Source organism: Pagrus pagrus, assembly GCF_965226575.1.
Source record: "Pagrus pagrus genome assembly, chromosome: 22".
Lineage (NCBI taxonomy): Eukaryota > Metazoa > Chordata > Actinopteri > Spariformes > Sparidae > Pagrus > Pagrus pagrus.
Window position 1 is genome coordinate 10,262,410 of NC_140204.1, and position 72,089 is coordinate 10,334,498.

Below are 72,089 nucleotides of genomic sequence, written 5' to 3' on the forward strand. Positions count from 1 at the left end.
TCAGGCCTTTCTTATTAAAGTGAGGAGTGCGTACCGGGCATGCTCGTGTAGAGGGGGCAGTGTGTGGAGAGACAGTGAATATGCCTGTGTGTCTTTACACAATGTGGCTTTGTGAGTCCTTGGCTTTGCGTTGGAGAGAAAGATCTGGCTGTCACGAGAGAGACAGAAAGACAGACAGAGAGAGGAGTGGTTGGGGGTCTTCTCTTTCTCCACAATATCTTTTTCAATGTGTCTCTGCCCCTCGCTTTGGTCCATTTTTAACCTCCATTGTCCCATTCGTCTCTTTTCATAACCCTCTTTATTAAAAGGCCGTTATGAGTTCTTCTTTTAGCTGACAACCTACGCTTATTCCAGACTCTTCCTCCTTCCCTACACCCCTTCTTTCACTCTTATTTTATTACTTAATTCCTTTTCAACGCTCGCGTTTCGATGTCTGTGAAACAGAGAATAGGAAAGACCATACGTCCTTCTTCTTTCTTGTCAAACTGAACACAACAAGAGTGAATGCCTGAACATGATTAGATCTCACGCTCGCTCTGGTTACATTTCCCATGAATGTAATCTCCCGCTTCCCTGAAATCCCTCTCTTTTTTCTGTATCTCTGTTATTAAATGATACTTCCTTTTTGCTCTGCTCGTCCTCTTGTGCTCCCCTCGTATTTTGCGGCCCTATGAAGGGAGCTCATGAGGACACCGCAGCTGTGTGAGAGATGTTTATTGATATAGCACGTCCCGCTGTAGACAGACCAAATGTGCTTTACATTAAAAATGCAATCAGCAACATGCAGCACGTGCAATAGTTTGCAAGCAGCTCTGTGAGGCTACAGCGGTGCTTTGAGCTAAATGCTAACGTCAGTATAGCATGCTGACAGGGACAATACTAATACGCTGATGTTTAGCAGGTGTAATGTTTACCACGTTCACCTTCTCAGTTTAGCGTGTGAGCATGCTAAGATTTGCTAATAAGCACTCAACACAAAGTACAGCTGGGGCTGATGGGTTATCCTGCTAATGTTAACCTGCTGGGGGGTCAGTCAAGTCACTGGGCTTTATCCTCTGGGAACCTTGAATTTCAGCGCAACATTTTGTGCAAATCAAAGTGGATGTCGATATTTTTCACAGATTAAGTGCGAGCTTTAATTTGTTCGTGGTGAAGTGGGAAAACTCATTCAGGTTCATCCTCTGGGGATCATGAATTTATATGTTTACCACATATCAGGGCAAACTCTCCAGTTTTCAAACATGTCACTAAAACTCAAAACTGTCCACATCATGGAGACAATAAGAAGAGTCAGGATATCAAGAAAGTCCTTAGGATTCATCCTGTAGGGACCATGAACATCTACCCTCACCCATATTTCATGACAACCCACACATTTGTTGAGATATTTCTGAAAAACTAAAACACACTCAGTAAGTGACTTCTAATGTGAACACAGTTGCGATACAGATCTCATTTCACATGACACTTTGTCCTACAGAGCAGAATCAAAACATCTAGCTCTCGCCGGATCTTATTCTTGGTACGGTTAGAAAAACCACCTCCTGTGTGCGCGAGAGATCTGACTGCAAACTGTGGTCAGAAATGTCCTGGGAAGCCAAACCATTAAGTAGAAATATGAAGTTGATTCTGAGAAGCGAGAAAAACAGAAAAAAAACCTGCTCACCTACAATTACTGTTGTTACAGAGGACAAAATGTTCTCGCTGCCTAACTCCTTATTTATTCAGATGAGCAGCATGAACGCTACGTCCCAGTGACCAACGGGAGCTAAACACCTGCTGGAATGAGAGAGGAGGAGATGGGTACAAACACAAAGGAGGAGCGAGGGAGAGTTTTTATACGAGAGAGAGACCTAAAGAGTGAATGTATTCGAGAGAGAGGAAACAGAGAGAGGGGTGAAGGGAGGGAGGAGGCCCGTCTATTGACACCACAGGTGCCTGCACTTCAAAAGCGACGTTGTTTGGCTAAAAAGATTTGTGTGCATGTGTATAAGAGAGGACGGATAGTGTGTGTGTGTGTGAGTGTGTGTGCATTGTATTATGCGCCAGAGAAACACAATATCCCTGCATATGCATGCGTGCTGTGTGCAGCGCTGTTGAAAGCGCGCATATGCATGTGCCCATTGTGCGTTTGTTTGTTGTCATTTGAGAGGTCATGTGTTTGTGTGTGTGTGTGTTAGTGTGTGTGTGTGTGTGTGTGGTGGCTCAAGATCAGATTAATCAACAAGTCTGGACTCAGTTACTGTCTGCTGGATTTATACACACACACACACACACACACACACACACACACACACACACACACACAGACACACACAGCTCGGATATACAAAGTGTCACATCCGCCTCAATGCCAGTCGGTCTGTCTAGCTGCTGAATTGTTAAACGTTGTATCTCCCACTGGATGTGTTCACCTCCTCGGGGTCATGTGGCGCTGACACCAGCCGTTTCTAAACACAAAAATGGGATTGTGCGTTTCACCACAGATCGTTTCTGAACGATTCTTCTGGATTTTTCTTTAGGGTTTCTCGTCCTCCTTCATGGGTTTGGTCAAAGGAATAACACAGCACCAGTCACTCAGTCAGTAAGTCAGCAGGCTGCAGCATAGCAGACATTCCTGCCGGGTGTAGTTAAGGAGTCGGAGAATGGTCACGGTTGCCAAATATCTGTTGCGCCGTAGTGTTTTTTTTTTGGTTTTTTTTATGAGAAGTCGAAGTTGTAATGTTGCTTGGCAGCGGGATTTGGACGGGATTGGACCTCAGCTTTTCAGCCTCCTCTGCTCTCACGCTTCTTAAAACATGATACGCCTGCCACTGATCTGGACGAGGCAGGGGAAAGTTACCTGATGACTCTCAGCGGCTTCAATTACCTTACCACCAAAACCTCTAAATTATTTCCTGTTTACATAATGCAGATTTAATATCATCATTCATAAAATATATCCTTCATCTCACAATCTGACCGCCTGGGCAACACAGCCACTTATCCTCTATTGCTTCGAAATTACCTCTAAGCTGATTACTGTGTATTTCCAATGACTCTGATAAGTGCTGCCATGTTTTTAATAACATTACTGGCAGCACAAGCGATCCGTCACTGCCAACAGAAGGAAAACAATTAAAGGAATTAAAAACATGAATTTAAGAATCAAAACAGCCCTTGATAATTATCCTTATGTATCTTTATCCCTGCAGCGAACAAGAGTAAATAGGAGACTACTGTACGCACCTGTGATATTAAACAGTGTCAACAGTTTGACATCTTGTGAAATACAAAATATAAATAAATACAAACTTGTGTTTGCCAAGCGATAGATAAAAGAACTGACGCCACTCTCAGGTGTGTACGCTAAACATGAACCCACAGCCAGAAGGCGGGTAGCTTAGCTTAATTCAAAAGCTAGCTAGGCTACATCCAAAGAATAAAAAAAGAAAAAATGCCTAGCTCGCTAATTAACACATATATCATTAGTTTAATCTGTAGGCTACATAAACCAAAGTGTTAAGTTAGCCTATGTTGTGCCAAGCTAAGCTAACTGGCTGCTGGCTGTAGCTTCATATTTACAGTAGGCATTCAAAAATGACAAATGCATTGATTTTCTTATCTAACTCTCAGCAAGAAGGAGTATAACAAGTTATGCAAAGTCCATTTACTCCATTATGTAACTTCCTTCATGAGCTAGGCTACTTCTGTTTTATGCTAGCTGACTTCATACTTCGATTTAAAGACATTTCAGAGAGAAATATTGCAGCATACTTTTTAATCTTCTGCAATATTTTACTTAATTGCTATCAAACTAGCTACTTGCTTCCAATCTTTATGCTAAGCTAAGATAATTAGCTTCCTGTTTTTGCACACAGACACGAGAGTGGTCGGCTACCGATCTTATCATTTGGTTCTCCTCAACAAAGCGGACTGATTTGAGAAACCGAGCAGTGATCTTACACATCGAGGTCGACACAGACGTAATGGGAAGTGATATATTGTCCATGGAAACAGCTGTAAAATGTCCTCTGTGGCTCCAGACAAGCCTTCCCAAGCTTAAAGAAATACTTAACCCTACACATGTCACAGGGTTATCTACACAGAGACTGTCATTTTTAAACACAGAGTCTGTTTTACAAAGTGGTAAATGACGTGAATTTTACGAGGAATGGAGGGTTTAATGAAAGGCACTTTAGGGCCCGTGTCCACGTAACGTTTCTCTCCTGGGGACAGACTGTTTTTCAGAGCCCTCTGCCTTATTTGTGCGGCCGCTCCGAGCGCTTCAAGTTACTAAAAAATCAGGAGTTGTCGCTCTTTTTCAGTCATCCATCATCCTGGGGACAAAGAAAAAATGGAGGGGAAGCTTGTTCTGACCATAATCTGAGCTTTATCAGACAGAAACTATCATAACAGAGACAGAAAAAGCCCATTTGTGGAAGAAGATTGTCGCTGTTGAGTGTTGGTTTATTAATCACAGCGCAAGTATTTCATCTTAATGGTTTGCCGGTGTTTTTTTAGACGTTATATGGAGACGGGCTTTAAGGGTTGCATTGTGGGAAGCGTAGGATCGAGCATTCTTTGGAGCTCGACTCGATACCAGAAACAAAAATCCAGATATCTCGGCCTCTGCTGCTCTGATTTTGAAGATTCATGTCTATATATGCCTCTCGCAAGTCTCCCAACTGTGACACTAAATCACTGGACACCCCTTTAAAGATGCAATACGTAATAATTGGCAAATTCATACTCAAAACAAATAGAGGGCAGCATATCACCAGGGTAAATAACCACTAACTGCAGCGTCCGTTAGCAGTTCGGACCAGGGTAGTGCTTATGTTTGTGGCTATTTGGTTAGCGTCAAGCGTCCAAACTGCTTTTTCTTCACATCCTGCAGATATCTGAGTTAATTTTATAACTTTTATTCTTACACATTGTCCCCTTTAAGATCCAGCAGACATTATGAGCAGTGATAAAGTGCGCAAATCACCATAAATCATTATAAGGGAAGAAAAAACAAACAATGTTATTTCACACTATGGTGTTCATTATAATTAAAGCATGCTATAAATTCCAGCAAAGCAGAGGAAGTGGATTAAAACACACCCCTTTTCACCCAAACTCTGCCTCCCTCCTCCTCCTCCCTCATTTCTCAGTCACTCAGTGCTATCTGACGCTGCCCTTCTCACTCTCTCTGCCTCTCCTCTCGGAATCATCTCCTGTTTTTTTTTTTTCTTTCCTTCTTCTTCTACTTCTTCTTCTTTCTTTTTCCACAGAAAACATGCAGGGAGGAGAGGAGGAGGCGACGAGAGAGGGAGGAAGCAGAGAAAGTTGGTAGAGGAGAGAGGAGAGAGAGGAGAGAGAGAGGGCTCGACCAGATGGGAGGAAGGAAGGAAAGGATCTCTCTGCGGGCTCAAGTGCGCGATTAAAGGATTTCTGCATAAATAAACAAATATATGAATCAAAGCCTATGATAAAAAAATAAAAAAGAAGAAGAAGGGGGCGAGTTTTACGCGCGCCGCCGCGCTGCGTGGACGCGGACAAGACAGCGGCGCTGCAACAGCAAACTTGTGTCGGGCTTTCTGCTCCTCATGTTCTCCAAACTCCCGCTGAGGTTCACCAACTTTTAAGGTCGGTGTCGGGGGGGGGGGGAAAAAAAACTTTCCCCACCCTCGGTCCTCCAATTAACTCGCTCCCCGGAAGAAGAAGAAGTGAAGGAGGAGGAGAAGAAGCAGAAGAAGAAGAAGAAGAAGCTCCCGCGGGTTGGAAGTGGAGGAAGGAAGGAAGAGCCGCTCTGTTCCGTCCGAGGAGTCCAGCTCGCCGTAGCCGGGGTTTAGGCGTTGGCACCCGGGCAGGGAGTCCCTCGCCATGGCCGGGGCCAAGCCGGGAGTCCACGCGCTGCAGCTCAAACCCGTGTCCGTCCACGAAGCGCTGAAGAAGGGGGGCAAGTTCATCAAATGGGACGAGGTGAGGATCATGTTTTGGTTTTTTTTGACAGTGAAATGACTCAGATTGCTGTTTTCCTCCATGACAGCCCGCCTCCTCTGACAGCAGGGCCCCACACTGTAGTGACTCCTCCGGCGCGAGAGGTGCAGGTGTGCGCACGACCTCTCTCGCCCCTGCTCTCAGCACAGAAAGCCTCTCTGTTCAACACTGGTTTTAATCAGATACTGTAGTAGAAAATTCCCCCCCCTGAGTTGCCAGCAGGCAGCCGCGCTTGAATGTGTTGTGTTGTGCTGAATTCTTGTCGAGCCGGTTCTCCTCTGGCTCAGGTTCAGCCTCTCTGCTCCCTTTTCACCCACTTCTTTCTTTTTCTGTTCCTCTTACAGGCCAGAGCACCTGTCTGAGTGTGAATCTGGCAGGTTTGAGTCCACCTTAAGCTGCAGATCACACCGAAACATCAGCTTCCTTTAACATTGTCCTTCTGGTTTTAGTTTCTCTGACTCTTTAAAGGAGCATTATGTAGTTTTGGGGAAGAAATCTCAATCAGAAGAGAGACGTAAACAAACTAGATAAACAAACTCTTCGATATGTGGCGGACCCTGCCACCTTTCTAGCTTCAAACAGTGCTCTGGGGCACTGTATTTTCCTTGTTTAAAAGATAAACATTTCCAAGTTTGTATTATTACCTCGATATTGTAAATGTTAAAAATAAATGAGTTTGAGTTTCTCCTCCAAATCATGTCAACACAAAAGGGTTTCTGCAGCGTGTCTGGCAACCCTGACATGCGCCTGCCCGTGTCATTGACCGTAATAATTATGGTTTTGTGTGTTGTGGTTTTGAGACGGGGTGCAGGGCCGTCCTGCCGTCTTCTCCGCAGAGAAAGTAGGCGTGTGCGTCCATGTGTCTGAGCAGCCATCAATGATTAACAGAGTTGCAGGCCGATCCGGCTCTTAACTGAAGGCCCTGTGTCTTCCATTTGGAAACCCCTGTCTTGGATTTACAACGCAGCTGCTCGCAAGTGCCTGTGCGAGGGCCGTCGAAATCTCGCGGCCTAAGGTCCATAGTTCCAGCGAGGCCGTTATCGCAAGTTTACTTTGCAAATATGAGCTCAGGTGTGGCGTTGACCCCGGCACGCTCACGCGAAGAGTGTGTGCAAACGACTTATTAGCAGCAGAGCCTCGCACACATTGCAATGATGATGCGTCTGCGAGCATGTGTGCGTCTGGCCTCTGAAAAAAGGGTCTTGTCACGCAAACAGTGAATGTCCTTTTGATTTCCTTTCATTTCTCCGCCTCTCTCGCACACTAACTCTCTCTGTCTCCACGTCTCTCAAAGGGAATTCCCAGGAAATGGTTATGCTGGTGATTAAGTGTGTGAACACTCAAAAACATGTGGATGCATTCCCCTTGTCTATCTTTCATCCCGCTCTGTTTGCTGTTTCCCCCGCTAGAATCAACAAATGACTTGTGGAGAATAGATGTTGAGAGAGGGAGCACGTTGAGGAGAGGAGGGACGTGCTGGTAGATTGGAGAGGACGATGAAAAATGGTGTTTTTGGGGGGCTAGAAGAAGAAGATGCTCTGTCGTTAAACGTCAGTGTCATGAATTGACACCGTGCAGATATGATCTCCAGCCAGTTAGTGCTTACGTATGTCCTGTAATTGAGTCTATGGGGACCGTCTCACCGCCAGGATTAGATGAATTATGAAGTGTGTTGCTGTCTGAGCAAAGTGCAGAACTCCTTTACAGGTGCCATGTGTAAGAACTGGCCACCTGTCGAAGTCGTACTCCGAGCAAACTGGCGGCAGCGTATCACCAAAAAGTGTCTGCCTGTATTGTAACAAACAAGGAAATGCACAAGACAAAAAAAAGAAAAACACTGAACTCATGTTAGAAGAGCTGTTCAGTGCAGTTATTCAGGCAGCTCTGTGATCTGCTTCATACGATGTACATCTTCCATTAATTCTGCTTGTACGTGTTGTAAAAGCGTCTACTTGGCCCGAAGTCCACCTTACAGATTTCATGCCAATTCCATTATGTAAACACTGTGTAAGTCAGTCAGTAAATTGGTAATACGGTGTCATCTGGACCCTTCTCTGCATGTCAAAGTAGTGGACTCAGGATGTTCGAGTGAAAAGAATAAAAAGGGCGCCAGCTGTATGCAGTGGGGCACCCTAGAGGGCACTTTATCATGTTTTATCTACCATAGGGGCATCCAAGAGGGCATTTTGGGGGTTTTTTTTGGCGGTTGCACCCCCCTTGAGTCCACAAGTGGCTAAAAAGAAACATTTATTTGATTGTCAATGCACAAATGATTTAAACACTAAATATCCTGCGGTTTACGGCTTTGTAAATGTGAGGATTTGCTGCTTTTCTCTGTCTATCATTAGCTAATCGAACATCTTTGAGTGTTGGACTGTGAGTCAATGTGAAGATGACACTTCGGGGGAAAAGTTTGCGTCGAGTTTTTCTGGACTAAACGATTCATTGATGAATCAGTTGGTGATTCAAGTAATTGTGAATCGCAGCCCCGCGGCGCAGTTATCCAGCCGACACACAATAGTAATCTTGTTTAGTGACACATGCTTCACATCTTCCAATAATCCTGTTTCCGTTCTCACAAAGCGATGAAGCTCACTGCAGAAACGGCATATTTTCCCGTGTCGTCCCACGAGGCGATACAACAACTTTCTCGCCAAATCCGCAATATAAATGGAGTGTAGAGGCAAGACTGTCTGCAAGTGATTATCACAAATCAACCCATTAATGAGATGTGATCTGCGCAGCTAAATGTTCATTTTATTTGGCTAGAAAGTCTCTTTGAGATGCTTCTCGAATGTCTTGCAAGAAAAATCCAGCCAGAAGTTGCTCTGCAGAGTAGTCCTCACATGAAGAAAAGATACAAACGTTCTCACTTAGCAGTGAAATAACAGCACGGGACCTGAGAGGCAAAAAGAAGAGAGCTCGACTGTTTAACACAGTTAAATTCTTCATGAAACATTTTCTTAATATGGCGCGTGAATGCTTGGTATGAAGGCTGCGTTTCCAAATCTTGTAAATTATTCCGTAGCCGGGGTACATGGTGCGAAAATGCAGCTTTTACAAGTTCAGAACCGACTCTGGGGACACTGAAGGTCGTCTTTTTGTAACTGAGCGTGAGTCAATCTGGCTCTGTTACGCAGGAAACAAAGGAAACGTTTGCTACAGAGATAAATGAACCATCAGTAGCAGTTGGTTTTGTTCCAAGGTGAGTTGATAAGAATTTATTGCGGTCACTATTTCCAGGGGCGCTGTGTGGTTTTGGAGAAACTCAGAATTTTGGTATTTACAATAATAATGAGGTAATAATACAAACTCTGTAACCTTAATTTGTCCGAAACTGAATAAACAAGCTGTTCTCAGAGGAAAATAAGGTCCCCAGAACACTGTTTGAAGCTAGAAAGGTGGCAGGGTCCGCCACATACAAACAAAGTAAAACGGTATGAATCTGTGTTGTCCTTTTAAGATCAGTTTGTTTATTCACTTTATTCAGTCGTGAAAACAAAGAGAGTTTATTTATTTAGTCTGTTTTTAGTGTTCAGTCAGTGAGGATCTTTCTCTTCCCCAAAAACTACACGGTGCACCTTTTTAATAAGATGCACTGATAACCACGACACGCGACAATAAGAGCTGCTCGTCTCAAAGAAGTGTTTTTCCAAGGTTTTCACACGGAGCTCAGAAATAATGATCCACTGGGGACGCGTGGTTTATTTTAGTGTCTGTCTTTGTTCTAACAGGGACGTCAGTTGACCAATGAGCTACTGTCCCCAAGAAAACTTGGCGTATTCCTTTAAGGATTCAGCAAAGTGAGAAAAGAAATGGGACACACACACACACACACACACACACACACACACACACACACACACACACAGAAAGCGCCTGAGGGCAGTGCAGTGTGTTTACATGAAAACCCCACTTTTGACCCCGTCCCTCTCTTTCTCACCCCCTCCCTCGCCACTATGTGCTTCCTCCACATGGCTCATCACGTATATATCTTCGCTTTCCAATCCCGTACTCGTCCGCCACCGGGCTGACGCCGTCGTCTAACTGTAGGCCCATCAAATGACACACTGACTCATGCGGGGGGGGAGGAGGAGGAGGAATGCGCTCCAAATTGACCATCTTTCCTCTGCGCTTGTGTACACACGTGTGCTCACATGTTTGTGTGTGTGGTGGTTTTGTTCTGGGTGTGTGTGCGCTTCACGTTGAATGACTTCCTGTTCGAGCTTGTTGTAAGGCTCCAGAGCCAAACCATTTTCCTCCCTCCCTCCCCTGCCTCCCTCCGTCTCTCCCTCCCGTCTGCCGCTGCTCCGCCCTCTGCAGCCCGGCCACAATTCAATTTAACTGAATTCCGACTGGAATTCAGTTAAAATTCCTCCCAAACAACCAATTAAACAAACAGAGACAGACAGCTCGTCTGCAGAGCAGCTCGGCTCGCTGCGATTGTTCCTTGATACGAATCTTAAAAAAGTTACGCGGAAAGCCAAATAAATAATCCTCCTCACACCTCACATCAACACTTTATTTGGAGTTTGTTTATGTCTCACAATTAACAAGTAAACCTCGGCCTGTAAACGAAGTATTTGCTCGTTAATTGGATAATGTTTCTGGATCCTCTTCGAGATGAGAGGTTTTGGCTCCGGTTCCAAATGCCTGTAATTTGAGCGAAGCGTGACGCGCCATAAAATGTCGCGTGTCGAGGTCGCTTCCTGCAATTTTGGTCGGGATTATTGTGTCATACCTTACAGACCGCACCGCAGCGCGCTCGGAGGAGCCCGGGACTGTAATGGACGCTAAAAAGACACTTCCATGCTGCTGTTGCCCTCAGTGTTTATCAGCACTGTGTTGTCAAACCAGACTGACTGCAGACGCTTGTTCCCCATTCACAAATATCCTGAGTTGGCATTTTCAGATCCACTGTTTCTCACCAACTTACACCAGCGAGACGGTTTGTGTATCAATCGTATAGTTTGTTGGAAACAGCCAAATATTAAGTTCTAGGTTTGGATGTTTTCAGTCTCAGATGGTAAGGCAGGTTGTAAAAGGCACATGTTGATGAAGGTTCTCAGTCATCCAGGTCATGGTGAATCTAGGTGCTGTATCGTAGACAACTGGACTTGGAGACGTTTCACCTCTCATCCAAGAGGCCTCTTCAGTTTTAACTAAATGGAGGAGTTGGCTCTGAGTTTCAGAGTCGTTAGGGCCACTTGTGGGTCAAACCGGCCTTCATGTGGGGTTTCTAGGGCTAGGTGAGCCCAGGTGTGAACGGTTGTGAAGCTGTCTGGGGAGAGAACTCAGAACTGCATTGTAGGTGGGTGATAGACTGCACTCTGACTTAGTGGGCACGGTCTCAGCCCGATGGTTTAAGGTCCAGTGGGTGATAAGAGTCGAACAGCAAGTGAAACTTAAGTGTCATGGAAATCCGTTCAGTAGTTTTTGTGTAATCCTGGTAACAAACTGACACAGGGGAAAACCTCCTCGCTGGAGGTCATAAATTTTATTGTCTAAAATGACACCAGTGCACTGAAACAATAAACCCACTGGCAATTTGATAATTGTTTGGGCGTCTTGTTTGTTCAGTCCGCTCCTTAAACCGAGGTGTAAAAATTAGAAATGCTAAGCTAAGAGAAGGCCAGCTCTTGCCCTCTGTTTCCTGTCTTTTGGCTATTAGGCGAACAATGTGGTAACAATCTTCTCATCTAACTCTCGGCAAGAAAGCAAAAGGTCAAACTCTTTAATTTAATGGCGCCATTGTTGACCTCAGTACCAGTTTAATGTTAGCTGGGAATCAGACACTGACCTATATTTCATGTTGTTTCAGTACTTCTCTCCATCATCTGCATTACTGTTTCATGACTACATTTCCACGGAGTAATTTTTTAAAAGTTCAGTTAAAGTTCAGTTACAATTCAGTTGAACCCTGTTACAAATCTTCTTCCTGTGCATATCTCCCACTGCATGTTTGGACTTGTTGAGCAGCTCCTTTTATCAGCCTGTTTTCTCTTTTCCGGCTTGGCTTTAGCCGGCTCTTAGTAATCACTTTATATCATGTCGTGGAATTTGTTTACGATGCCACAGCACTGATAGCCAGTATCCACTGTAGCAGCCTTAAATAACCCTTGCTCTCCTCACGTAAGAAAGAGATTGGCATCAGCATTCACTGCTACATTGGCTGTGTCATGTGCTAAAATATTTCTCTTCTCCCTGCTGTTTTTCACTCATTGAACATCTAAATATAGTTGTGTTTTGATTGTGAATCACCTTTTTTTTTTTACTTTCAACCTGTTTTGAGGATTCTCAGGGGAAATGTGCGCATTTCTGGAAGTGGAACAAATGAAATATAAGTCAATGCGAGATGCTTTCGGAAAGCATTTTACACCTGAGATGTGACAGCCAACATGTCAAAATAAAAACGTTTCTACCCTTAGAAACGGGTCTCTTTTTGTAAGCAGAGGCGCTGTGTCGTCCTGACCTCACGGGAACACACAATGGCTTCCGCTTTTGTGCCACTTGTTCCTGTACTTTCAGAAAAGTGGCTGTCTTGGTTTGACACTGAAGAGGTGAGCAGCGGCCTCAAATTGTCCTTATGTAAAGGTTTCGGACATAAAGTATGAGGAGGAGGAAACGCAGGCTCGTGTGAATGTCTGACGCCACGCCGAGAAACGCTGCTGGCGTCCTGACACAGTGGTGAGAAACGAGGGACGGGTGAAGGATGGATGGATGGAGCGAAGGGAGGGAGAGGTGGAAGGTCAACCACAGCCACATGTGAAGTGTGGGACTGACATCTGGACTCCTCCATCTCTTCTCCGCCTCCTCTTTCACCCTGTTCATTATTTTAACTCCGTTCACGACACGTTAACCTCACCGTGTGTCTGTATCTTACGTGTGTGATCTCTTCCCCGTTTATTTGGCAAGATGGCTGCAGAAAAGCAAGACCTGCCTTTAACATATTTGATGTCAAATCCAGAGTGACTGAAGTGCAACAGAGAGGCTGAGCCAGGGACGCTGGAAATCAGTCACAGTTGGAGGTGCTGAGGGCTCGGTCTACATAATGACACAGTAAATTGTGCGTGACAATCATGTTTTCTTTATTATGTTCAGTGGCCAGGACACACATGTATGTTATTGTTATAAACAATAATTTTACAACAATTTGAGAATGATTTGCATGACAACAGACTGAACGCCAACATATTATGGGTCAAAGCAGCCACATCAACAACAACCAGGAGATGAAGTGGGAGAGAAATTCCCCAGACTGCCTTATAAACTCGCTCAATTTTGTGAGTTGTTGAATTAAGAGATACTTTATAAACTTTATAGACTGGCTGAGCTTGTTCGAGTACCGTGGAGGAGCTCTGCACAGAGGCTTGACAGTGCCATTGTTTGGCGGGCGATCTTCATTTTTATACGCTTCCTAGTTGGAAAGCGCCGATGTCATTACCACAGATATCCAGGCAGATAGGTCAGCGATATCTAGACACACAAATTGGATCGGACTGCTCGCAAAGAACAGCGCAGACGATCTTAAAGGTGCAATACTTAAGAAGTGGCAGTCTGGAATTCATCTCAACAAACGGGGGCAACCAGTCGCCAGAGTAATGCTAACTCCTGCTGAATGTATTCTCTTCATCCATGACTGTGGCTACTGTTAGCTTGTTAGCTCACTTAGCCGTGCAGCTAGCCAGACTACAAGGGGACTGATTCAAATCTCCGCCTACGAAATTGGACACACATCCAAAATCGCCATACGTCATCAGTGGTTGTCGATGGCGTCCATGTAATCGGACGCGACCAGACGTTCCCTGTATGCCGTCTCCAGCTGTGGCATGGACGCTTGCAGTTTGTTCACAACTCGCAACCGAGACATCAGCAAACTCTAGTAGTGATTGTTTTGTGCTTGTTCTAAAGAAAAGGACCATAATACATGCAAACAAGAATCAGGACACCCTACTCCTAGGCGTGAACGTGCAAAACAGAGGGGTAGGGCTAAAGTGTATTGAGATCGGGCCTAAATATTAACTTCAATGATCTTCTAGTTTCTTTCCTTCTCTACTGTAATTTATAGCTCATTTTCCCTCCCTGGCCTCACTCCTCCCTCTTTCCTCGCTCTCAGTTGGGTCCAAAGGTTACCTGCTGTCATCAACTTTTGCCATGTTGCCAAAGCAGCAGCTCAAACACAGTGACACTAAGTGCACACTGACCCTCTTTCTCACACGAACACTCCCGTTAGCTATCGACACACACACACACACACACACACACACACACACACACACACACACACACACACACACACACAGTGCAGCAGACCAAAGGTGCACTCTGAGCAGCCACTTTATCATTTGGCTTTCTCCTTTGTACAACACACTCACAGGACGGTACGAGAGGCAGAATATAGGCGTGACTACATGTGTATTTGTCAAGAGGGGCTCATTAGCCACTGTCCGTCCACCTCAGACTCAGAGGGTGGTCCGTCCACTCCCTATGTGTGTTTGACATTACGGTCAGGTAATGAAGGTGTTTGTCGGAGGGTCAGGACATCTGGAGGGGGTCTGGAGAGAGAGATGTGGGCTTCAATCAATTACGGTGAAAAAAAAAAGGGATAAAAGTGTTGGAGAGGGAGTGAATTGGTGTGGAGAGAAAGGCAGACATGAAAGAATGAAAAGAAAGGAAGTTAGCAAGACTTAAGAAGGTTTCTACATATGGTGGATAATTGGGGAGTGGGGTGAGGTCCAATTATAGACCTACCACCCACTCCGACACAGAAAACACTCTATAGGGTGCATGATTATGGTAAGCAAGGTGTGTGTGTGTGTGTGTGTGGGGAGGGCATGCACTAATGATTTCCTGGTTAGGGTTGGGGTGCTAGGGCGCCTTTTTAAAAGCTGTTACAATGACCTTGAACAAGAAAATAGGGAAATGTGTCAATTACTATTTTGGTGACACGTTCAAATTACTTGTTTTGTCCAACCAGCGCTCAAACACAAAAGCTAAAGACATTAGATTTATGCCACATTTGAAACAATGAAAAGTGGCAAGTCTTCATATTTTTGAGTGTATGAGATCAGCATGTCCTGAAAGCAAGGCTTCACTAGAAAGCCACTGCCAGGTATGTAAAACTCAGCGGGCATAACATGCAAATATATCTGACCACAATTGTGTGTGTGTGTGTGTGTGTGTTCAGCCTTCGGTCCGTGTGGCTTGAAAGCTTTATGGGAGATGTTGTTATATTACTGGTCACATGAGCCCATAGATCACATTCCTCTGGGTGAATGTGTATATGTGTGCGTTTGTGTGTCTGGTCCCGTTGGAAATCCCCATCGACTGTGTACCCGTAGTGTGTACTGACACTGGATATGTCCAGTCGAAGGGCAGGAAAAATGACACAAAGGGGGAGAGAAGATGAGAATGAGTGACATAATCTGAGTGTTGAACGGCTGACGTACACCATTTAATGCGTAGACCAAACAACAACAACATGAGGGATAAAAGGAGGGTCCGCCACATGTAAACAAAGTAAATTAGTGTGAAACTGTGCTGTCAGTTTGTTTATTCAGTTTATTCGGTCATGACACTAAGAGAGTTTGTTTATTCAGTTTGTTTAGGCAAAATATCAGTCAATGAAAATCTTCCCCCTCTGATTTAAAATTTCTTCCCCAAAACTTCACAGTGCTCCTTTAAGATAAGAGCCTACAGAGGCTCTTCAAAACTCAGGGTGGGTAACCATAGCACTTTAGATAGATAGATAAAACCTACCTCAATACATCGGACTTCATTGCACTAACCGGTACTGTTTTCCACACCTAAACCGAGCCAAGTGTGGCAACTATATGATACCAATCATAGCCAGTTTTATGTCAACACTCTATTTGAATCTGTGTGTTTTAGATTATTCAGGGACACGTTGTTCAACTCGCTCTGGTCATAAACACATCTAGCCACTTAATAAGCATTAGCATGTTTTTTGTGTTTCCACCCACATACAACTGTCGAACATTGATATATGTAAACCTTAATGACCTGTGAAGGTAAATTATGTACGAGTTTTAGTTTAAAACATAAAAAAATAACTACAATCATCAACAGAATGTCAAGAAGTAACAGTTTTGACATAATGACGGTGATGTATTTTGTTGCAGCGATATCTACTGAAATTAGAATGCTAATCAGTTAGCCCTGTGCTATTATGCTGGTGATATGCTGCCCCTTACATGTTTTGAGTAGGAATTTGACAGGAAACATGTTGTAGCTTTGAAAAAAAAAAGAAAACAGAAGGGATTTTTTTATTGAACGAATGCTTTATTATTATCTGATAACATTGTATGTGCTGACAGAAATGAAACGTCATATAAACTTAATAATAAAAACAAAAGCTACGGTAGAATACAATACTATGGATAAGCAAATCTACAAAGTATGATAACTATGAATTTTCTTTCCAAGGTATACTCCTATCTGTTACCCATCAGCAGGGATTTCGTATGTGGATTTATGTGGAGTATAACGTGTCTGATTTAAGATGAAGAAACACTGATCTGTTTCAGGGTTCTGTTCCCGCTGCAGCAACGGTTTATTAAACGGATATTATCACACTATAACTCAACAAGATTTATTCAGTAACGTCTGTCTGTCCTAACAATAAATTTGTCCTCCATCAATTTCAAATGCACTAGAGCACGATAGTCGAATCTCAAGTGAGCCAAATTTAGCTTGGCTGTAGTCCAGTGGTATATAGTGATGTAGAGCGTATGAATCTGCAGTACGGTTTAAGTGCTGTGGTGGACTGGGCATCTACCCATGACCAAGCGTGTGGTATGAACGGGTCGAACAAAGGTTGAGGCCATTATTCATCACAGTTGATACAGGGTTTATGTGTGAAAGTGATGTTTCTGCCTCCTCTGTTTGTGTCGGCTAGACATGGACGCATAACCTTGATGGATGCTCTTCTCTCCCCTCGTTCTCTCTTCTACTGTTGGACCAACTGTACACAGAAGTCGTGTTATAGTTTGTTTAAGTTCAATGAGTGCGTGTGGGCACCGTATACTCAATTTTGCTTAGCAAGTCGGAGTTGTTTGCTGCAAACTGTGTTGTCCCTTAAGGTCAATTTGCTTATTCAGACAAGAAAACAAAGAGAGTCTGTTTATTTAATTTGTTTATGCAAAACACAAAAGTTAAGATCTTTCTCTTCTGGTTAAAATGTCTTCTCCAGAACAACACAGTGCACCTTTAAGTGAGTCAAGTCGAATAGAAGCTGGCTAGTTTGAAGAATCCTTAAATACGTCTGACTTGTTAAGTAGAGAGGAGCACTTTCTAAGGAGGAATAAGGTTGAACTTAACAGAGGAGCGTGCATAACGTGTGTGGAGCAGCTACCGAAAAACGTTCGTCTCATTTGCCTCCCAAGCCAGACATTTGATTTGCAAATGATTTGCGGAAGACGCGTTCAGTAGAAGGCACGGTCGTCTCTTCGGATCATCCAAGCCGACTGTTTCCAGTTTAACATGTATTCATCCTCTGTTGACTCGGGAGTTAAATAACTGCTCAGGGTTCAGTGAAAACGGCATCTGATTTCAGGTCACGGCCTTTAGATGGCATTTATAGTGTGAAATTGGAGTTCAGTACAGTTTTCCGACTGGTTCCAGTGAGTAAAACACAGGTCACAAGTTCAGTTATTTAAAATGTAACATTGGTTTTGTATTTGAAGTAAATGCAGAGTTAAGCTGTCAGTCTGTAACTGGCATTTATATGAAAGCTGGTTGGTGGAGTGAAGCATCTCGCATCAAACAATTAAAGTCTTATGATGTGGTTGGATTTCTGCTCTCGTTCTCTACTCCTGACCTTTTTTGTTTCTTTTTCCCCCCAACCTTCACCATTTCTTCTAATCCCACTCCTGTCCATCTTCCTCCCATCTTCCTTTAAACAATCTCTTTTCCTTTCTCTGTTCCTCCTGTCCTTATCCCAATCCAAACGTCTAACTCCCTCTCTCCATTAGCCGACCTTGGAGCCTAAACTCAAGGTATGTTTAGTTTAAAATGTACGTTTCCTGGGAGTGGGAGTCGAGTTAAAACTAAGGAGGCCGCTGTAAACAATAGTCCAGCGTTTAGGGGAAACACACTTATTCGCATTCTCGTGCTGAGATAGATGTTGCATGTTTAGCGTAAAGACCAAAATGCTCATAGTGACGTGTATACGTGACTCATCTGTCGCTGTAATAACAAACAATCTGGGTCATCACAATTGTTTCCCAGGATGTTTGTAAACAAGAGACTGTTTGTCTTACGTACACATCACCTTGGAATTGGATCATTAGCTTATAGCAATATAAAAGTATAATTTGTGTTGTGTATTGATTAAGGGATGCCATTATTGATTGCTTCTTTTGTACCTGTTTTACAACCCATCATAGATTATACAGCCATTTAAGGCAGAGCTCATAAATAGACAGTCCTAAATGGAGTCCTGTAAAGTAACATTGTGTTATTTGCCTGTCTTTGCTTCAGTATCCTAACATGGCTCTGAAAGTCACAACACAACATTACGGAAAACACAACAACATTTGAGGAAACACAACAACATTTCACGAAAACATGTCCCTGAAATGTTGTGTTTTCTGAAATGTTATTGTGTTTTGACCTTCAGGGCCACCGTACTATCCCGCTTCATTTAGGTCACAGAGAAATTGTGTCTTTTCTGTTTGTTTGTTTGATCTTGGGAAAGTTTTCTGTGGGTTGCCAGGCAGATCATTTTCTCTGACCATCTGATGGTGATGATGCTGATACTGATGCTCATGATGACATGTACACATGAGTCATCTGTCACTGTAATAACAAACAATCTGGATCATCATCTTTGTTTCCCAGGATGTCTGGACTGTGCATTCGTCTGTTGGACTAGAGTATGACCGCTTACCACTGTAATTACAGAGCCAGTAGCTGCGTGCGTGCGTGTGTGTGTGTATGTGTGTGCGTGTATGGTTATCGTAACTTGCGTATGACTCCATAATGATGATGCTAATGACATGTTGAGGCCGGCTACCGTGGCATCATTATGCTGCACATGAATGGGATCGTCATGCGGGCCTAACTCTGTGGTTTCCAGCGTCGAAACAGCTGTTGCACTACACGTGCACACAAACACAGAACAGCTCTGCCTGTCTATCTGTCTGTCTACAATCTCATAACGGCAAAGCACCATAAAACAGCAGGTACAGCAGCCACTGCTGCCATAAAACGCTTTTTTCATGTCACATGGTCCTTCTATGTTATCTTGTTTTCTTAACCCGTTAACGTCCACAGTGGAATTTTATCATTTCCAGCACAAATTACAAAAAATTCAAATGAATGTTTAACCGCCCATTTTGTGATATTCTGTGTTTTAAGAGAAAATGTGTGTTTTGTTAAGGCATTATAAATATATATGACATAAAACTGTTTATGTTCTTTTATGTGTGGTCAAATATCTTGACAAAGTTTTGTTCCACCTCTAACGAAAATAGTTACAGTTGGTAGTCATCAGTACAACTTGGGAACAAAATGAATCGGGGCCCCTGAAGGAACCTGCTGGACATAATAAGAAGACTACATTTAATTTAAAATGTCATGATGTACAAGGTGACCAAGGCCACAACTCATTCAGGTGACCAATCTGTAGTTTCCCTGCTTAAATTAAAATATGGTTTCTTACAACTTGGCTCTTATTTTCATAACTTTGGCCATATTCCCAATGGTAGTATCACTTTTAAGAAACAAATCTGAACATGTATCATCGTCACGCACTTAGCCAACCGCCTTATTTTATCTAACACTTCCAATCCATCTGTGCTGCTGAATCCCGAACACTCCCTCAGTTTACTTCTCAGATTGTTTTGGTGTTCATCTAGTGTCTTGCTTAACCCATGCGGAAGCATGACTTGCTAGTTTTCTCCATTTGGTGTTAGCAAGAGAACAACAATAGGCTTGTTACTGATACGCTGACGGAGCATAAATTGGGTCAGATGGTTGGTGCCTTCAGCATGAGTACGTGAGTACATTGAGCACATTTCAGACTGAATGACGCCTGAATAATAACATGAGAACCCTGAATCGTACTTGCCAAGTTGATTGCTCAAATGTAGGAACATGGCAACAATGTCACCAGACTAGTTGAGAAACATGAGCATCAGACAGGTTTTAGCCAAACTTATATAAAAGATTAAAAAAAAGATAAAAGATGAGAAAAATGATAACGTTTTTTACCCAAACTTCTTTGTAAACAGGAAATTGGTGAGTGAATTTGCTAGGGACCAATTTACTCACCAATCAATCCAATTATTATCTTTTTCAGAGCTTTAAGTACACTGCTTATAAAATTGGAGCTCACTATCTCTGTATTTCTAACCCTAACCCTCCCTTAGCCTAAACTTAACCATCACAACTGAATGCCTCACCCTAAGTCTAGCTCTAACCTAACCACTAAAACCAAGTCTTAACCTTCCAACATCCGTTTGACGTGAGGACCGACCAAAATGTCCTCACTCTGTGGTTAAAAACTACAGTCCTCACTATGTAGCAAGAACAAGTGCAAGTGTGTATGTGTGTTGGAGGCGGAGGTGGATATCACTGTTGTGTGTTCGTCGAACTAACGTCTCTATTTCTGTTGTCGTCTAGGAGCCCAACAGCGGGCCCCCCACCCTGGTAACCCTGAAAGTCGACCCAGATGGATTCTTCCTGTACTGGACTGGAGGGTCCAACCTGGTGAGACAGACACACACTCTCACACACATGTACACACACTTGTTGGTCTCAAAGTAGGCCAGATGGACTGCCGCCCATCTCTCAAAGTATCCACAAAAACACACATGATGGGATACAAATGGACCACGCTGAAGCTGACCACAATGGATTTTTAATGCACCAACACGAGTGCCAAAATGGATACCATGCGCGTTTGTTTGCTTTAACTCTACCACACATCACTGCACCCCTTTGTCTTCCTGCTTCCTTCTCCTCTCTCTTTGTGCCTCTTATCGTGGTTTTATCCATTAGTCCATTAATTCATCAATTTGCTGATTTCCTGATGTCTTTGTGGCCTTCATCCTTCTAGCCCGCCATCTCTTTTATGCCATCCATCTTACTTGTACTATCTAACAATCCCCCACCCCCTCCCTCCCCCTCTATGTTCGGTGGCTGTGCTTAAGCCATTAGTTTGGTAATACTGGATTTTAGGCATTCGGCTGACATAATTAGACGGAAGAAATGGGCAGTGAGTCTGCAGGATGTGGGGTTTTGAGATTTCGATGATGCGGCGATGTAAAAGGTGTTTGAATATTTTATTTTAATATCAAATTCTGATGATGTTAATCTCGAGATTTTCATAAACAAATCCCACACATCTACATGCATACAAGTGTGTTGACAGCCCGGTCAGAACATTTCGTGAGGCCTCTCGGATCAAATGACATTTCGGAGCGGCTCAATTAACCCACCCCTCCCCCACCATCGCTCTCTATGTTTTTTCTCTCGCACACACTGCTCCCCTTTTTATTTCTGGCTGTCTATTTATCCAAAAGGCATGTAGGGAATGATAGCCAATATTATTGCTGCATTGTGTCTGCATGTTTCGGTGTGTGTGTGTGTGTTGCATATCTGGGCCAGAGAACACGTCACCCCGTCCGTCTCCACGTGTGTCAGCATGTGTCCGTGCACTCGCATAACAGACAGATGCTTTAAATACTCACTTTATTCCTGATGTCTCGCTCGCGCCCGCACATGCGCGGCTCCATGTGTTATTGAGATAATAGGCCGTTTGTCGCCCGAGGTGCAACCGTGACACTGTTTAGCAAAGAGTCAGACCGTCAGTCGTTGAATCTTTTCATCGTGGCGATGAAGCCGCTCCGCACAGTAAACTGTTTTATAAAGACACACAACTTTAAACAACACGTTTTAGAGTCAGTCAATCAGTCTTTTCTAAGCCCCTTGTGAGCGTGATTGCAGGAGCCCAGGTCAAATATCTCTTTAACTGACCGTGAGATGTTTGCTTACTTGGCCTGAGCAACGCAAATCATTCATTTTCCTACAGCAGAGTCAGATTTGATCTCTGAAACAAAAAGCAAATTCCCAAGTGAAAGCAGCTTCCGGCTGACTCCCTTCAAACTCGCGCAAGAAGCGGTGCCACCTCATTTGCCTTTTGTGCCGCAATGTTTGGCTTTTTCTTTCATTACTTACTGACTGCTTTTCATCTCTGTTGTTGTTGGCGTGACGGAGCCGGATTGTGGTCACTGCTCTTACTTCAGTAGCGGGAATGCTGCTTGCTGTTGGCCCCTGCCACAAAAATGAAATACGCCTTAAAACATCCAGACCACCCAGGCCAAAGACAGGGATGTGTGGGAATTTAGACGTTAGAAGGAGGGTCAGAAACCGGCAGGGAATAATAATGGTAGTCATTTTTTGTAATTGTAATGTCCTAAAAGATGAATATTGCTGCTCTAAATGTTTTTTATAAGATTTTTTTAAGTCATTACTGTGGTGTTTTTGAACTTTCTTCCCAGAGATCCCAAACTGCGAGCTGTGTATTAAGTTTCTTTAATGACGCAGGTTTAAATCTGGCTCAGAAGATCTGGACAAGCTTCCTTTAGGTCCGATGGAGCCGTGAAAATAAGCACACCTGAATTTATAGATTATCCTTTTTTCAAAGTGAACGGGGGGTGACTTCAGTGAAGCTTTAATTCAGCGTTGTGGCGCCCCAGGAGATTTCAAACCAGAGCTAGAAAGAAAGAGGACACGCCGGCAACACAGATATCCAGCTATTATTAATGAGAACAAGTTAAATACGCTTTTACACAGATGACAAGGGTATTCTGGATGGAACCCATTTCTCTGAATAGAGATACCTAAAATATTTGATCTCCAGTGCAGTTTTTATTTTTGCTGCTCTGCTTATATGACCTTAAATGACAAGCGATGCTGCGTTTTAAACTAACGATATCTTTCCGTTCAGAGGTGATCGAGACATATTCAGGATACCCGCTTTTGGCAAGGCATTTTTAGAAACTCCGCAAAGGACGTCCAAAGGTTTATAGCCCCAAAACGTCACGACAGATTTGGTTTGACGATGCTCAACTTGAGATGAGAGAGTAGAAAGTTCCTCTTTCTTTATCAAGGTGAGAAGGACGCAGCACTGACGGTGCATTTTATTTAGGACAGGAACCCTTACGCATGAAAGCTCAGCCCCTGTGGATTCGAGTTTCAGGACATTTGAAATACACACTCTCCAGAGTGTAACTACAGTGACGGGGGAAACCACGTTATTTCAATGAAGTAAAGTATCAGAATTAAGACGCTTCCTCAACTGTAATTCCAGAAATCATCATAATGATATTATATAAAGTAAAACTCGGGAACTTAACTGGGCATCAATGAAAATGTGTGATTAGATCTTATTCACTGACTTTGAAAATGTCATTCACCTCCACTCTGTCAAACAGTAAACAAACCAAGGTTCAGTGTTTCCCACACGTAGACTTCACTGACTCATGTTAGCTTTTTATACTTCTATTTTTTTCAGTCTGTACCGAGAGAGCAATGCCACCTGCGATCGATTAACTAGGTGAAAATCAGCTGTCTCCTACTTAATGTCGGCCTACTTATCCAATTGCTTTGCACAATCTACTCCTGGTTTCTAGGATGTCGTTCGGTGCACGTTGGTTTTGATTAGCTACATAATTAACATTAAGCTTCCTCCTCAAGCGGCTGAGCTGCGGTATCGTGGGTGAAATGATCCTAAACACAAGGTGTGTTTAACTTCTTCTGTTTAACCTTCTGCTGATGTAGAACAGCAGTAACCACCTCCTGTCCAGAGGCGGGTTCATGATGGAAAATAAGAGAAAAGGCACATGAATATTATACTAAACCCTGTACATGTTCCACTATGTACAGCCCGGAGAGGCACGTCCATCTATCATCCATCATTAGTCATGCATATTTGGATCACCTGCCTCCCTCTTCCAACACTTGCTTTACAACTTTTTCCTCTTAAAAATCTGCTTTATCTCATTCGCCTCTCTTCCTCCTTCTGTATATCCATCTGAACATCTCCATCTCTTTTCCTTCCCTTCACTCATCTCCGTCTGTTTCGTGTCACCTTCTTCTCATGCCTCACTTTGTTTAACGCGTCCCTTTCAATAACTCTGTACTTTCCTCTCTTTTTCCAACGTCTCATTTGTTTCCGTCTCTTCCCCTGACACTCCTCGAGAAAGGTATTCTTTCCTGCTCGACGGGTCGGCTGCGCTTCCTCCATCTCCATCTCTTTCTGGAATAACCTTTTTGAATCTCTTCCTCTCAACCCCTTCGTTCACCTTTTCCCGTCTGTTATCTCCCTCTCCTCATCTTTGTGTAATGTCCAAGGGTTCGGCTAAACAAGACCTCTGACGTGTGCGCGCCCAGAATTTCCCATAATGCTTGAGTCACTCGCGATAACGACCGACTGTCGCTGACGGACACACACGCATGCACACAGTGGCTTGGCAGTGAAACGTGGGAGACACACCCCAGCATGCACCAGGCTCCACTGTTTTTCTTTCCCTTTTACTCACTCACTCACTCACTCAACGTCCTTTAGTCCAGACTCTTTAAATCTCTCCACTATTTGCACTTTGAGATACAGTCCTGCTTAAAGGGGCACTATGTAATTTTGGAGAAGAAATTCAAACTCAGATTTTATATATTTACAATATTAATGAGGTCAGAAATGTTTATTTTTTTCAATAACTGAATAAACAAACTGTCCTCAGAGGAAAATTAGGTCCCCAGAACACTGTCTGAAGCTGGAAAGGTGGCAGGGTCCGCCACATATAAACAAAGTGAAACAATACGAAATCGTGTTGTCCTTTTAAGGTCAGTTTGTTTTTCCTCAAGTACCGACAACAGGACTCGCTAACATAACATACGGGGCCCTGCCAGATGTTAGTGTAACATGGTCGATGCTGTTTGACGTAGCACCTCGGAGAGATATACTCCTACACCGCTAAGTCGAGCCGTCCAAAGGCAGGTTTGTTCCAAGTGGTCGCTTTAATTAAACAGTGCGTATTTCACCACTTTTCAAACTCGGAGGCCGTTTATTTCCAGCAGGAGTTCAGGACACACGTGCTCCAGACGGCAGAAAACCCATTTGATGAAGCAGCTGCAGCACTTTTCCCTGCGTAAGCACTTTTTAAATGCCAGCCTGTCCAGGAAAAACATACAGTCAACAGTAAAAATCTATTATTTCCTTTGTTTTGGGCCAGCTGTAACCCTTTCAATGACCTCTAAGTGCCCGTGGTACCCAGTTTGGAAAACCAAATCCCCAATATATCCTCAGTGCTGGTTGGTGAGAGTCTGGCTGAGGCAAAAAAAAAGTGCATGCCAGTGGCTGAGAAGGTTACACAAGATCCACATGCACATCCCAAATCCTCGCATCTGTCACAACATATGCTCACAGCCTCCTGCTAAACTTGCTCTGCGTTTTCTTTTTCAGTCCTCTGGCCAAACTCTCCTCTTTACGCTCAAAGCCAAAATGAGCTGTTTTTAGATATTTAAGAGGTTTGTTGAAGGTAAAATAACAGCATCAACATGTTGATTAGAGGAGCAGGCTGAAAGGTTTGTTGATTGTTCCCTGGTGGAGAGAGCAGCTGTAGTCGGCTCCAGTGGCGACCGGCAGGCCTTTAAAATATACACCAAACGTTGGTAAATCACTCCTTTTAGTCTAGTTAATAGCTTCTCAATATGCAGCATGTGCACCGATGGCCAAGGAGGGATGTGACTAACTAAAGTAGCGTTTGCTTTTTGTAAACAAATCCTCCAGAGAGCATACACCTCAACTATTTCAGTTTCAGTACTTGGTTCATGTTCCAGCCCTTGTAACCGGCCCTGTTTTGCAGATTATTGTGCTGTTTTGGGTGTGTCATGTGTTCTCGTCGATCAAATTTCCTTTTCACACTTCCTTTATTGACGGTATCTGATGATTCATGTTGTTTTGAAGAACAGTAAAGCCTGCTCTCCACTGCTCAGATATTCACTGCACCTTGTTGGTCTGTTTCTGCAGTCCTTTCCCACACAGCACCTATGATTTGTCAGCTGTAGCGTTTCCAATAAGTTTGATTTAGCGCCGACAGGCCGATCCTGGTGGAGCGCAGCCTCACCTGCCACAGCGGGGATGAGCTGAGACGCACCTGGCACGGCGGCTAATCCTCCCTAATGTTCTGTTTTACTTTGGCTGCCTCTTCCTTCTCACTTCAGCTGTTGGATCCTGCCCGGTTTCTCCACTGCTAATCCACCTTCAATTTGTCTTTCCCTCCCCTCTCTTTCACTTCCCGTGTCTCTCTGTCAGGGCAGCTGGTAGCCATCAGAGAGATGAGGCAAAAGTTGTTTCTCTAATATAAACTGAAGGATGACATTTCCTCCCTCCCTGCTCTCCATCTTTTCACCTCGCTATCTCCCATTTTTTTCCCGCTCCCTCTCTTACTCCTTCTCACCTCTTCACCTCCCCCTCCTCTTTCGTCTCATCAATGCATTTTCTCACGTGGTCCCTTCCTACCAGAGTTATTGCTCCTTAATTTCCTGCAACAACACTTCTAATCTCCCTCATTCTCTTCTCTTGGCGTGGGAAAGTGGGCAGGAAGTTACTCAGACGGGGGGTTATGGGGGTTCTGGGGAATTTCGTTGCCCCCTCTTCCCTCATCCTCCTCCCACTCCTCCTCCACAGCTCCCCTCTTCCCCTCTCTCCTTCTGTCCTTCCCTCGCCTCCTTCTTTAAGGTGCACAGGTCATGTCAATAGCACCTGAGCTTTAAGACAACTTGCCCCCAGGGATGTAATCGAGGCACCACAGAGCTCAGATTTAGCCTGTAATGGTGCAGAATTGATTTCAAATGCCTCGACAAGATTGAGGGGCGGGACACTAACACCACCACAAACACTTACTCTCATGTGTCAGCTGTAACCTGTGATGTGGATTTAACAAACACCCTCGGGGAGGGCTGCTCCCGTCTCACCACATACTGACGGGAGGTGTGACAGTGATTTGAATCATGTCGTTCCAGTATGAGAGGAAGCGGGCCTCACTAGTGTGAGTGTTGATTAATGCTGACATGTGTACGTACATTTATTTTGTATTAACTGTTTGTTTAAAGCAGTGGTTGCCAGTTTGTGCTAATGCTAGCTAATGCTAATGTCGCTAACGATAGCTAACTTTAATGTTGCCAACGCCTACTAGCTACCATGAGGCAGTACAGTAGCTGGGCGCATCCTGTAGAAATCAGCCATTTTTCTATAACCAGGAGACAGTTAGCTTAGCTTAGCATAAATACTAGAAGCTAGGAGGGGGTAATGGCTATCTTTGCTCTGTCCTGAAGCCCACTTGTGTGATCCATACAGTATCCAAAGTTTAAAAGCTTCACTTAGATGGGGTTATGTGCACGCCAAGCTAGCCGTTTCCCCCTTGTTTACAGTCTTTATGCTAAAGTAAGCTAACCGTCTGCTGATGGTAGCTTCATATTTAGTGTACAGACATGCTACCTTTTAACGGATAACTTGTCAGCTGACGTCTCCAAATTGCTTTTGCTTCAACCAATGTATTGATTATCAATATTGTCAATTTGTTTTCTATTGATTGGCTGTCACTGCCCACAATCGATGCAACAGAAACATACCCAACTGAACTGGTGTGTGTGTGTGTGTGTGTGTGTGTGTGTGTGTGTGTGTGTGTAAATGAGCCAGCTGAATTGTTATTAGAACGATGTTGGCAGGTATGAGTAGAGATCTAATAGAGATTATCTCCTTGGCTGAAGTCAAACATCCAGAAGGTATTAACTTGGTACAAGGGGTTTACATAACACACACACAGGCGCACAGGAGGTCATTTTTATTTGCACACACACACACATACACACACACACAGACAACGAGTGAGCGGTTGGCAGGGGAAGTTGAATGTGTGAGACGATAATGTAACCGCTTCCTCCCTCTTTCTCCTCTCCTCTGGCTTCTCTGTGTCACCAGGTCACATGTTTTGTTCTCTGTTGACATTATCTGTTCATGCACATGGCAGAGCGGTCTTCATTTTCACTCACACACACACAGCTCAACACACACTCGTGCGACACAGACATTCGGTCCTTCACTGTAAGAAGAAGTGCGACACGGCGCAGTATCGAATCCATTGTCCGAGCAGATGCTTCCTCCAAAATGTGTGTTTGTGTGTGAGAGTTCGTACGCTCTGTAGGGCCCTGCTAATCTCTCTGCTTAGCTAACAAAACTACCACCTTGTGTGTGTGAGCGGCTTAGAAATGAAGGTTTGAAGGATAATTCTGGTTTATTACACCTTGAGTCTTAGTTTTTAATAGTTTGAGCAGCCATTTCTACCCTGAACTCACCAGACTAGGGGCAATAAACACTAGCCGTCAGCTGTCATAGGCTACAGGCTTCAAACACACTTCCAGGTTAGCTTCACTTACTGTATTTGGAAGAAAACGGTTAACATTAGCTGTAAGCTAACTAGTAGCATACACACATACCATTCTTGTGGAGGTGCCTGTGTGTGTTGCCAGTGCCTCCATCCCTTTCCTCTGCACCTTGTGCAATTATGTAGTAACGCTAGTGCTAATTAATGCTTCCTGCTTTCAGTCTTTATACTTAGCTGAGCTAAGCTAATTGGTTTCTTCTTGAGAGATAGATGACACAATAGATACCGCACTTATAATTGTAGCCTATGCTAACTGAAAGCTGGAGCTTGAAGGACACTATCTTAGCTTAGCATAACAACAGAAAACATGGAAAATGCTAGCCTGGCTTGGTCCAAAGGTAATAAAGTTTGCCTCGTGTCTTCACCAGACAATGTAACAATGCCGACGTTAGCTGTAAGCTAGCGAGCAACATAGCCACAGACCATTTTTTTAGTTGTACCTGTGTAGGTGTGTGTGCTTCCAGTCTTTAAGCTAAGCTAAGCTAATTGCCCTAGCTTCATATTTGGTGGACAAATTCAAGATTGATATTGAACTTGTCATCTAACGCTTGGCAAGAAAGTTAAAAAGCATATCTCTAAAAAAGCTACACACACTCGTAAACAACTCTGTTTTTCTGGCCTCCTCCATCTACTTTTCAAGTTTTGTCTTCCTGTGTGTCAGTGTGTGTGTGTGTTTGTGTGTTAGTGGGATGCGGGCCGCTGCCATGTGGGTTCGTGTTGTTGTGAGTTCACCCCCACTGAGCTATGTGTGTTTGTGTTTCGTGATAGATTTATGATGACTGCAACTATTTATGTTGTGCGTGAGTCTTTGTGTGTCTGTGTTCGACCCATTTCTGCCTGTATTTATTTGCACTGCGAGACATTTGGTCTTCAACTACGTTGTTTATGTGCGCGTTCATTTTATCGACGTTCGACTTGTTTTTGCTTTTCTTTCTCATAAGCGATGATGTTTTTCCTTTCTCGTACACTTGGAGTTCATCCCCGTTTCATGTTTTATTGCTTCTTTTTTTTTCCTCTTCCCATCTTTGCAGCACTTCGTCTTCTCCGTTCTAATATTTCACTGATTACAAATCTCTGCGGATCAGTCGGTCAGCTAAGTAGCTCAAATGTTTTCTCTCCCTTTTATTTTCGCCTTCTCCGGCCCACAAAAATACGAAACGACTAAGTGAGGAGGAAAGACGAAGAACAAGAGATAAACTGATAAAGGGAGAGTGTTATCTAATTGATATACAGAGGAAGTATTACGAGGCTACGGAGCAACAGTTATAGAGCCGTCCTGTGCTTCACAGGGGTATTAAGTGTCCCTCTCCTTCTCTTCCTCTAAACACCTTGCCAACTCTCCCATCGCAGCCATAAAACAGTTTGAAGGCCTCTTTGTTCCACTTCTGCCATGTTTCTGTGTCCTTTAAAGTCTTCTTCTGTCAAGCCTACATCTCCTCTCCTCCGCACTGATTGGCCCGTTGGGTCGCAGCCAAGTGGCCGAGGGTGGAGATGTACGCTATGCCCTCCTGGCACTGTGCGTGTCGCTGGTGGTGCGGAGGAGGATCGGTTTCCTACATGCCGTCACCATGTGCCATTTGATAGGAGCGGTGATTGGTCATTCGAGACATATTTAGCCGCGGCGATCTTTCAAACACACACGCAGGAAAGGAGTGGCGCTCTCTCGATTGTTTGGTCGGCCTTTCATATTTTTCTAATCTTAAGAAAATGAATGGGGAGATTGGCAGGGCAGGAGGGAGGAGGGGAAGTGACAGGTCAATCAAAAGAATGAGGGAAGGAAAGGAGTAAGTTAACAAGAGGCTAGTCAGATCACATTAACATTTACTGTACATGTGTTTGGTGCCTAAATATAGACTAACCTAATAAGTACTGTTGCATTAAAACCACACATGCATGCAACTGTAGCACAGCACAAAGATTTCCCTGTGTCATCATTTAGATGGTACAGTGTGTTGTAACAGGGTGAATGGTGTCTCCGCCACAACCATCACTTGTTTCTGCACTGTGTAACGTCAGTGAGAGGGTCGGATCACAGTGTTACATACACGCTTATGTCAACGTACGTAACACTGTTATAATGTAATGAGTTTTGTTTGTAGTTAGCGCCTACATTACATCTGACAAACTGTTACAGACCTGGGATTTGTGTTTACGACAGTGGTGTTGCACTCAGAGACTGCCGGGGCTGCCAAATCACAAAAAAATGCCAATTTTTACATAATGTTGCTTTAAAGAAATCTGGCTTTGTGGAAAGCAAGAAATTTGCTTTCTTGCAGAGGATTAGTTGAGAAGATCAATAACCATGTTATTCAAAGCACCTCACTCTCTGAGCGACGGAGCGTCCTCTGGCAGTCCGAGCTAAATATAGCAAGAAGAGTGAGCAGTTTGTGTGTGTAACATTAGCTAACTGCTAACTAGTAGCATGTGTTCCCTAAAACTTATTTTCATTAGTATATTGTTGCAGTAGAGCTGTCACTGTTTTTCAAGACTTTGCCATCTACGGTGTAGAAGCCAAAATACTTCCACACGCTGCTTCTCAGATGTTTTAATGTTGCTACTCTCTGCTCAGGACAGCACTGCTTGCTATTGCTCTCCATTTTTGTCGCAAAAACAACATAAAATGCAAAGTTTATGCGAAACAATGGCATAAGTAGGCCTACATTAAATAGGAGAGGTTGTGTCACAATCAGTACGTTTACAGGAGGGATGTAACACAGAGAGCGTCTCTCTTTGACTGCAGGGCACAAGTGATTGACAGTGGACAGGAAGTGAAGAGCGAGGGCAGATTGTCACCTAAGGAACTGATCCTGGATGGCTTCGTTCTAGCAGACGGATTAAAAGCCTGCTCAAGTAAACTGTAATTGTGCAGCTGAACCAAAAGTCATACGGAAAGAGCACCCTCTACTAATTTAAAGAGCCACACTCTCGTTTTATTGTCGAGCATCAGATTGGATTTACAACGCACCCTCAGGATACGAGTTTCCTTCACACTAACAGCAGTGATGGTGTTGGTATCGCTGCCTGGGAACCAAAGAAAGACTAGACTAGTTACCTGCCCAACATCTGAGTGCAACAAGTTCACACTGTTCTCTAAAAGTGGTAGTGCATCCTGGGAAATGTAGGAAATGACCAACTGAGGCAGAAGTAAATGAGGCAGGATAAGGGAAAGTTCTTCATTCCACCAAAACCAGTAAATTAAAGTAAATTGTAGCCGTTTATCACAACATGACTCCTGGAAAACTCTCACCCAGACTCATTTGGAGCCATAATGAGCCTGCAGCCGAGTCTGGAGTGATAAATGGAGCGAGCTGCGTATTGGCTTAGCACTGGGAGGATGAATGGAGCGCTACAGCTGCCACGGCTAGCTAAATATTACACACTGAAACACACAGATACACACACGCTAAGGGAACAGAAGGCCGGAATATGTTAGGAATGTGCTCTCGGAGATGAGCGACCTTCACACGTACACACACTCGCCATGTTGCGCGCTCGGACACACAACTATGTGCAGAAAACGCGCACGTTTCCCACACTTTTCTGATAAAACACCGACACAGTTGCGCCCGTCTTGGTCGTGAAGATATGTTCACGCTCCTGTGTCACATGCGTCGAATGTGCGCTGACTTACAAGCCTTTTTCACACATGCACATGCCCACACACACACACACACACACACTCCCATACACCCTGTCTTGCTCAACAGGTCAGGATGTTTCACAAGTCCGGACCTGCGTATCGAGGATATGCCTGTTTGTAGTGTGTGTCTGAGTGAGTGTGTGTGTGTGTGTGTGTATTACATTACTAGCTAGTCAGAAAATGTTAACTGACGAAGACACACACACACACACGCTCACACGGGCGGCAGACAAAGTTGTAGTCTCATTACTGCGATCTCCAAGGAGTCACCATGGCAATGGCAGAATGAAACCACGGCCTGTGGGAGAGGAGGTGTGTGTGTGTGTGTGTGTGTGCACGTATGTCTGTGTGTGCGTCCCACAGACCCAGAAGCGGTTTATTCCCCCAGGAAGTTAGTAATTCTCCACAGGCCAATCAGAGGACAAAGTTTGAGACAGAGTTTAATCCAATTGGTCCAAACGCTTCCGACCTTTATTACTCCCGGCCAATCCCAGGGGAGCGGACAGCCAGCAGGGCGATGACATCGCAGCTATTATGAAGTAGTGAAAGAAGGAATGAGGAAGACCTGAGTTCCAACACTTGAGCTCAGGATTGTGACTTTATGAGTTTGTCTTTGTTGTTATTTTTAGGCAGAACACGAAGAAAAGTTTGACAAACTGTCACAGATTCAGATAAAAGAACATCAGGAAGAGAGACGTAAACATTTGATGTCCTTTTTCATTAGTTAAACATCTTAAGATGGAGGAAAAAATGTAAATTGTGTCCTAAAAAAACAAAATGCAGCTGCAAAGCCACACAGAGAGATGGAGGGAGAGATGAGGAGGAGATGCGAGATGGGCGACACAGACGGAATAAGAAAGCGAGGGGAACGAGTGCAGGCTAAACAAATATTTACAGTGCGTCCTCCTCTGTGTTTATGGCTGGGTTTATGACCACACTCCTCTTCTCCTGGTCCACCCCGCTGCATTTCCACCTCCAGCTCCATCTTCACTTCACCGACCGCATTATCCTGTTATGCAGCGCGAATCTTTTCCCATCTTATCTCTGTGCGTTTGCATGTTGTGTATGCATACATGTTTGTGTCACAGCATCAGGCATGCAAATGTGGCTTAGATATCAGTCAGTGTGTGTGCGTGTGCGCTTGCATGTGTGTGTTTTGCACTCTCTCACAAACACACACACAGAGTTCATGTGTCAGTGGTTGTGTTTTATGTCCAGAGAAGCAGCGGAGTCTGATAAAAGATGGATAATGGTGCATTTAATGGAAGGAGGAGAGAGCCTAGACAGAGCATTAGCTTTCAGCCCGAGGGATAAACTTCCGCACAGGCCTTTGATTCAAGTTTTTCTTCTTTTTCCTCATCCGTCTTAACAGCACACTTTTGTTCCATCAGCATTTCTGCGCGCTGCTTCTGACATAACTTACAAACAGCAGAAAATGATCCTGTAAAATCCACATAAAAGTGTCGCGCCGCCATGGTACGGAAGACAAAACTCGCCCCATGTTTGAAGTTGAAATGCATTTCCTGTTCGCTTATTTTATTTACGATCTGAAGTTTGAACTGTTGGAAGAAGCTATCGACTCGATCTCACGCAAACGGATTCAGAACAAGACTGAAAAGTCTGCAGCCGCACACAGCAGTGCTTTGTGCCAAATGCTAAGACTAGCATGCTAACATGCTCACAGTGACGATGCCAAAAGGCTCGTTTTTGCTCCCCTGACGTATGAAATAGATGTGACCGTTTCAGTCTGGACCAAACTCGTGGACGGACCAACCATTGTTCATTACCAATCCAAGAACAGCAACGTGACCCGACGCCCCAGATGGTTTGTTCTGGAAAGGCGCAGGAAGAAACTGGCGACACGACTAATTTCACTTTCCCTGATTTTCAACACTGATACTGACATTTTGCTGTCTTTCAGGAGGTGGAGATTTTGGACATGGGCACCATCAGGGACACCAGGACAGGAAAATACGCCAAACTACCAAAGGTCAGTAATGTGTGTATGTGTGTGTGTTTGTGTGTGAATTTGTGCGTGTGTGTGGCAGAGAGAGAGAATGAAGCCGTCACCTCCTGCTGTCGATAACTTTGTCCTCTGACCGGAGAAAGTGATGCTCAAGTGTGACTGTCACCGAAAGATGTGCGTGTGTTTCCTCCCTCGGCTGATGGTGCAAAGGTGACGGAGCACTAATGAGCCCGCTGACAGATGGGCCGCCAGACAGGAAGTGATATAACCAATGACTGTTGGTGAGGAAGTCATTGTGTAACAGTGGAGATCTGGCCCACAGGGACACTGATATATTAGCCGTAAACAGTTCAAACATATGCATGTGTTGACAGAGCGCAGACTTGCGGACCAAATTATTCTATAAACTGTCAGTGTCGGGCAGCATTTAACATCACGACCTCACTCACACACTGTAATTAAAGTAATGAACACTAGCTGTTGCTTCTGCTTTTAATTGGGATGCGAGAATAGATGCATCTTCTGCAATAAATCCAGAGCCACCGTGTAACAAAAACTGCATGTAGATGAGTATTGTCTCCTTAAAGTGCATGCATTTTATGGCTATTAGGTTGTAATGACATTTGCCCCTGAGACTGCTGAGTAATGTCAAGGTTGTGTTTACAAAAGGAACGACCAAAAGAAACCCCTTCGGTTTGTTTGTTTGGCCCAGGTTTTGAGATATCGGTCTCTGTGGTGCAAAATGATAATCGACAGTGCAGAAGAAGCTCTGATAAACTCATTGTACGCTGCCTTCCCAGCGCTTAACAGCAGACAGACACCGTTAGCGGCTAGCTGATAAAAGCACAGAGGAGAATAGAGCAGCTGAAGGCCTAAAAGGAGAGCAAATATTGGATTTGTGTTCGTCAGGTGGGAAGAAACACAACTCCAGATGAATGCCAGTGTTGCTCTGTATGTGCTAGATGTCTAAATAAGCGTCTGTTTGTGAACCGGTTCACCGTATCAGCTTCATAAGATCAAAATATCTCTGAGCTCCGTGGATTATCTCTGGTAACGTGGACACTGTTTTGCTTTTAGTGTTTATTTTCGTACTTTGGTTGTACTGATCCTTTAGACTCTCGATGATGAAGTGCACTCTGCTGCACTGCTTTACTTTTCTTGACAAACAGTCGTCCAAGTTAATTTATCTAATTGAAATGGAAGAGAAACGCGATAGAGAGGGGCCGGATGGAGAGTAAGGCCTAATTGATAGAGAGACGCTGAGTGTTGGAGAGAGTTTGTGGCGGAGAAAGAGTGGTCTGAAGAGGAAGAAAGAGTCGTTTGGTTAATTAGATCAGAGTGCTGCACCACATGCATCACATTTACTGTTCTCTGGAGATGGAGCGATGGACATGGAGCGGGAAGGATGTAGAGTATATGCACAAATCAAACAACGCTGTGGTCAATATTTATATCTTGAGTGTGTGTGCGTGTGTGCGTGTGTGTGTGTGTGTCAGGACCCAAAGTTGCGGGAGGTGCTCGGCTTCGGCAAAGGCGAAAACGTCGAGGGGAAGCTGGTAACCGTCGTCCATGGCAACGACCTGGTCAACACCTCCTTCCTCAACTTCCAGGCGATGCAGGAAGATACGGCCAAGGTAACCATGTCACCGCCATCCCATAACCTGCTCGTGTTAATTATACTCGCATATGATGTTCCCTCCTTCCTTCCTCCTTATCTCCCTCTACTTGTCACCTTCTGTCCTCGGGCCGAACGCTGATTACTCACTTTTACGATGTTGACGGAGAGACGTGTGCGTGTTTGGGAGCCGTAAAGACGGATTATTTCCTCTGTTTCTGTGTGTGTGTTGTATACTGTATATAGAAACTGTTTCCCTCAGTTTTAACATCAGACCAACAGTCAAACAACCCTGTTATATCATCTGGTTCCTGTCCGTGTGTGTGTTCCAGATTTGGACAGATGAGCTGTTCACTTTGGCCACGAACATACTTTCCCAGAATGCATCGCGGAACACCTTCCTCCTCAAAGCGTAAGAAGCCGGCGTGTGTCTTATCTCGACGCGATGAGCTCAGATCGTTGATTTTAATGCCTCCCTCTGTCCGTTCCAGGTACACCAAGTTAAAGCTGCAGGTGAATCAGGACGGGAAGATCCCCGTGAAGAAGTGAGAAACGCACACATCGACCGCCTTTTTAAACTCTATACAGAATTTCAGACACCACTTCCCCTCACGTCTTCTTTCCTTTCCCCTTCGCCGTCTCTCTTCCACTTTCTCTCTCGCCCCTGCTGTTTTTATGTTGAGAAACAATAAACTTTAAGCTGACTGATATCTCTCCGTCTCTCTTGTCTTCCAGTATTCTCAAGATGTTTTCAGATAAAAAGAAGGTGGAGCTGGCTCTGGAGAACCTTGGCATTAACAAGGTAACCATCAGAGGCGATTACCGGCAAGATATGCGTCCCTTTTATTTGTTAATGCGTGACAATAGTTGCAGCTCAGCCTCTCACCCCGGGGTGTTTGCAGAGCATTCTGGGCATGCCTTGACACTGTAAGGAAGGCAAATAAAAAAGTCTGTAGGCCTATGGGAGAGTAGCCTTTAAATGTACATATTTTTTTAAAGGTACACTATGCAACTTCTGTACGGGCTTATAAACAAACACAAACACAAAGCTCTTGATATGGAGGACGAGCAGTTTGCAAGAGCTTGTCCGGGCTCAGACTACAGCAGTTTAAGGGCAATTTAATGCCAGTTCTCTCCAGTTGAAGGAGAAAACTGGTCTGGGACCTGGGTTGGTATTATTGTTGGGCCAAGATTACCTGGTGAAAACGTCTCGGAAGTTAGTTTTTAGATGAACTTTAAAGTCGTGTGTGCAAACATAAGAGAAGAACAGGCGTGTACTGATCAAAAAGAGCCAATTGCCCATCTAGAAGTCCTACAGTTCAACAATATATAGGTCTCAAAAAAGTCACATAGTGCCCCTTTCACTTTTTCACTGATGGGTAAGCTGAGCTAAGCTACGTTAGCACATTTACCACACAGACAAGAGAGTGGTATCGGCCTTCTCGTCTTGCTTTCAACAAAAAAGCAAGTAACGCTTAGTCTGTTTCCTGAAATGACAAACTATTTGTTTAAAGCCACATGTTGAAATTGATAAAAGTGATGAGCAAGATGTTTAGCTAAATGTAAAAGTTAAAAATGTTTTATATATAAATAATTAGCTTAATATAGCCTAATGGATAAACAGTTTAAATAGTTAGCTAAACATAATGGATACAGAGTTGAATAGTTAGCTAAACGTCATGGATAAAGTGTAAAGAGTTTATATTAAATTGTCAATATAGTATTGTTTATATAAATTAGCAAAATACGCTTTAATGGATAAACAGTTGAAATAATTAGCTAGTGCGATTTTTCTTAATAAATCGAGACAGTAAGTACTAAAAGTGATGGCTTCATTCTTTCATTCAAACCCGAGGGTCCAATGAAAACATCAGTCATGTGCTTGTAATCTATTGTGCTGTCGACATGTTTGCTTTCATGTGTAGTGTAAGTGACCACAGGGTTGTGTTTTGGTAGGTTAAACAAGGTTTCTTGTGTGTCATTAGTCGGCGCAATCTTTGCTAAAAATCAGTTTGGAGTCACAAGATGTTTCTTTTTGAATCAGACACCAGACGCAAAACTGCACCGTCAGCATTTCCCTTTATATTGCTGTACTCTGGCGCCTCCTGCTGGTCAAACAGGAGAACACACAAAGTGGGAAAAGACTCTGAGCCACAACTGACAAAGTCATCAATGTTTATTCTCCTTGCTGGAGGCAGATGCCAGGATAAGATGTCTCCTTCTCTTTGCAAAAAAAATCTCTTTTCTCTTCCAGACAGAGGGAATCAAGCCAGATGATTTCACGTGGGAGGCCTTCCAGAAGTTTCTCAACAGCCTCTCTCTCCGGCCCGAGATCCAAAGCATCATGGAAGAAAGGTGTGCGACTCGTAGATAACACTTCCACCGACACATACTGTGATTTCCATTATCTTTAATTCCTTTTGCTCGACTAAAATGCCATTACCCCTCAGTAAATTCAATCATATTGATGCTTGTTTTCAATACACTTTGCTCTTTTTCTCCAGTGGCTCTAAGAGGAAGCCGTTCATCTCTCTGGACCAGTTGATGGACTTCATTAACCACAGGCAACGAGACTCCCGACTGAACGAGGTGCTGTACCCGCCGCTGAAAAGAGAGCAGGTCCGACAGATCATAGAGCGATACGAGACCAACACCAGCCAACTGGAGAGAGGTTTGTATTTTGTTATTTTGCATTCTCCTGTTTACTTTTCAGTCCTTCAAATGTAAATATCCGGAGCGGGTGATCTTTATTTGCGAGACTCTCTGTTGAAATAACGCAGTCGACCAGCACAGTGAATATAAATCAGCCCTGATTGTTTTTATCTTTGACGTGTCCCCAAAAGATCATCCAGTGAACTGACCGGGACAAACTGATATCGTTAAGCTTCTGAATCAAATAATCCCATCAGAAAAAGATTCAAGACACATGAATAATATTATTTTGCGAGACAACAACGCTTCAGTGTAGACGCAGCCACATCTGTTCGTTCCAATAACAGGTTTATCAGCTGCAGCAGTTCACGGATAATTACATGTTTACAGGAATGAATGATTTCTTTGACTGTTGTTTCAGCAGAGTGGCCTGACTGAGGCCATGACCATTTCCCCCCTTTGTGTAATATCCAGAGCTTTTGCAAAATTGATGAAATGTCCTCCGCGTGTTCTTGTGCTGTGGTCATCGGTGGATAAACTGTACGAAACTAAGGGAACCAAAACAGACGGTTGGCTACCCTGAGCCACTCTGCTAGGACACTGTTAAGCCAAAATGTGTAAGATGATCCACGGTCCAGCCCACAGTGAGCTCCCTCTCCCTCCCGTCTGTCCTAAAACACAAGCCTTTTGCTCTTTTGGGTCAGCTCACTGCTAAAGCACATGACGCACGTTTAGTCCAGCATCTTCCAGTCCTTGCCCTTTGCATTAAGTCAGTTATTCTGTTTGCCATGAGCAGATGGACGCAGGTCCAGCCAGGTAAACTTTCATAAAGAGTCGGTAAACGCAACCTGTCTTCGTCTCTCTTCCAGACCAGATCAGTTTGCAGGCTTTCGCTAGCTATCTGGGAGGCGAGGAAAACAGCATCGTACCTCCAGAGAGGCTGGACGTCATCGACGACATGACCCAACCGCTGTCTCACTACTTTATCAACTCCTCACACAACACGTACCTCACAGGTAAACATGCACATACCAGATCATGTGCAATATGATGTCTAGCTTTGTGGTTCATCTGTCTGATCCAAACCCGAACGCTTCATCTCTCTCCAGTGGGTCAGCTGACCGGTCTGTCGTCGGTGGAGATGTACAGGCAGGTGCTGCTGACCGGCTGTCGCTGTGTAGAGCTGGACTGCTGGAAGGGCCGGCCGCAAGACGAGGAGCCCTACATCACCCACGGCTTCACCATGACCACTGAGATCCCCTTCAAGGTGGTTGTCACCGCTTTTTAGCATTCACGTGTTATTTTGTTGTGCATTCAATCACCCTTGACTATCGCCCGTACAGTTACAATTGCAACACCTGTCTCCAACGCACAGGCATAGATTTGGGCTCTTTTTAAAAGGTTATAAGCTGAATTTTTGTCCCCAAATGTTGTCAGATACTCTGTAAGTGCTTCTGGTATGAATCTACAGGAGTTTGAACACACTGAATTATTTATAAATTATTCTTGCCTACAATTTGTTATGCAAATATCAGCCTGCAGACCTGCAACTGCCCCCATTAGCTGAAAAAAAACCAAAACAATTCAGGCCCCTGGCAAAAAAAATGTCATTTTGTGACCTCGAAAACTCATAGTTCTTTATTTCCTTATTTAAACTCACGTTGTGCATATAAGATAGTAAAAAAACAAGTGCTTGGATAGAAAAACAACCTATTCAAAGAGCAGAACACATAAAACTACATAAACCTGCATAATTTGCAAGTTTAAGGGCTTTAAAAACTGATATAAACTATGTATTGCTGGATTTGAAATCTCATTGGCTACATGAAGCATCAGGCATCCGGAGGCTGGCGAGTAAGTGGCTCAGGAGAGAGAAGAGAGAGTGGGTCACTTGTCTACATGATCCCTCTGTTGTAGGCTTGTAAATCAGACAGATGTTGTTTTATTCTCCTTTTAATGTCCTCCTTCTCTCTTGGACTGTAGGAGGTGATCGAGGCGATAGCAGAGAGCGCTTTCAAGACCTCACCTTACCCCCTCATCCTGTCCTTTGAAAACCACGTGGATTCGTAAGTCGTTTATTTATTTATTTATTTATTTATTTATTTACAGTTTGCAGATCAGCTTGATGTGTTTAGAAGTAATGCAGATGCAAAATTCAAGGCTTTTATTTAAATATCGTCTCTATTACGTGTTGTTAAAATGGACATGAGGAGTTTTCAGTTGATGGAGGTTCAACTAATGTGCGTCTCTTCTCCTGTCAGGGCCAAGCAGCAGGCCAAAATGGCTGAGTACTGCAGGACCATCTTTGGAGACGCCCTGCTCATTGACCCACTGGAGAAATATCCGGTGAGACTGATCTGCGGTCAGATCTGAAATGAACTTTGCATTATTGCACACCACTTGATCTTTTCATTTAATATACTGTTTCAAGGTCTATTTTGAGTCTGAAGTGAATTCATTTTGAGTCATCCTGTCTCAGCGCTGTTCCTCAAGGAAAATTAACAACACACTAATATCCTTTCACTCCACAGTCACGGTGCGAATCAGCTTGCAAACCATCAAATATGATCAAACAGCTTGTGATATGCCCATCAGCTCAGGATAATTTTGTACTAAAACACATCTTGTGATGCTTTTGACATCATGAAGCTCTCTGTAGTAACATCTGCGGCTTGCTTTATCCTCAAAAGTAATTATGATTCATAATTTATAATATTTATTTCAACAGTTACTTCAAGTAACTTGAATGAATGTAAAACAAACAAATTGGCTGGACCAAAACAAGCATGGCTAAGAAGAAATAGTTGGTTTTCATGACTTCAGAGTGTTAGTTTTTTCAATAAAAGCCAATGTGGCACGCAGCACTTTCGATATATATTTAGTTTGTGATTTCATTTGGCAAAAGAATATACATTGTTTCAAATGCATAAAGATTGTTGCATTACCCTGTTTTTCATCATTATGTCTTTCCTGTGGCTTTAGCTGGAGCCCGGGCAGCCGCTTCCCTCGCCGCAAGAGATGATGGGGAAGATTCTCATCAAAAACAAGAAGAAGCACCACCACCACCGACCCTCGAGTGGAGGCAGCATACGACGCAGAGAACAGGAGGAGCAGTCGTCGCCTCACAATGGTGAGCGCAGACAAACACCAGTGTTTGGAGTAGGGCTGGGCGATATGGCCAAAACTGTTATCATGATATGTTTTTTTATATTGATCAATGTTGATAATTATCACTTTAATGCCTCCTGTTCTGTAAGACCTGATGTGGTTCGGACGTGCAATTGAAAACTCGTACACACAAGCTTTAAGTTGGGGTGATGAAGAACTTTTGCTTCTCATATTTGTGTAAAAACAAGATTTTAAAGGTACCAGAATGTGAGCTGATCACTTGCTGTTGTCTGTGCAGACTGTCCTTTGAATGACAGTTATGGGAGTCAGCTCCTGTCCAACGGGGAGGAGAAGCTGGCTGAGAGGATGGTCAAAGACTTGGAGCCTCGCAAGTCCTTAGGTGGGTTGAAGAAGAATGGAGGCACTGATTGGAAAGGGTGTCGGCACAGTGTACATTTTTGCACAAATTGTTTTCATTCTGTCCTGCTAGGAGGTGAAGGAGAGAGCGAGGAGGACGATGAGGACGAAACGGCGGCGGAGCTGAAAAAGCCGAACTCTGACGAGGTAAGAGCCTTCAGAGACGGGACTGACGTGGTTGTCTGACTGGCTGACGATGAGCCGATTGATTGATGGGTGGTATCTGCCTTCCTCAGGGTACAGCCAGCAGTGAGGTAAACGCTACAGAGGAGATGTCGACGCTCGTCAACTACATCGAACCGGTCAAGTTCAAGACTTTCGAGGTGGCGAACAGTAAGTGAGATAAAGAGAGGGACCAAGACAGCACGTGACTTTGTGTTCAGAGAAATTATGAAGTGAAAGAAAAAGTGTGTGTTTGTGAGGGGGGTGGACAAGCCTCGTTAGTCCTAAGCACCTCTCCCATGTAGCTCATTAGGCAGGAAGGCCGGCTGTGTGGTCTCATTTGTGCTTAATGATCAGTCTTGTCATCACACGCAGATTATCTTAATTGATTTCTGTACCCGTGTAGATTTTCGGCATTCTGTCTCATTTTGATCTCATTCTTCGTCTGAGTTTTTCACTCCCTCTCTGTGTCCATCAGAGAGGAGGAAGTTCTTTGAGATGTCATCATTCGTGGAAACGAAAGGAATGGACACCCTGAAGAGCTCCCCCGTCGAGTTCGTCGAGTATCCTTTGAAGCTTGTCATCGCTTTAAGACTTGAGCCTCTTTCTAGGAATACAGTTTATGTACACAAAGCCCTAAAGGTTCAATATATGAGATTTTGAACATTTAATATAGCAGCAAATAACTTTTTTCCGTGTAAGGATACAGTGTAAAGAATGAAGCCGTAATCTCTCTGTTAAGAGTATACCTCTTTCAAACTAAAAATAAGAGTGTACCTCTTTTAAAGTAAAAATAAGAAACTGTGCTTTCAGTTTACTATTTATACTATCAGAAATATAATTTACAAAATGATGGTTGGTTTATGCAAACAGGTATACATACAAGTCTAAACAACTCTGGCTTGTACTTGTACTTCATCTTTTGTCCAAGATATACTTAAAACAAGTATAAAAATTATGAACTTTAAGTACAACAATCAAATATAAAAAATTAAACCTTAAGTATGCTGTGAAGTTCACTTAAAGAAAACTTACCAGTATACTCGCAGTATAAAACTAGTAAACCAGTAGTTAAATGAGGGTAAACTTTAGAGTGTTTACAAACTAAAAAGTTTGCTGGAAGTATATAACTAGTACCTACAGGTCCACTTGTAGTAAAGTTCACAGTATAGTTGCAGTGCTAAAAAAACAGATGTAAACTAGTTGTGTACTTAAAGTTTACTACTTTTACACTTAAAGTATGTACTTTTTTAATCAAAAAGTGGGCCAATTTAGTGTTGAAGTAATACATTTACAAGTATGCTGCTAGTACATTGAAATTAGTGTCCTTATTACATACATAAGGTATACTTTGGACATGAACTTGACCTTTAGTTTACTTATAGAAGTTAACTTTAAGTAAGCAAATGTGTTTTACGATGACCTGCGAGGGAAATTTGCTGTTTTTGTCAATGGAGTCTGGTGGCTTTGAGGAGAGCATGTGACCAACAGGCCCTTTTGTGTTGGTCTGAGATGCTGAAGTCCTGGTGTGACATCTAGTGGTAGTTAACATAAAACAAAGAACCTCTGAAAGTTTTGACTGGATCTTAACAGCACTCCTCCAGGTACAATAAGAATCAGCTGAGCCGGATCTACCCTAAAGGGACGAGAGTGGACAGCTCCAACTACATGCCTCAGCTCTTCTGGAATGTGGGCTGCCAGATGGTGGCGCTAAACTTCCAGACCCTCGGTAGGTCCTGCTACTTTCAAGTAATATAAATAAGGTCTTTAAGGTCTTTCTGTAGCTGGCAGATACTGTAGTGTTGATAATTTAAAGAGTCTCCTCAGCTTTATAACTAATAAAGACTCTGGGAGGTAGAGTTAAAGCATCTCAGTCTTTAAACTCCCTCTAAATCCCTCCCTTCACATTTATTTCTCATGTTCTTTCTCCCCCTCTCTCAACCAGACCTCCCCATGCAGCTGAACATGGGTGTGTTTGAGTACAACGGCGGCAGCGGCTACCTGCTGAAGCCAGAGTTCATGAGGAGGACGGACAAACACTTTGACCCTTTCACAGAAAACATAGTCGATGGAATAGTCGCCAACACTGTCAAAATTAAGGTACGGATAAAATCATTTGGACGTTATGTTTCTTTCTCCGTACGAGTTCTTATAATGAACATGTATAATTAAAACATCCACCAGGTGATGTCAGGCCAGTTCCTGACGGATAAAAAGGTTGGCGTCTACGTGGAGGTGGACATATTTGGACTTCCTGCTGATACAAAGAGGAAGTACAGAACCAAAACATCCGCTGGGAACTCTTTGGACCCCGTGTGGGATGATGATCCGTTTGTGTTCAATAAGGTAACTCATGCACACAAACCGCAATTTTGTCTTTTAAATCTTTTTCTCACCTTTTATTTTTCTGCCCTTTTGTTAACTTTTACATACTCTCATGGTATCACCACCCGTCTCTCTCCAGGTGGTCCTCCCCACGCTTGCCTCTCTGAGGATAGCCGTGTTTGAAGAAAACGGCAAGTTTATTGGACACCGGATCCTCCCCGTGTCTGCCATTAGACCTGGTGAGACATTAGACACACACAAACACACACACATATAATGTCAAGCATTTAACCTTTGTCTGCACTCATTGACCAACACCAATGGACAGCAGTCGTCTATTCCTTTCTTGACTTGTTCCTTCTGTCTAGGCTACCACTACATTAACCTGAAGAATGAGCTGAACCAGCCGCTCCTGCTGCCCTCTCTGCTGGTTTACACTGAAGCTCAGGACTACATCCCTAATGAACACCAGGGTAGGAACACCACAGTAACTTTCAGCTATCTATTTATTCATACTTTTAGCCAACAATGTTGTCTTCTCTGCTCGTTTGCTAACTAGTATTCACGCTATTTGAATTGACAACACGTGGATTTAAAAGAAATACGATTTTTTGTGAAATGAGCTCATTCGCTTTCTTTCCAAGAGTTCGACAAGAAGCTCGACACCACCATCGTGTTTGTTGGGTAAATTTGTAGCGACTCTGCCTTATTTGTTGTGTGTGTGTGTGTGTTCTCAGAGTATGCAGAAGCTCTGACCAACCCCATTAAGCACATCAGTCAATTGCACAAGAGAGAGACACAGCTGGCTGTTTTGCTAGAGGACAACAATGAGGTAAGACACACCTGTTCTCTCTTTAGCCAGCAGTAAGTCGCTGTGCGATGGGCCTACAGACTCGCTCTCAATCACTCACGTTCATCCTTTTCTCCAGCATGTCCCCAACCAACCCAAAGAGGGAGAGATCAGGAGGGATAGTGAGGTCATTCCAGGAGGTCCACTCCCCTCACCCTTCAGCCCCCTCCCCCCAACGGAACCCTCACCTGACATCATCAAATTACCTGCACCAGGTACAGTGTTGTCTCTTGAACGAGGGTAGTGGGTTACCAGTTTGTTATGCGTACGTTAGCTAACATGATATGTCCATGTATGTCTCCTCACTGCAAACGTATCCGTTGTAGTCTGATCATTTTTCACTTGTCTCCAGGAAAGTCCAATCTTCAAGTGAAACATTTATTTTTTTTGCTTTGTTGTCTAAATCTCCCAAAACATAAACTCTTCTTCAGTTAAATCTTGAAGGTGCACTGTGTTTATATTTGGCTTGCTGTCTTATTCATATCCCGAACAGAAAGGGGGCACCAGAGTAACCACTTACTGCTGCTAACTATAGCTGTTGTTAACTAGTTAGCTCGGTTAGCCGCCCAGACTGGAAGCTCAGAGCACCGGGGTTAGCTGGTTAGTATGCTAACTCCAGTAGACATCTCTGCAACACAATACGTAGAAGTCATGACGTCAGATTGCTATTTTTTAACTTGTAAATTTTATTAGACCGCCCAATTTCTTCCATTTCTGAAAAACATATTTTCACTTCAAGATTAACTTATGTTTCACCAAAGCCATGCACGCTGTTTTTCTCATGTGTGGCTCACTTTCCCATGTGTCCATTTCACACATTTCACACCGTCTGTGTGCTTCTCCTGTGTGTGTGTGTGTGTGTGTTTGTTTGTTTGTTTGTGTAGCCCAAAGTCAGAAAGAAGACCTCATAGCCACTGTCCTGGCAGGTAAGGTCATTCCAGCACATTCATCGCCACACAGAGATGAGTGAAATCATTTGTGTGTCGCATAGAGCTGCATGTAGGATATATCCAGTATTTAATGAGCAGGTTAGGAGTAGTTTGTTTTCAGCAAGGTTTTCACTGCATGTCTGTTTGTCCGTCTGTCTCTCAGAGATCCACGCCCACTCAATAGAGGAGTTGAAGCAGCAGAAGCACTATTTGAAGCTGCAAAAGAAACACGGCAAAGAACTCAAAGAGCTGCGTAAGAAGCACCTCAAGAAGGTAACGACAGGCGGAAACAGCTCCACATAAACAACCGATGTCCATTGTGTTTGCACAAGATGCATAAAAATCACTTCTTCTTGCCTGTGCGCTGCAAAATAAATGAGTTTCTGATTCTGTGCGTTTGCAGGTGTGGAATCTGAGTAAGGAGCAGAAGAGTCGGAGCAGCCAGATTCAATCTGACACCCAGAGGAGACGCAGTCAGATGGAGAAACACCTAAAACGTAGCATCAAGAAAAAGTAAGGATGGATTTATAAAGACGAGATAAGAGGATTTAAAGAAGTATCATTAAATTAGAGCTGTGATGAGTATTCGATTTTGTCAACTATTTGTATGTTGTTGTGTGTTTGTTTGTGTATGTGTGTGTGTTCAGCGAGCCCCAGGAGCCGGTGCAGCGTGAGCTGACAGCGTTGGAGCAGGAGATCGAGAAGCAGAAGGTCCAGCTGAGGGAGTGGCAATGGCAAGAGCTGCTGAAGCTCCGACAGCAGCTTCACCTGCTGGAGAGAGAGAAGCAGCAAACACACCTGAATGAGGTACTAACACACACACACACACACACGTGTATGAAAAGTGTGAATTCACCCCCTCCGCCAGATGTTTAAACACTCAAGGTGACACAGTTGGAAAAACACTATGTCCCTCGTTTGGATTGTTAAATATACTCAGAGTTCATCATCAGCTGACCTCTGAGAAACTTTGTGGCACTTGGGTACATCTGCACAGTGGTTCACTGACAGGTTGTCGTCTGCTGCCGTGTGTTTTTAGGCCTACCAGAAGCTAAAGGAGATGGCGCATGAATGCCAAGCAGCTCAGCTGAAGAAGCTCAGGGAGATGTGCGAGAAGTGAGTGCAGCAATTTCCCCTTGTACGGCTGAGTAACCAAAGTTGGGGGGTGGGACGCTGGAGTCAGTGAGAGTGACTTTCTGCTTGTAGTTGGCACAGTTTTGATTCTGAAGTGATTCGATTGACCAGAAGGTATGTCTAACCCTAACCCTCGCCCTGTTTGTTTGCAGGGAGAAGAAAGAGCTCCAGAAGATCCTGGACAGGAAGCGACAAAACAGCATCAGCGAAGCCAAGGGCCGCGACAAAGACAAGGCTGAAGTGTAAGATAACATGTCTGGAACTGGAGATGCTTATTGGATGTTTGTGCAGTCGGGTCTTATTTTGATTCTTTCCTCTATCTCTCTCTGCAGGGAGCTGAATGAGATCAACAGGAAACATATTCAAGATTCGGTCTCCTTAATCCGCGGGGTAAGTACCCACTCGGACTCCCACGTCTTATCACCAACGGTCCTTGATAATAACCTACTTTTTAATGCGTTTTTCTGCCATTGTCATCATCTTCACCTACTCCTCTCACACATTATCACCTCCCCCCTTCCTCCCTTATTTGCCTCCTCCCTTCCCTTTCCGTTTTCCCTCCTCCTATTTTTTTATTCCTACTGTACATCCCCTGAATTTGCTCTTCTTGCCTCAGCTGGAGGAGGCTCAGACCAGGAGGCAGGACAGGCTGACGGTGAGGCAGCGGGAGGTGCTGCAACACATAGACGAGGACTTTCCAGTGGTGAGCAAAAAAAACACATTTAACTGCTTTCATTTAACCCATTAGAGAGCAGAGGCAGCTTGGTTGGACTCCAGTCTGCCCTTCAAAGGCACAACACAGCCCGGTTACACTTAATATCCCGGAGAAAAAAACAGCCATAAGCCAGAGCAGTAAAACATGATTCAGTGGGAGCTAACAGGCTAACATTTAATCTAAGCTCTGATCCGCTGTCACGTTAGCTAGCTTAATGCAACGTCACCATTTTGTTGCTCTATCTGGTTGCAGGTCTATCTAATTGCATTCACTACTTCACATTTGCGACACGGTGCCACGTATAAAGATATATTTTGAAAACGTTCCCATTCTACAGTACCAGTCTTTATGCTAAGCTAAGCTAATCACCTGCTTGTTCTAGCTAAATAACGAACGTACAGACATGAGAATGATCAATCTTTTCATCTAACGCTCAGCAGGAAAGGACATGTTTTAATATCTTCCTGATGTTTCCTAACCAGCTTCAGTCTCAGTTGGAGCGGGAACTGGAGGAGGAGTATCAGCAACTACCGGAGGAAATCTGCCAGCACCTTCAGCTGGAGCTCCAGAACAAAGGTCTCCGAAAGGACGCCCTGTTCTCGTCCTTGTCCAACAACAGCAGCCCGACCCCCAGCTCCGGCTCGGGCCCGCCCTCCAACTGCTCCACCCCCTCGTACCCGTCAACGCCCAATCGGAGCACCTGGAACAGGAGCATGGACAATAGCACTGCCTCGTTGGCCGATTCCACTTCCTCGTCCACCGCTCCCTTCCTGTCTGAGGCGGAGATGTCGTTCAGTTAAAATTATTGTAAAAAGGAAAATACATACATTCAACTGGGGTCTATAATGATTATAATGTGGGATAGTAATGATATTAATTATTAACTAATTTTATTCCTGTTTTTTATTACAGACTGTTTTTGTTCTTGTCTACAGAGCTATATTATTTTTTATTTTGCTGTTTTTGTCAGATGACACATCACTTGTTGGAAGATTTCATAAGAATCGTAACCAAACTTTTTTCTTTTATAATTTTTTTTACATGTTCTTGTCTCTTTGTCTCGCTTTTATGTTGTTTGGTACTTTTTTCATTGCATCATTCCCATTTTTTTTGGTCCGGTCAGTAAGCTTTTACCATGAGCTTTATGTTGACACTGTTTTTGCTGAAGTCTTTCTGTTTGTAACAGCTTTAACTTCTTTTTTTAACTCTTTGTGAGCTTTAAACTGCTGAGAGAGGAACAGGGTTATAAAAAGTTTTAACTTACATACATTTGGCCCATGCAATTACCTTAACGGTGGGGAAAAAGTAATTCCAACCACAAATTTGTGACATTTTGTTTGTAGCAACGTTTGACAAATGAGACTGCTTTATAATAGCCTCATGTCGTACAATTTAAACAATTCAAAACACAGTGCTAGAATTAAATGTCAAAAACCACACCTTTTCCACTTCTGCAAGCAAAAGTTTTCAAAGTTAGAGACTAATCACCAGAATTGAATATCAAGAGGGGATATAAATGAAAAGAGGGCTGAATTTGATCCAAATTTAATTTTAGAGACATAAAAACAAGTTTAAAAGCTAATGTTTCAGCTGTAATGGCAGTTGCTGACCAGCAAGAGGCGCTGCAGCCTCAGCTGTGTGTGTTTTTTAAATTGGTGGTTTGAGCTTTCCAGTCATCGAGCCTGATTATCCTGTTATACTGCACCCAGACACACGCTCATTCACACACCTGTGTCGGGAGGATCTGCAGCGTCATCGGTCGGAAAAAAGTCTGCGGCCTTTAACCTCCAATCAAAATCCAGACAAGTTGCATTGTGGGCCATCTGGACGGAAATGAGTGTGTGTGTGTGTCTGACGGTGACGAAGAGTTTCAGTGATGTAGGAGTCACTCTCTCTCACACACACACACACACACACACTTGACTGTATTTTCTACAGTCTATGATGAGGTGTACTTTCCACACACACACACACACACACACACACACAGCCACAGCTTATTGGTTGAGAGGCCGAAAATCTGGAAAATCCTCATCCCATCCAATCTACCCTCTGTTTGAAAAACATAACGCACACTTTATGGAAGAACTTCAATAATTTTATATTGCAGATTACTAAACTCTGCACGCTTATTTGTGTGTGTGTGTTTTGGTTTGTGCTTGTGTGTCTGTGGCCAGAAGTTAATCTCTTGATGACACATCTGCTTTTCGGGGCAGTAATACTTCCTGCCAAATGGAAAGAGCTCTCTCAGTGTGTGTCGGTGCAGTTAGTTTGCCACCTTCGCAGCCTGGAGAAAGACGTCATACAGTGTGCTAAATAACAACACAGTCTTCAGATGGTGACTTAAAGCTGCACTGTGACACTTTAATGCAACCATGCACTAACATTGTGTGTCTAAATCACCAAAATGAGGCCAAAACATGAGGGCATTCCTTCACCGTCTCGTTGAAACACTGTACATTTGCTCAATTATAACCGGTTTAGCGTCTAACAGCTTAGAAAGTGACCACTCAGGCAAAAACTTTCACTTTAGCTCTGCAGAAGTGAGTTTTCTGATGCTTAAATTTCACCAAAGCCTCAAAATTCAAAGCGTTACCTCTAACTGCCACGAGGGGCTGTCATGTGTCGCTATGAAAACAGTCAGTGAACATAAAGTCGGAACAGCTCACGTAACTTTAACTTTAAAACGTCCCACATGGCTCCCTCAGTGTCTTAGATACTAGCTGAATATTGAATGTGGGAATGTGATGCACAAACTAAACGGTACTTTAAGTTGAATGCACCTGTTTTTGTCTCTGTCAGAACTTCCTCGCTTTATTTTCATCCATTACAGGAGACATTTCTTTTTTCTTTTTTACTGCAACATGTTGATGTTTTCCCTCCTGTCTCGTCCGCTTCGAGGGGTAAAATGATGGCACTCTGTGTTTATGTGTTCTGTGTATATGTTTAGTTTTACGTGAATTTTACTACTGACCACAAGTGCTGAAGAGGGATGGAGGTCAGGAGAGGCTGAGGGGAGAAAGAGGAGCAAGTTTATTTTACTTTTCAGAGAAAAGATTTTTAGATGGGCGAGCCCCGTCTCATCCTCTCCAACCTCTCTCCTTCAGTGAGTGCTGGCTGCCTGTCTGTCTGATTATTCCCCCTCACACACACTTTGTAAACTGTCATCTATTTAAATGGAATTTTAACAACTTTTTCTTTTGTGGTTATTTAAGTTTTTAGTGATTCAAGAAGCTACCTGTATCGATTAATCCAAACAATTTGCAGGCTGTAATATATAGGCCTATCAAGCCCCCGTTACAAATTCAAAGAAATCAATGGGTTAGGGTTAGGAAGAGATCTTGTTTTGGCTTAAAGTTTATGAAATGTCATGACGTGTTGAACAGTATCTAGTTTTGGTGCTACAAACGCGACTTGAAATGTCCCGACGCTTCGTTTTAATTCTTGTTTGGTTGCCCCAAACACAAAAATATCCTGACATCTCATAAATCTGGTTGTGTTGCCATAAACACATCTGGAAAATGTCCCAACATCTCGTTGAACAACGTCTAGTTTTGTTGCCGCAAACGCATCTGGAAAATGTCCTGACATCTCATTTAAAATCTGCAGCCTCGTTGGCACAAAGATCGCTTGAAATTGTCCAAAACTCTCTAAAATGACTGGTTGAAACGGGAAGTGAACAGCGTCCTCTTGCTTGGCAGCGCAGCCGTCTGGCCCAGGTGTCAGCTCATACTGTACATTTAATGTGATCGTTATGTTGCGCATTATGGAAATGTCAGTGATACATATAAAACCTGCAAATCGAATGTATCCGTTGTTTGCACAAAGTCACTCTCTTCATCCTAAAGCATTTTAATGTGCTTGAACTTATAGCGGAGCTCTGCTTTGTACTGTGGCACGGTTTCTCAGGTTGGATCAGGAAAGTAACGTAAAGCCAGTAACAGTTATGAGATCATTGCTTTAACTTACAGGTCATTAGTAGGACAGCGACATCAACACACACCTGCTGGGGTCAGCACTTTAAATGGAGACGCTGACCTTCTGATCTGTGATAACTGAACAGTCCATGATTGCCACACTGCACTACAGGATGTAAATGGTTTTCATCAGCTGTCTCATATTGGACACTAATCTATGCAGTGTGAGTATTGACTTTATACAGTGGAGACGGAGGTGAAACTACCGCTAGTCTTCTCCAATCAAAAGGTTTATTTTCCCCAAAAAGTCGACACCGTCAGTTGGTTCTGTTTATGAGGTTCAGTGGCTGTTGGCAAAAGAGTTGTTGAGCACATTTGACAATTAAACCGAAAAGATGTTTTTCTTTATTTGGTATTATTTGCACCAAGAGAAGTTTTTTTTTACTGGATGTAAAAAACATTTTTTAGTCTGTCCTTGAGATAAATTGTAAAATTAATTTGACACCAAACCCACCAGCCCAAAGCGTCGTATCCACCGGTGATACATCAACTGGCACGCGTCAGATTTTCTACACAAAACTGAGGTTTCTCCAATGTAATAACTGCACCTGCAGCACAGTTATATACTGTTACAATCTATTGTCTCAGTTGCAGAAGAGATGTGCAATATTACAGCCCAGTAATGCAAAATGTGTCATTGTTTCCTAAACCTAAACAAGGAGCGACTAAGCTCACCACAGTATGGATCTGTTCTCCACAGAGGTTAATGGGAAAGATAACCTGTGTGATGTGCACACTGCAGGAAATTTGAATACATGAACTGTCTAAATATGTTTCCACTGGGATATAAACATGATCACTTTCTAGTTTTAATCAGAAGAATATTGTTCATGTTCAGGGAGTACTTGACGTTTTGGGGGTATTTGATCTTATATGACAAGAAGTGACACTAGTGTGACCAGTTAGCTCTGAGACTGTTAGTGAGATAAAATGACTTTAATGATCCAAAATATACAAAAGTTCAGTTTTATTTTTATTCTCATGCTGTTGATTAAAATCCAACTTAAAGCTGCACTAATCAAAATCTTCATAAACTGGAACTAATTACTGTTTCTGATGTGAAAGTCGTCGCACATAGTGATGAACCTACAGTTCCACTGGGTTTAAGCACCTTTCAGGTTTTTGTTTTGTTTCAAAGGCTTTACTATTTTGGTTGAGTCTCGATGCTCTCTTTTTTCTTGAGTTTGTTTCCAGTCACAGCTAAAAATCTAATTTACTCACTTTATCCCACCTGTCCAGACAAAGTTAGCCTGTAGCTGGTGAACTAATAGAGTGTAGCAGCTAAAAAAGACAGATATTTCTCCCAAGAGTTGAAAACCAAAACAGTGTGGCTAAAAACTAAATTTGGATGACAACAATTTTTTGTCTTTAGGCTACTATTTATCTGAGATAACATAAAATGCTACATGCTAAATCTTTAGCATGTGCCCTGTAGGCCTTCACATTGTGCTATCTGCCAGTCACAGAGTTACTCCTGGAGTCTTGTCAGATTTGATGTAAAAACTCCCAAAAAAGCCAGTTTAATCCCTGAGAACAAAATTATGAGGCAACACATATGCAAATCAGCATTTGAATCACAATCTTTATTGACGTCCGCCGTGAACCGTGACACTACAACAGCCGGTATTCTCATCTCCTTTCTTCAGCTCTTGCTTGGCCAGTGCTGCTTCGACAGTTAGTAACGCCGTTAGCCAGTTTCCTTCCCACCAGAATGGAGCCCGGGGGTTGTTTCTTGTCAGTCGCGAGCTTTAACCTCTGTTGTTTCCTGTCCTGTTTACGTTGAACACACTCATTTAAGCAGACACGCACAATATCATACTCTCACACAAACACTGCAGCGTACCGTACCATTAGACTCAATGCTCACTTCAGCATTACAAACACAAAGGCTCCTTGACTTTACTCTTATTAGACATTTGGCGTGACTGGTCCCCCTGGCCCACCCTGAGGCCTCTGGCTGTCAAGGTTTTTCTCCCTCTCTCTCCCCCTCCGTCCCACTTCCCTTCCTTCAGTTTTACCCAATAATGAGTCCATCTTTCACTTTTGGATTAGCTCAAGTAATTTAAAGCAGCAGTCGTGTTTGTACGCTGCAGGTAGTGAAGAAAGCATGCACTATACATTAGACAAGATATGTAGTGTGTTTTGTAGACACTGTGTATGTAGTGTATATGATTGTTGGATATAAAGGGAATACTATACAATGATCTGGATGTAATATTTAATTGTTCTTTCATAATTAATGTAAACTATATGGCTGAATATCAGTAATAAACTTAAAACTTCCCGTGACGGGCTGTTGTGTCTTTCTGTGTGTGATGAAGACACTAGACACGTCCTTTTTCCTCCAAAGATCAGACACATTTTCATCCCTGCTTCTGGTTTCTTTGTCATGGATGTGGTTCTCTGTCCTCTGACTCATTTCAGGCTTTCTGGGCTTTTACCTCCTTTCCACTTGTAAGAAAAAAGTGTCCATTATTTAACACGTTCTACTCTGCAATGTGTTTTGAGTTCATTTGATATGACAATTTTTTAAGGCGCAGCTTTGCCTTCACACTCTCTTTAATCCAGAGACAAGATTTGAGGAAAGTAAAGGGACTAAACTGGAAGAGAAACTTGTTATGGAGTCCATCTCACAGAAAGTTGCTGTGCTGTGCGTAGTTTAAAGAATACACTAGTACACAATGCCCCTGTAGTATAGAAAGTTTGATGGATTTGGAGTGGAGGTTGCACTACAGTTGCACTGCACACACGTTTCCAGCCCCTCCCACTCACAACTACTCAGAGTGACGGTGACCACCCGTGTGTGTCGACCAAAGAAAGGTCATACGACTTCAGTTATTTGGAAATAGTTCGGCTGCGTGTAGTCTGACAAAGGACTGAGCACCATTAGGTGCAAAATGTGTGGCGACTGGTTACATGCTGGCATTCCGACATCCCAAAAGTCCGACATACCGCCATTCAGACATGTCACTATTCCGACATGCAAACGTCCCGGCATTCTGACAAAGTTTCACCACAATCCGCAACCCATAACCCTAACCCTTTTAAAAGATGTGTTGGAATAGCAAGACATTTAAAAAAGAAATAAATACCACCATTCCGACCTTAGGAGGCAAAAAAAGTTGGAATGATGGGATGTTTCATTAAAAGTTTAAGTGTTGCCATTCCGACAATTAGGGCCTAATGTCGGAATGGTGTTATGTCGGAATGGCGGTTGCCTCCCGTTGCGACCAGTCCTCAGCAGAACTGGAAACACCACCAACCTCTTCCATCATCTCGAAAGGTACCGTCCCAAACAGGACTCCGAAAGCATGAGTTAGCGCTATCATGCTAGCGTCAGCCTCCCCTCAAGTAGCCAACAGCCCAGCCCCACTGCTGCTACTAGTCAAACTTCAGTTCAACCAACAGTTGCCGCTGCTTTTTCAGACATTACCCCATATGAGAAGAAACCGAAGCGACACAAAGACACAACCAGTGCAATTACGTACTGTACCACTAAACATATGATGCCTACTGTATAAGCACGGTTGAAAAATCAGCTCTACGCAGAGTGAAGGCTAAAGTTGGAGGAGCGGCTCAGAGGTGTCACCGCTGATATGTGGTCTGGTCGCACGTCTGAACCACATCAGGTCTTACAGAACAGGAGGCATTAAAGTGTATTAAACTGTCAATTCAACATTATTATTGTCAAATATACTGTATATTGTGATAATTATCGACATCAATCAATATAAAAAAACATATCGTGATAACAGTTTTGGCCATATCGCCCAGCCCTACTATGAGTCCTGCAGAGCTCCTTGGCTTTGGTGGCCGAGTCTGTCAGCAGTGTTTTGGTTGTGCCGTCCATGAACGTCACCGGCAGCATGATCGGCTTCTTCGACTTGGTGGCCTGGATATACATTTCAGGCTGTCAGTCAGTTGGTTTCCAAAGGTTGGTTGAAAAGTCTCTTAAGTTGAGGAACTACTTTTGAAGGTGCCTCCTCGAGTTTTCAAATCATTTCACAGTTTGACTCCAGACTACAGCAGTGGCCTGTGAACAGTTTGTTACTACCAGATCATCACTGCCTTCTGCTCACTGTCAAATCAACTGTTTCTCTGCACCATATTTTTTTATATATATTTGCCCTCTCCTACAGTCTTGTGATTTATGAACTACTAATTTTAAATCAATTCAATGTATCATTCTTTTTGTGTATTTCTCATCAATCTAAGAACACTGTGATGATTATAAAACTGAAACATTCAGGTGAGAAAAACTGAAAATGTTGTGCAAAGAAAACTGAAACGCATCCTGACAGCTTGGAGTATTGCTGTCAGATACTGTCCCCCCCACTGAAATAACCACACTTGTGGCCACTGCATACTGTGACATGTTCACACCTCTGCAAAGATAAATGATCTCATTTCTTGGGCAAAGCTGACTGGTCCCTAAAAATAAAAAATGACATCAAGCGTTCACCTACAGAGATGTTAACATCAGGCCAAGGTTAGTTTAATCAACATAAGTCATTATAACACATCCACGAAGCATAAGACCATTACATCTAATCATATCATATACTCCCTAACATTTCATTGTGTTCATTTGTGTTCATTTGTATGTATATATATATATATATATACTAGGGGCAGATTAGCGGCATGTTTGACATATTCATCGTCGAAAGAAACATGATAGTCATGTTACATAACTTGTTAACATATAATAGATGTATGTTGTGTTCAGAGTGCAGAGAGAAATGAAAACTCCACTGGAGTACCATGGATGCTTTTCATCTGCAGTTCAGCATCTTGTAGCCAAAATGTTTATTACAAAAAGATACAGGAACAAACCTTTGTAAGGGAGATGAGCTTATAATCTATTCACAGTAGACAGGAAATGTGATCATCTCAAAGTGTACTGTGGTCAATGCCACTGCAGTTGTTTGAGCTATGTGTGAAAGGGAAGTAAGAACAGTGTCAGACAGACACAGCTGATGAGAAACTCTGCTCTCACATTTCTAATGAATTTCACTTATCTTTTCTCTCTGCTTCATTTGAATTAATACAAAGTATGAAGTTTGATTAGAAACAGAGTGACAGTGTCGGTGCTGGATGTGAAGATGGGTCACACTCTGCTCGGTGTGCTCGGGTTACTCTGTGAGTACATCTGACTTTCTATGTGATGTTCAGTATTTATATCAATGTAGTAGTTGTGTAGGCAGGACCTTTGTTGCTGATTTGGCCTGGCTCAGATTGGAGGATTATTTTAGTTTTTGCACACATACCTGGACAATACCTGTACAGTATATGATCTAAGGTATTATGTATATAGCTGTGGAGTTACATTTATTGCTTATTTACCAGGCCTTTATATATTGAAGAGTTTGTAAATGTGTTTCCCACCTCTTGACTCTGTAGCAGGATATCATCACAGAAATGTGTGATGCCGTTGATTGATAAACAATAGTTGCCACTGATGAAACTCCAGCTGGATTTTGTGGTCTAATGAAGTTTTCATCTTTATTTTAGTGCTGAATACACTCCTGTACGGACATGCTGAAGGTGACTAGTTATCTTTTCTATATTTACTGATCATGTTTGTCCTATATGTCACCTACTGTATCACTCATGATCACTTGTGTTTGCAGTTGTATTTTTCCATCTATGTTTCATTTTACTCAGTGTACATTATGAAATGACTGGATTAGTGCTCAATTGTTAGGGGAAGCTACTTGCGTAGCTCTGCATGATACCACTGACTTCACACTGGAATAAGTTTAGTGACTGTAAAGCTACTTTAGTTTGGTTCACTGAAGCTGTGTAGAAAAAGCTGTTCAAACTGCTTTGTTAGAAAGATCAAATGAACAAATTGAATCTAAACTAAATTATAACATATTAGTATTAATATATATTATACAAAAATGCCACTCAGGTGAGTTTTACTGCAAAAGAGTCCACTTGTTCACAGGTTGAACATAAAGAAAAGAACAAAACAAAACAATAAACTTCATTATTCATGGGGAGTCCAGATGAGTTTTTGCCTCGACAAGCCTTCACTGCAGTCAGGATCAAAGAAAAAAAGAGAGTGGGGCTGGTACAGTAAAAGAGGACAGAGAAGAGAAGCAGTGGTAAAACAAAAGAATCATTTCATTATTATAATTATTATTATTATTATTATTAATATTATGGCCCAACACTGTTTATAGTTGCGTGATAGAGTTACTTACAACAGTCTGTCACTAACTCAGTCATTTTGGGCAGTGACATGGTGTGTTTGCTGCCTCATGCTGTGTTTCTTGGTTTGACCTCTGGGAGCTGCAACAGCACAAGTTGTCAAATGCTTCACAAACAGATGGCTGACAAATTATAAATCAAACTATAGTCTCTGAAATGATCAAAGTAATGGTAAACTACAAACCTCCAGAACAGTTTCAATGCTCTTTGGCATAATTTCTGTACATGTTTAAACTTTATTACTCTATAGTCTCTATGTATGAGTAATGAAGTCACTAACTGTATCCAGCAGCTCTGTAAAGTTATTGTTACTATCACCAAGTTTAGCAGCAACAGTATTACTCATTTATAAGCCATGATGATAAAATCATGTTTTGCACTGTGCTCGTATGATGTATGATTCAGGACATGCGTAGTGGTGCACTTCTGCCTCTTGTGGTCAAAATGAGTATTACAGAAAGAAACACTTCAAAAATTTGTCCGTTTCCTTACTGTGAATTCTTGAACATGAACAGGTCCAAACAAGGCTGTTGTGACTCTGCAGCCAAACTGGTCTGAAATATACAGAGGAGAGAAGATCACGCTCAGATGTGAGATCAAAGATGGAGGAGACACTGAGTGGGAGTATAAATGGAAAACAACCAGCTCAGAAAAACCTTTGAATCAGCATGAACACAGTATTACATCTGTTTCTGCATCCCACCATGGAGACTACAGGTGTAAGGGCAGAAAGAAACATATGAAGCTTTCTTCAACAGATTGGAGTGATCCCTTCAAACTGACAGTATTACACAGTAAGCCACATCACATTTCTTTGAGAGTGAAGATTATACAGCTCATTAAAAGGCTGTTTTTGTTCATATATATTTTTAAAGTAAATCTTCAGTATGTACTGATTGTGCAGAATATATTTCATTTAAAAAAATCATTTTCCAACAGGACCCTGGCCTGTCCTCACTGTGTCTCCATCATGGCTGAGTGCTGGAGCCTCAGTAACTCTGAACTGCAGCGTTAAAGATCCATCTGCAGGATGGAGGTTCTACTGGTATAAGACTGTTCCTGAGCCATCAAACTATTTCTACAGTGGTGAGCTGTTACCAGGAAACAGCAGCGTAGGGACTAAACTGGATTCCTACATTGTTCATGGACAGACGCACACAGCAGGATATCTGTGCAGAGCTGGAAGAGGAGATCCAGTGTATTACACTGATTACAGTCAACCTAAGTTTGTCTGGTCTGCAGGTCAGTCTGTTTCTCTCTCTTAAGAACCAGATGTTATATCAGCTCTGTTCATCTTTTTTCTAAATGATGATTAATATACAGTATCTTGAATAAGAGAACATTAATTTACTGTGGTCTTATGATCTTGTCTCTCTTGCTAGTGTCAACTTCATGCTTTCCACCTTACTGGGTGTAATTGACTTGTTTCCTTCTGTCCTCACTCTCTCAACACAAAAAGAAAGATATGATATCTCAGCTTAAACTCTGCTCTCATTTGCAAAAAGTACTTTTAGTCTGGACACTTAAGCTCTTCTTCTGCCTACAGCAGCTGTAGTCATTTGGCTGTCTATCATTTAATAATAGTAATACATTTCATTTGTAAAGCACTTTTCATAAAGTAATCTCAAAGTGCTACAGAAACCAGAAACAAAAAAAACAAAAGACTAAGGGAAAAATCACACACGTTAAAATCAGCAGTAGATAAAACAGCTAAAGGAGGAGATTGAGTACAGAGAGAGAATAAAACATCTAGGGCTGACCTAGGAAAGCCTGTCTGAACAAAAAAGTTTTAAGCCCTTTTTTAAAGGTGACCACAGACTGGGGTTGTCGCAGGTGTTCGGGGAGGGAGTTCCAGATGTGGGGGGCAGCGGAGCAGAAGGCTCGGTCTCCCATGGTGCGGAGTCGTGTGCAGGGCTGATGGAGGAGGTTGGTACTTTGGGACCGGAGGTTATGGGTGGATGAGTGAGGGGTAAGGAGGTCTTTCAGGTATTGCGGAGCGTTGCTGTAGATGCAAAGGTGGGTGATGAGGGCGATTTTGTATTGGATTCTTGAGGTTATGGGGAGCCAGTGGATGAGTTGATGAGCAGGCTGTTACAGTAATCAAGCCTGGAGGAGATTAGGGCGTGGACGAGTTTTTCTGCATCAGAGAAAGTGAGTAATGGGCGGAGTTTAGAAATGTTCTTGATATGGAAAAAACAGGTTTTGTACAGATGTTTGATGTGGTTTACAAAGGTAAGTTGTGGGTCCAGCTTCACACCGAGGTCGGTAACTGAGGTAGAGATGGGGATGTCTTGACCAGAGAAGGAGATGGTGGTTATGGTAGATGACTGGACCTGATGAGGGGTGCCAATTTGTATGGCTTTGGTTTTGGAACTGTTCAGCTGGAGGAAGTTGTGGCTCATCCACGCCCTAATCTCCTCCAGGCAGTTGGAGAGGGCTAGAGTAGGTGATGATGAGAGGACCGGGGTTGAACGTAGGTTGGGGTCAGTTCGGAGGTACAACTGAGTGTCATCGGCATAACAGTGAAAAGAGATGCCGTGCCGGCTGATGACACGACCCAGTGGCAGCATGTACAAGATATAGAGGAGGGGTCCTAGGACAGATCCTTGGGGGACACCTCAAGTAACAGGGGCTGTTTGGGACCTGGCAGATCCCAGGCTATCTCTGTCCTGTCAGCGAGGTAAGAAGTGAACCAGTCCAATGTCGGTGTGGAGGCGGCTTAGGAGGATATGGTGGTCGACAGTATCAAAAGCCGCTGAAAGGTTGAGAAGGATGAGCAGGAAGGGGGATCCAAAATCGGCAGAGATGAGAAGGTCATTGGTTACCCTCAACAATGCTGTCTCTGTACTATGGGCAGTGCGGAAACCAGATTCTAATATTTCAAACAGTGAATAACGTAAATATAAAATGTACTCAAAATGGTAGCAAGAGTTGAAAGTAGAAATCATATTTTTTACCAAAATACTGAACTTAGTGACTATTTGAATTGAGGCATTTTATATGTGAAGATCTCTGTGCTCTGTTTGACCTCTTATCACATGTTGTTTCTCAGATATTCACTCATCAGCGTCTCTCACAGTGAGTCCTGACAGAACTCAACACTTCACCGCTGACTCTGTCTCACTGAGCTGTGAGGGAAACTCTACTGAGTGGAGAGTGATGATTTTATCAACTGGGGACAGATTCCCGTTACACTGCACCAACTCGGGGACAATGAATGGATCAACATGCAACATAGACACCTACAGGCCCAGTGATGCAGTGTACTGGTGTGAGTCTGGATCAGAAGAGTTCAGCAACGCAGTCAACATTACTATACAGGGTATGGTTTTATTACATTTAGTTTTTCTTGTACGTATCATTTCAAACATCCCGTTGTGTGTTGAGGAGCACAGGACACTGACATGTTAAGAGTTCTGCCCAACACTCTGCTTCATGATCTCTCCAGTAATTAATTGTTTTCACTTAATAAACATAGTTAAGTGTTTAATTACACTGTAATTTTAACCGTGTATAAATACAGAATATAGATTTGTGGCTGATCTGTTCTTCAGTTTTTAGGTCCATGATCACCATTTAAAGTCCAGTGTGAAGGATTTAGTGACATTTAGCTGTGAGGTTGCAGATTCAGCCAACTGAAAGGGTTCTTGAACAGTAAGACGCACAAGGTCTATGAAGATAAAACGTCAGATTTTATCATCACTGTTAAATCAAAGAGACAAGTGTAAAAGAAAAAAAAACCAGTATGTGTCTTTTCTAATCTCTCTACTATCTGATCTCTGACTAAAACCTGGTATTCTTTGACTGTTTAACAGATGGAGATATGATCCTGCTGAGCCCGGCCCGTCCTGTGACTGAGGGAGAGTCTGTTAGTCTGAGCTGCAAATTAAGAAAACAAACATTTGGCTCCATTGTGTTTTTCTATCACAATGAGAAACTCATTCAAAATGACACCAGATGGGAGTTAAATATCTCTGCAGTGTCAAAGTCAGATGAAGGATTCTACAAGTGTCAACACTCAGGACGAGAGTCAGCACAGAGCTGGATGTCAGTTCAGGGTGAGTAGGATTAAAACAATTATTCTATTTTCTTTATGTAAGCTGTGTTTCTGTCTGAGAAAGAAACTTTGATTTTTTTGTGTGTTTTTGTCTTTACTATGTCTTTATGTTACACAACTGTCCTATTTATTAAAGCACTTTGTAAATTCAGTCTTAGAAACATACTGTTTAAGTTTATTTACAGTTGTTATTTGTTATTTATTGCAGCAGTTTCCAGGCCTGAACGCGCATCATTCCTTGTACTGTTCATTGTTAGGCTGGTTTGTGGACTCGTTCTTCTTCTTCTGCTCCTGTTGTATCGCTACAGACCTTCAAAGGGTGAGACCTTCTTCTTCTATTATTACATGTTTTGTGTTTATGTTGAATTGAAATACAGACATTTTTTGGTCTGATGAGATAGAACAGCAGTACAATAATATTGTTTATTATGCATTGCTTAAGAACAATTTATTTTATTTCATATGTAACTCAATTCTGTAAAAATGTTTACTACTCCAGTGGAGACGTTAACCCTGACAATGTCCATGTCTTATCTCCATTTATAGGAAACTCAGCTTCTGCACCAACCGATGAAACCATTTATTCTGAAGTCAACCCGGGATCATCTCTCGGTAATAATGCTGCCGTGTAATGGCCATACTATAATGACATCTTCCACAGCTGATTACGTGGATAAAAGCCAGAATAACATGTCAGAAAGCATCTTCATATCTTGAGTAACCCAATACCTTTGTTTTTTGTGGTCTTCTCCCAGGTCTGTGAGGAGAGAGGAGAGGAGGAAGAGGAAACTGGTTGACAGCATTTCATTCGACTGCTATAAAAATATGAGACCTGCTCAGTATTCTGTACAGTTCATTTGTTGGCAGATTATGTAAAAAGCAAAATCCCTATTTCATTTATGCACTTCATCGTTACTTTTCATTTTTACAGTTATGTTGTCACCTTTTGTTTTTGTCGGAAACATTGAATGCAAGTTTGATACAATATACGTGAGCTTGTGTAGCAGGGCACCAGCTTTAAAGGCAGCATCGTTGTTAAGTGTTAGATCCATGATAGACGTCAACACTTACTTCTGATAGAAGAATGAATCTGCTATCAAACAACATCTCCTATTGCATGTACAGTATGTTTGTTATTTCTCTGTCCTTTTTAAGTTAATTGAGAGGTATTGTGTGTATTTTTTCACCTCAAAGTATCTTATTTTTTATCGTATTTTAAAATCTTTTGAATATCTTATACAACAATAAACATTTGTTTTCCAGCAGTAAGCTGTCAATTGTGTTTTTATTTCCTTTATACTTGACTTCAGTGGCAAAGTGCTTTGTTTGTATGTGGCGGACCCTGCCACCTTTCTAGCTTCAAAAAGTGTTCTGGGACCTTCTCTTCCTCTGAGAACAGTTATGGAAAAATAAATATTTCTGAGTTCGTATTATTATTACCTCATTAATATTGTGAATATTAAAATTCAGAGTTTGAATTTCTTCTCCAAAACTACATAGTGCCCCTTTAATGCTGCAGCAACATACTGCTATATCAAATTAATCTGATGGACTTTTTACTGCAAAATCACAGTTCAGCACAGTGATTTGTGTTTTAAAAAGCTGTGCTTTCTTTTAAATAAAGGCTGGTGTGTATCTGTGTCTGCATGTTGTAGTGTCTACGCTGTCGATTGGTTCTGGCAGCTGTGGGACGACGAGCTGCTGTCTGAATGTGGGATCAAAGATGGATCAACCATTGAATTGAACGGAGCCGTATATGAATGTGGTCGTGTAAGAAGTGGAATGGGTGACAGGGAGGGCAGAAACCAGAGGGTTACATGCTGGCAATCCGACATCCCAAAAGTCCGACCTGTCACTATTCCGGCATGCGAACGTCCCGGCATTCCGACAAAGGTTTCACCATAATCCGCAACCCATAACCCTAACCCTAGCCCCATAACCCTCGCCCTGACCCCAGCCTTAAGCCAGCCTCATGAAACATTGTCCCTCTCACTAAAATATTCACCAAAAATACAAATTTCACCGGAATCCAACGGGGACTGCTGTGTCTCGTTCGGCCAGTTTAGGACCACATCTGGGAGAAATTTCGAGTCAATCGGTCCAAAGACCTGGAAGCTATTGAAAAAAACGGCCGACGTTTTCATGAAAAAGGCGGCTTTTCTTTAAAATATTCACCAAAAATACAAATTCCACCGGAATCCCATAAAAACTGCTGGCCTTTCTAACGCCAGCATGGACAACATGTGTGTGCAATTTCGAGTCAATCGGTCAACAGACGACCGTAACCCTAACCCTAGACCCATAACCCTAACCCTAACCCTAACCCCAGCCTTAAGCCAGCCTCATGAAACATTGTCTCTCTCACTAAAATATTCACCAAAAATACAAATTCCACCCGATTCCAATGGGGACTGCTGTGTCTCGTTCAGCCAGTATAGGGCCACATCTGGGAGAAATTTCGAGTCAATCGGTCTAAAGACCTGGAAGCTATTGAAAAAATCGGACGACGTTTTCATGAAAAAGGCAGCTTTTTTCATTAAAAAATTCACCAAAAATACAAATTCCACCCGATTCCAATGGGGACTGCTGTGTCTCGTTCAGCCAGTATAGGGCCACATTTGGGAGAAATTTCGAGTCAATCGGTCCAAAGACCTGGAAGCTATTGAAAAAATCGGCCGACGTTTTCATGAAAAAGGCAACTTTTTTCATTAAAAAATTCACCAAAAATACAAATTTCACTAAAATCCAATAAAAACTGCTGGCCTTTCTTTCGCCAGTATGGACAACATTTGTGTGCAATTTCAAGTCAATCGGTCAAAAGACGACCGTAACCCTAACCCTAGCCCCATAACCCTAACCCTAACCCCAGCCTTAAGCCAGCCTCATGAAACATTGTCCCTCTCACTAAAATATTCACCAAAAATACAAATTCCACCCGATTCCAATGGGGACTGCTGTGTCTCGTTCAGCCAGTATAGGGCCACATCTGGGAGAAATTTCGATTCAATCGGTCCAAAGACCTGGAAGCTATTGAAAAAATCGCCCGACGTTTTCATGAAAAAGTCAACTTTTTTCATTAAAAAATTCACCAAAAATACAAATTCCACCCGATTCCAATGGGGACTGCTGTGTCTCGTTCAGCCAGTATAGGGCCACATCTGGGAGAAATTTCGAGTCAATCGGTCCAAAGACCTGGAAGCTATTGAAAAAATCGGCCGACGTTTTCATGAAAAAGGCAACTTTTTTCATTAAAAAATTCACCAAAAATACAAATTCCACCCGATTCCAATGGGGACTGCTGTGTCTCGTTCAGCCAGTATAGGGCCACATTTGGGAGAAATTTCGAGTCAATCGGTCCAAAGACCTGGAAGCTATTGAAAAAATCGGCCGACGTTTTCATGAAAAAGGCAACTTTTTTCATTAAAAAATTCACCAAAAATACAAATTTCACTAAAATCCAATAAAAACTGCTGGCCTTTCTTTCGCCAGTATGGACAACATTTGTGTGCAATTTCAAGTCAATCGGTCAAAAGACGACCGTAACCCTAACCCTAGCCCCATAACCCTAACCCTAACCCCAGCCTTAAGCCAGCCTCATGAAACATTGTCCCTCTCACTAAAATATTCACCAAAAATACAAATTCCACCCGATTCCAATGGGGACTGCTGTGTCTCGTTCAGCCAGTATAGGGCCACATCTGGGAGAAATTTCGATTCAATCGGTCCAAAGACCTGGAAGCTATTGAAAAAATCGCCCGACGTTTTCATGAAAAAGTCAACTTTTTTCATTAAAAAATTCACCAAAAATACAAATTCCACCCGATTCCAATGGGGACTGCTGTGTCTCGTTCAGCCAGTATAGGGCCACATCTGGGAGAAATTTCAAGTCAATCGGTCTAAAGACCTGGAAGCCATTGAAAAAATCGGCCGACGTTTTCATGAAAAAGGCAGCTTTTTTCATTAAAAAATTCACCAAAAATACAAATTCCACCCGATTCCAATGGGGACTGCTGTGTCTCGTTCAGCCAGTTTAGGACCACATCTGGGAGAAATTTCGAGTCAATCGGTCCAAAGACCTGGAAGCTATTGAAAAAAACGGCCGACGTTTTCATGAAAAAGGCAACTTTTTTCATTAAAAAATTCACCAAAAATACAAATTTCACTAAAATCCAATAAAAACTGCTGGCCTTTCTTTCACCAGTATGGACAACATTTGTGTGCAATTTCGAGTCAATCGTTCAAAAGACGACCGTAACCCTAACCCTAGCCCCATAACCCTAACCCTAACCCTAACCCTAACCCCAGCCTTAAGCCAGCCTCATGAAACATTGTCTCTCTCACTAAAATATTCACGAAAAATAAAAATTCCACCCGATTCCAATGGGGACTGCTGTGTCTCGTTCAGCCAGTATAGGGCCACATCTGGGAGAAATTTCGAGTCAATCGGTCCAAAGACCTGGAAGCTATTGAAAAAATCGGCTGACGTTTTCATGAAAAAGGCAACTTTTTTCATTAAAAAATTCACCAAAAATACAAATTCCACCCGATTCCAATGGGGACTGCTGTGTCTCGTTCAGCCAGTATAGGGCCACATTTGGGAGAAATTTCGAGTCAATCGGTCCAAAGACCTGGAAGCTATTGAAAAAATCGGCCGACGTTTTCATGAAAAAGGCAACTTTTTTCATTAAAAAATTCACCAAAAATACAAATTCCACCCGATTCCAATGGGGACTGCTGTGTCTCGTTCAGCCAGTATAGGGCCACACCTGGGAGAAATTTCGAGTCAATCGGTCCAAAGACCTGGAAGCTATTGAAAAAATCGGCCGACGTTTTCATGAAAAAGGCAACTTTTTTCATTAAAAAATTCACCAAAAATACAAATTTCACTAAAATCCAATAAAAACTGCTGGCCTTTCTTTCGCCAGTATGGACAACATTTGTGTGCAATTTCAAGTCAATCGGTCAAAAGACGACCGTAACCCTAACCCTAGCCCCATAACCCTAACCCTAACCCCAGCCTTAAGCCAGCCTCATGAAACATTGTCTCTCTCACTAAAATATTCACCAAAAATACAAATTCCACCCGATTCCAATGGGGACTGCTGTGTCTCGTTCAGCCAGTATAGGGTCACATCTGGGAGAAATTTCGAGTCAATCGGTCCAAAGACCTGAAGCTATTGAAAAAAACGGCCGACGTTTTCATGAAAAAGGCGGCTTTTCTTTAAAATATTCACCAAAAATACAAATTCCACCGGAATCCCATAAAAACTGCTGGCCTTTCTAACGCCAGCATGGACAACATGTGTGTGCAATTTCGAGTCAATCGGTCAACAGACGACCGTAACCCTAACCCTAGACCCATAACCCTAACCCTAACCCTAACCCCAGCCTTAAGCCAGCCTCATGAAACATTGTCTCTCTCACTAAAATATTCACCAAAAATACAAATTCCACCCGATTCATTGAAAAAATCGCCCGACGTTTTCATGAAAAAGTCAACTTTTTTCATTAAAAAATTCACCAAAAATACAAATTCCACCCGATTCCAATGGGGACTGCTGTGTCTCGTTCAGCCAGTATAGGGCCACATCTGGGAGAAATTTCGAGTCAATCGGTCTAAAGACCTGGAAGCTATTGAAAAAATCGGACGACGTTTTCATGAAAAAGGCAGCTTTTTTCATTAAAAAATTCACCAAAAATACAAATTCCACCCGATTCCAATGGGGACTGCTGTGTCTCGTTCAGCCAGTTTAGGACCACATCTGGGAGAAATTTCGAGTCAATCGGTCCAAAGACCTGGAAGCTATTGAAAAAAACGGCCGACGTTTTCATGAAAAAGGCAACTTTTTTCATTAAAAAATTCACCAAAAATACAAATTTCACTAAAATCCAATAAAAACTGCTGGCCTTTCTTTCACCAGTATGGACAACATTTGTGTGCAATTTCGAGTCAATCGGTCAAAAGACGACCGTAACCCTAACCCTAGCCCCATAACCCTAACCCTAGCCCTAACCCTAACCCTAACCCCAGCCTTAAGCCAGCCTCATGAAACATTGTCCCTCTCACTAAAATATTCACCAAAAAAACAAATTCCACCCGATTCCAATGGGGACTGCTGTGTCTCGTTCAGCCAGTATAGGGCCACATCTGGGAGAAATTTCGAGTCAATCGGTCCAAAGACCTGGAAGCTATTGAAAAAATCGGCCGACGTTTTCATGAAAAAGGCAGCTTTTTTCATTTAAAAATTCACCAAAAATACAAATTTCACTAAAATCCAATAAAAACTGCTGGCCTTTCTTTCGCCAGTATGGACAACATTTGTGTGCAATTTCAAGTCATTCGGTCAAAAGACGACCGTAACCCTAACCCTAGCCCCATAACCCTAACCCTAACCCCAGCCTTAAGCCAGCCTCATGAAACATTGTCCCTCTCACTAAAATATTCACCAAACATACAAATTCCACCCAATTCCAATAGGGACTGCTGTGTCTCGTTCAGCCAGTATAGGGCCACATCTGGGAGAAATTTCGAGTCAATCGGTCCAAAGACCTGGAAGCTATTGAAAAAATCGGCCGACGTTTTCATGAAAAAGGCAACTTTTTTCATTAAAAAATTCACCAAAAATACAAATTTCACTAAAATCCAATAAAAACTGCTGGCCTTTCTTTCGCCAGTATGGACAACATTTGTGTGCAATTTCAAGTCATTCGGTCAAAAGACGACCGTAACCCTAACCCTAGCCCCATAACCCTAACCCTAACCCCAGCCTTAAGCCAGCCTCATGAAACATTGTCCCTCCCACTAAAATATTCACCAAAAATACAAATTCCACCCAATTCCAATAGGGACTACTGTGTCTCGTTCAGCCAGTATAGGGCCACATCTGGGAGAAATTTCGAGTCAATCGGTCCAAAGACCTGGAAGCTATTAAAAAAATCGGCCGACGTTTTCATGAAAAAGGCAACTTTTTTCATTAAAATATTCACCAAAAATACAAATTCCACCCGATTCCAATGGGGACTGCTGTGTCTCGTTCAGCCAGTATAGGGCCACATCTGGGAGAAATTTCGAGTCAATCGGTCCAAAGACCTGGAAGCTATTGAAAAAATCGGCCGACGTTTTCATGAAAAAGGCAACTTTTTTCATTTAAAAATTCACCAAAAATACAAATTTCACTAAAATCCAATAAAAACTGCTGGCCTTTCTTTCGCCAGTATGGACAACATTTGTGTGCAATTTCAAGTCATTCGGTCAAAAGACGACCGTAACCCTAACCCTAGCCCCATAACCCTAACCCTAACCCCAGCCTTAAGCCAGCCTCATGAAACATTGTCCCTCTCACTAAAATATTCACCAAACATACAAATTCCACCCAATTCCAATAGGGACTGCTGTGTCTCGTTCAGCCAGTATAGGGCCACATCTGGGAGAAATTTCGAGTCAATCGGTCCAAAGACCTGGAAGCTATTGAAAAAATCGGCCGACGTTTTCATGAAAAAGGCAACTTTTTTCATTAAAAAATTCACCAAAAATACAAATTTCACTAAAATCCAATAAAAACTGCTGGCCTTTCTTTCGCCAGTATGGACAACATTTGTGTGCAATTTCGAGTCAATCGGTCAAAAGACGACCGTAACCCTAACCCTAGCCCCATAACCCTAACCCTAACCCCAGCCTTAAGCCAGCCTCATGAAACATTGTCCCTCTCACTAAAATATTCACCAAAAATACAAATTCCACCCGATTCCAATGGGGACTGCTGTGTCTCGTTCAGCCAGTATAGGGCCACATCTGGGAGAAATTTCGAGTCAATCGGTCCAAAGACCTGGAAGCTATTGAAAAAATCGGCCGACGTTTTCATGAAAAAGGCAACTTTTTTCATTAAAAAATTCACCAAAAATACAAATTTCACTAAAATCCAATAAAAACTGCTGGCCTTTCTTTCGCCAGTATGGACAACATTTGTGTGCAATTTCGAGTCAATCGGTCAATAGACGACCGTAACCCTAACCCTAGCCCCATAACCCTAACCCTAACCCCAGCCTTAAGCCAGCCTCATGAAACATTGTCCCTCTCACTAAAATATTCACCAAAAAAACAAATTCCACCCGATTCCAATGGGGACTGCTGTGTCTCGTTCAGCCAGTATAGGGCCACATCTGGGAGAAATTTCGAGTCAATCGGTCCAAAGACCTGGAAGCTATTGAAAAAATCGGCCGACGTTTTCATGAAAAAGGCAACTTTTTTCATTAAAAAATTCACCAAAAATACAAATTTCACTAAAATCCAATAAAAACTGCTGGCCTTTCTTTCGCCAGTATGGACAACATTTGTGTGCAATTTCGAGTCAATCGGTCAATAGACGACCGTAACCCTAACCCTAGCCCCATAACCCTAACCCTAACCCCAGCCTTAAGCCAGCCTCATGAAACATTGTCCCTCTCACTAAAATATTCACCAAAAAAACAAATTCCACCCGATTCCAATGGGGACTGCTGTGTCTCGTTCAGCCAGTATAGGGCCACGTCTGGGAGAAATTTCGAGTCAATCGGTCCAAAGACCTGGAAGCTATTGAAAAAATCGGCCGACGTTTTCATGAAAAAGGCAACTTTTTTCATTAAAAAATTCACCAAAAATACAAATTCCACCCGATTCCAATGGGGACTGCTGTGTCTCGTTCAGCCAGTATAGGGCCACATCTGGGAGAAATTTCGAGTCAATCGGTCCAAAGACCTGGAAGCTATTGAAAAAATCGGCCGACGTTTTCATGAAAAAGGCAACTTTTTTCATTAAAAAATTCACCAAAAATACAAATTTCACTAAAATCCAATAAAAACTGCTGGCCTTTCTTTCGCCAGTATGGACAACATTTGTGTGCAATTTCAAGTCAATCGGTCAAAAGACGACCGTAACCCTAACCCTAGCCCCATAACCCTAACCCTAACCCCAGCCTTAAGCCAGCCTCATGAAACATTGTCCCTCTCACTAAAAAATTCACCAAAAATACAAATTCCACCCGATTCCAATGGGGACTGCTGTGTCTCGTTCAGCCAGTATAGGGCCACATCTGGGAGAAATTTCGAGTCAATCGGTCCAAAGACCTGGAAGCTATTGAAAAAATCGGCCGATGTTTTCATGAAAAAGGCAACTTTTTTCATTAAAAAATTCACCAAAAATACAAATTCCACCCGATTCCAATGGGGACTGCTGTGTCTCGTTCAGCCAGTATAGGGCCACATCTGGGAGAAATTTCGAGTCAATCGGTCCAAAGACCTGGAAGCTATTGAAAAAATCGGCCGACGTTTTCATGAAAAAGGCAACTTTTTTCATTAAAAAATTCACCAAAAATACAAATTTCACTAAAATCCAATAAAAACTGCTGGCCTTTCTTTCGCCAGTATGGACAACATTTGTGTGCAATTTCGAGTCAATCGGTCAATAGACGACCGTAACCCTAACCCTAGCCCCATAACCCTAACCCTAACCCCAGCCTTAAGCCAGCCTCATGAAACATTGTCCCTCTCACTAAAATATTCACCAAAAAAACAAATTCCACCCGATTCCAATGGGGACTGCTGTGTCTCGTTCAGCCAGTATAGGGCCACATCTGGGAGAAATTTCGAGTCAATCGGTCCAAAGACCTGGAAGCTATTGAAAAAATCGGCCGACGTTTTCATGAAAAAGGCAACTTTTTTCATTAAAAAATTCACCAAAAATACAAATTCCACCCGATTCCAATGGGGACTGCTGTGTCTCGTTCAGCCAGTATAGGGCCACATCTGGGAGAAATTTCGAGTCAATCGGTCCAAAGACCTGGAAGCTATTGAAAAAATCGGCCGACGTTTTCATGAAAAAGGCAACTTTTTTCATTAAAAAATTCACC

General features: G+C 42.9%; 1 protein-coding gene across 2 annotated transcripts; it reads left to right on the forward strand.

The window, feature by feature from the left end:
- Positions 1-5,151: 5,151 nt before the first annotated feature.
- On the forward strand, positions 5,152-51,145 carry plcb3 (phospholipase C, beta 3 (phosphatidylinositol-specific)). Of its 2 annotated transcripts, XM_084344252.1 has the most exons (34): positions 5,152-5,949; positions 20,614-20,700; positions 34,001-34,069; positions 35,542-35,679; positions 35,993-36,072; positions 36,152-36,205; positions 36,396-36,462; positions 37,915-38,015; positions 38,165-38,331; positions 39,182-39,328; positions 39,422-39,579; positions 40,296-40,378; positions 40,574-40,658; positions 41,295-41,442; positions 41,719-41,820; positions 41,911-41,984; positions 42,074-42,170; positions 42,478-42,562; positions 43,604-43,728; positions 43,945-44,099; positions 44,184-44,345; positions 44,464-44,563; positions 44,693-44,797; positions 45,062-45,156; positions 45,254-45,389; positions 46,059-46,100; positions 46,267-46,376; positions 46,507-46,616; positions 46,751-46,910; positions 47,143-47,219; positions 47,390-47,479; positions 47,570-47,627; positions 47,854-47,940; positions 48,435-51,145. In XM_084344252.1, exons 1-34 carry the CDS (start codon positions 5,851-5,853, stop codon positions 48,750-48,752), a joined length of 3,771 nt encoding a protein of 1,256 aa, XP_084200378.1. In that variant the 5' UTR covers positions 5,152-5,850; the 3' UTR covers positions 48,753-51,145. The 2 variants fall into 2 exon arrangements, with proteins under 2 accessions (XP_084200378.1, XP_084200379.1); XM_084344253.1 differs by lacking the exon at positions 46,059-46,100.
- Positions 51,146-72,089: the final 20,944 nt, after the last annotated feature.

Excerpts from the sequence above, each read along its gene's own strand:
- plcb3 (XM_084344252.1), top strand. The coding sequence starts at position 5,851 with ATGGCCGGGGCCAAGCCGGGAGTCCACGCGCTGCAGCTCAAACCCGTG. Across the intron at positions 41,985-42,073 it reads AAAAGCCGAACTCTGACGAG|GGTACAGCCAGCAGTGAGGT; the intron begins GTAAGAGCCTTC and ends TGCCTTCCTCAG. Across the intron at positions 44,798-45,061 it reads CATCCCTAATGAACACCAGG|AGTATGCAGAAGCTCTGACC; the intron begins GTAGGAACACCA and ends GTGTGTTCTCAG.